This window comes from Lytechinus pictus, chromosome 9, assembly GCF_037042905.1.
Source record: "Lytechinus pictus isolate F3 Inbred chromosome 9, Lp3.0, whole genome shotgun sequence".
In the NCBI taxonomy this organism is placed as follows: domain Eukaryota; kingdom Metazoa; phylum Echinodermata; class Echinoidea; order Temnopleuroida; family Toxopneustidae; genus Lytechinus; species Lytechinus pictus.
In genome coordinates this window covers 8,241,127-8,307,772 of record NC_087253.1, presented here as the reverse complement: position 1 = coordinate 8,307,772, position 66,646 = coordinate 8,241,127, and the positions used below count along the sequence as shown (strand labels likewise).

General features: G+C 37.5%; 1 protein-coding gene across 1 annotated transcript; it reads right to left on the bottom strand.

Annotated features, from left to right (window-relative positions):
* Positions 1-23,557: 23,557 nt before the first annotated feature.
* Positions 23,558-45,152, bottom strand: LOC135155490 (uncharacterized). The gene is made up of 22 exons (XM_064104610.1): positions 43,082-45,152; positions 42,529-42,711; positions 41,828-41,985; positions 40,025-40,059; positions 38,871-39,206; positions 38,231-38,481; positions 37,556-37,684; positions 37,281-37,443; positions 35,890-35,923; positions 34,605-34,873; positions 32,513-32,543; positions 31,993-32,252; positions 31,481-31,591; positions 30,519-30,836; positions 29,886-30,134; positions 29,395-29,724; positions 28,810-29,027; positions 28,115-28,249; positions 26,266-26,419; positions 25,735-25,768; positions 25,000-25,289; positions 23,558-24,323 (listed from the first exon to the last, which is right to left on the bottom strand). Exons 1-21 carry the CDS (start codon positions 44,072-44,074, stop codon positions 25,286-25,288), a joined length of 4,395 nt encoding a protein of 1,464 aa, XP_063960680.1. The 5' UTR covers positions 44,075-45,152; the 3' UTR covers positions 23,558-24,323; positions 25,000-25,285.
* Between the last annotated feature and the right edge of the window lie 21,494 nt (positions 45,153-66,646).

Below are 66,646 nucleotides of genomic sequence, written 5' to 3'. Positions count from 1 at the left end.
TGGCGTGGAGGAAGTAACCCCTAGATTGATAATCCTGCCATTTCTAACTTTGGTCTCGCGTAGGCCTATATAACTAGACACTTTACTAACCATTCAACCTTGGACAGTTTATCGTGAACTGTCTAAAACTCCTGTTGGAAAAAGTGATTGACCGGATGGATTCTAATCGCGTTTGAATCGGGAATTTGCAGTGGAACTCAGCCCACGCGTGACCACAAAAGAAAACGCGTTTAAACGGGTGTTTTTTCAGTCTTAGTCTTAGACTAGCCAAACATGTTAAGGGTATGTTTCCCCCAAGCTTTTCCCCCGGGGCTTTTTCTCCTCGTTTCTGAAAAGTGTTCAGGTTCTTAGTAATTGTGGTATTTTAACCCTAACTGCACTGGGGGGGGGGGGGGGGGGATGCAAAACCCATAATATAGTTTTGTCTATATTTTAATATATTGTTAGCAAGAAGACAAACTTGTTTAGTAGTCATATTCTGGCAACAACTTGTTTAGGGGCCAAAATGTGTTAATGAAGCTCGTGAAAAACTTGTTTAGGGGTTTATTTTGCACAAAGAAAAAAACTCGTTTAGGGGGTGTTTGGAAATAATTTGGCCACGCTTGTGTACAGTAATACATGTGACTGCGCCCCCCCCCCCCCCCCACCCTGTAACATCTTTATGCAAGTTCCAACAAGCAAGGTTCCGAGTTGTTAGAAAAAGTCTATATAATTTCAGTTCCAAAAGAACCCCCTACCACACTGCAAAAGTTACGGCCTGTCGCTTTAAGGGATCTTTTTGTGAAACTTTTGGAGTTTTTGCATTAAAAAATATTCTAAAGACATATCTCCCCTCATTGATCCTTAGCAGTAAGGCAATCGCCCTGTTTAGTCAACGGCTCACTATTTGTTTAGTTTGCTTGAATACACTTTTAGTTCGAGAATGACACAGTCGTCACCTTTATTTCACTTTTTGCGTGTTTTAGACATATTTAGATTGTACAGGCACTCGTATAACTTATAACTGTAGCCTTATAACTGTAGCCTTTATTGTTTATAGACTCATAACTGAGCAGTTGCCTCACTCAGTGTATGAGTATTATAACTTCTTTGAGAATCAATATGGTACAAGACAAAAACAAAATCAGCTCTACTCTTGCCAAGGGTGAGGACAGAACTAGTCTGCTGGGCAAACCCTTCACTCGAGTAAAGGGTCTGAATGTGCAACCTACTCATGCCTTGTGTACTGAAGGCTCTCTCGCTCAGGCAAGTTTTGTATGTGCTAGTCTTTGCGTGGAGGCACACTTGTTAATCAAAGTTCAGGGTCTGTGCCTGCAGACTAGGACAGATCATGGCAAAACTTCAATCTCATTTATCATGTTTATGGGTTCACAAATCTGGAATAGCCTTCCTGATGAAGTAAAGTTGCTTTAAAAATCTGTATATTCCTTCTGCAGAGCACTTAAAACACTGTCATATAAGAATATTCATGAGTTCATCAATTATTTGTAAATATCGTATATATGTTTTAATTCATTTGCATGCAATACTTGATTTTACCCTATTGTGCCAGACCTATTCATTTGTTGTATACACTAGATATGCTATTTGCCAAAGAGCATGATTTGTAAACGTACTATTTAAACGTTATTTCATGCTATCAATTATGATTATGTAAATTGTAGGATAGGGGCTCCACATCCCACTAGCAGTACTTGCTATTTCTGTGGACCCATTTTACCAATGAAGTATATATGGCAATTTAGCCTGTATCAATTTATTTTGACATTTGGTAATAAATTCAGTTTAGCTCAAATGAAGCAAAATTTACAGAGCACAATGCTGGAGATTTCATCAAAATCGGATAACAGATAACGAAGTTATTGATTTTTTAAGTTTATCAATATTTTGTGAAAACAGTTATATGCACACGGTCATGAATATCAATTAGGTGGGCTGATGATGTCACATCCCCACTTTCTAGCTTTTGTTATGTTATTACATGAAAACATAAATGCTTCATTTTTTCACACATGTGTAAATGATGTGTCTTCATTATGATAAAATAAGTTACAGCAATAAATAATGAATGCACTTAATCAGTTTTCACTCCCATTGTTTTAGTTCTTGATTAAAAAAAATGAACAATCCCAATTTCATATAATAAAATACAAAATAACAAGTGGGGATATGACATAACACATAACAAAGTTATTGAATTTTAAAGATTTGCATTATTCTGGTGAAACGGTTCTAGGCATGTCTTTATGAATATTCATTAGGTGGGCTGATGATGTCAAATCCCCACTTGTCCATCAAAAGAACACATTATATACAACACATTATGAAGTCGACAATGTTACACTGCAATACGATTAGAGAGAAATGATTTGAGTACTTAAAAAGGAAGCAGTATTGGAAATTGACAGGAAAACAAGGCAAAATTGATAAGTATATTTTCATTATTATAAGTTACTACGTTTTTGCATTTATAAACTTATGAATTTAGTAAATTTGCAAGGGTGAATTTAGAATTCGATCTACCATACAAAAAACCCTCATTGAAAGAACTATGAAAATATACCGGATACACATTTTACCTATACTTGAAAAAAGATACACATTACACTTATACTACAGAGTGGTTATTATCTATCAATATTCGTTTGACTAAATCATATTATTCTAGGTAAATAACAATTATTTACATTTACTTCACACATCATATAATATATTACATATGATAATATGAGTATGAATATTCAATATGAATCATACCGACAGGCTCTCGAAGTATGTAATCTCACTTGTATATTATATGACAAACAAGCAACTGAGGCACAGTAACAGGCTACGTGAAATAAAATGTAGAACAGAACGCTATAAAAAGAGCGATTCACCCTCCATATATGGTAAGGTTTTTAAACCAGGATGATGTAATACAATTTCAAGAATCAGTTTTTTAAATTAATGATTACTTATCTGTTGCTTACAATATTGAGATTCGGTCTACATTTTTCTAAAACATTGTATATACAACAATTTATTACTAAAACTGACAACAGGATCCAAATTTGGAAAAAAACAATCATTCATCTAATGTAGGAATTGCACTACCAATTTTACTGATCAAGAAAGGTGACTTGCAAATTACCTTGTTAACCTTTCTTTTATATTTTAACTTATTTTTCCACGATTGCCTAACCACAAATCACAATTAAAAATTTAACTTTTACATACATTTTATTTATTTATTAATTAATTAATTTATTTATTTATTAATTGGTATATATGCACATAGAAAACTGACCAGCAGCACAAGCTGAAAGGGTCAATTTACAAAAAATCATGAAGTAGAATATACAGATATAACAAGGCAAATGAATAAAAACGTAATTACAGTATTCTACGTCAAAACTCATCTCCAATTAAAAGATGTATCTCATGAATCTAGTTTGAGAAAGAGAGAAATAAGCATAGGGGAAGAGGGAGAGAGAAGAAAAAGAAGAAGAGAGAGAGAGAAATGAGAGTAATGGAAAGAAAGAGAGGGAGAGAGGGGGTATGTCCTCCAAATAGAAAGAGAACATTGAGTGAGGTAGAGAGAAAAACAGAAAGTGGTGAAGAAGTGGAGAGTGACATGGAGAACATAGAAGCCAAAATACTGTCAATTATGATTGAAACTACATAAAGATATGAATATCCTATATGAGATACAGAATGATTTATATATATATAAATAGATTCAACATAAGAACAAGTAGTATAATACATTTTAGCAAGACAAAAACTGTAGGGGAAGGCGGGGTAAGTTGAGCATAGGGGCAAGTTGAGCCACCACCCCCAGGCCAATAATGAATGAGTCAGACATTGTGGTGGTGTCATGTATTGATGACCCATTACATAACCCTTTACCCAACCATATTGTTTTCGACTTTGAAACAAAAAGTACTTTTTTAGACGGAAAAATACAAATTTCAGCCAAAACAGTAAAAACGGGTGTAAAATAGAGGAGTGCTTTTTACCCACACACGTCTTTAAATATAATAAAGAAATAAGAACAATATTGTTAGTCCAGGTATGGATCTTCATTCCTGTCATAGTCTTTTAAATGATGGATGCATAAGAAATGTGTGGATGTGAAAATATCGCATGGAGTTCAGACTGGGGTACTTTGAGCCAGCCAACATGGGGCAAATTGAGCCATTGTAATTCTTATGGTAATAAGAATTTAAAAAAATAAAAAAAATTGAAAAGCCATTGATATGCAGGCAGAAAGGTGTAAATTCACATGACAGTTCTTTTACTTTTAGAGGATGTTAGTATTCATAGAGACTTAGCAAGTGAAAAGACTTGAAATGAAAAATTGACATGCTGCTTCTACCCGCATAAGTTTTGTACAGAGTTGTTGTGGCTCATCTTACCCCAGAAGGTGGCACAACTTACCCCACATATGGGGCAAGTTGAGCCATTTGACATCGTTTTTTTAAAGGTCACAATGAATTTCGGTGTGGGGCTAGAAAGTTATATATAGGTGAAAAATATTTTCCAAGAATCAAATTTTAAGGCAAGGTACTTATTTCTACAATATTATTAGTCATATCAATTCTAACGTGCAAAATGCAAAAAGTGTCACAACTTACCCCGCCTTCCCCTAATCATTTCAAATTTTCCATGTACGTAGGCCTAACCTACAAAAAACCGATAGAAAGCTAAAGAAAGGATGTAAAGAAAGAAAGAGGGACAGACAAGAAAATAAAAAGAGAAAAGTGTAAGGGATAGGACTCAAAAAGGTAAAGAGAATAGTACTATAGGAAAGGGAAAGAAAGAGGAAAGAGGGAGAAAAAATAAGGTAAGAGAGTAAGTTTGCATTGTAACAACGCTAACAAAAAAAGGAGACAGAAGGATGGTGACAAGGAATGGCTATATAATCAAAAACAGGAATTGCGGAAAACTACTTTAAAATCTTTGCAAGGTGAGGAATGGTGGATTTACGGTATCATTCAGTATTGCATTTGATTGTGGGGAAACCAGTCATGTTGCGTAATTGTATAGTACAAGAAACGGACCTTGGTGTTGGAAGTAGGTGTTTATGATGATCAGAGTTCATCAATTTCTGTCCAAAGTTTGATAAAAGTGAATCCCTTCTGGAAGATAGTGAAGTGAGTTTGCTAATTCCCAGAGCATCAGAGTAATGATTGTCATATCCTACAATTATTTTGAGGGCCCACTTTTGAACAAATTCCAGTTTATCAGATTATTTGATTGTGATAGAAGTGTGCCAGACAGGGGACGCATATTCGAGAATTGGCCTGATATATGTAGTGTATACAGTCACCATATCAGCCAAACTTGCCTTCGATCTCTTTAGAATACAGAGGGTGTACAACCTAGGTGATGATTTGAAAACGATTTATTCAATGTGTAGGTTCCATTTGAGATCGTTTTGAAGTGTAACTCCTAGAAGTTTGATACTTCCGACAACATTGAGTGGGGTTAAGTTAAGGTGGAAATCAATACGGGGTACAAAGTTTCTGAGGAAGGATATTGGCATAAGGTTACATTTAGATGGTTTGGAGAGGACATCATTATCAGTACACCATTTTGAGAGACAATCAAGTGACGATTGTAAAGAGGGATTTCCGTTACGTTTAACTATTTCTCCCAATGTCAAATCGTCAACGTACTTCCATCTGGAATCCCACTCGCATACAGCATCATTTACAACTATACAAAAATAAAACGGGACCTAACTTGGTAGCCTGCGGTACCCCACAGGATACTTCTACCAGAGGGGAGTGACACTTATTAACCTTCGTGCACTGGGTTCGATTAGTCAGAAAACTGCAAATAATTAAAATGATCGACCTACGAACATTTAAAAGAATAAGCTTCTTATTACAATAGAACGATTTACTCTGTCGAAGGCCTTGGTAAAATCAATAGTAGTTAAATAGGCGTAATGGCCAGGTTTGTCAAGGCCTTCAAGGACAAATTTTAGTAAGTGAACAAGATAGTGTGCAGTAGAGCAGCCCTTCACATTTCCAAATTGTCTCTTATCAATATGGGTTGATACATCTTCTACTACCCACTTTGCCACAAATGACTCAAATGTTCTCGAAAATAACGGGGTAAGGGATATCGGTCTCGGCTGATCATAGGAACTTATCACTTTCTCTTTCGGTATGGGGGTTATACATGACGTTTCCAGTCATTCGGGAAGGTGCCTTCCTGCAGGCATTGATTGAATATATATGTTAGCGGTTCAGCAAGTTCCACTGCAAACTCTTTGACTAGACGAATTGGTAAGTCATTGAAATGGGATGCTTTGTTTGCCTTTAGTTTCCTCAGAGCAGATAGAACCTGCCCCTGGTAAATAATTGGTGGAGGGGAATCTGCAGGTAAATAAGCTGGAAGAAGGTTTAAGTCAAGGGGAGGTAATTGGTTACAAATTGCAGCAAAGTGGGTATTAATGGAGACTGCCGTATCAACAGGGTGATCGTCAGAACCAGGGATGTCAACTTTTTTAGTACTTAGCTTACACAATTTATTTTTGTGTTTGTGCCATTTTCCGGGCTGTGAATTCTTAAGATCATGTACGCTTTGCGCATAATTCTTTACTTTTGACTTTCTTATTTCCGATTGTACTTGGTTACGCAAAGAAACCCACTTATCATGATCCGGTTTTCTAGAGGCCTTATTCCTATCCTTCAAGAGCTGTTTAATTCTACACGTCATCCAAGGTTTATCATTCTTCTTTAACAAAGATCTAGTCAAGGAAAAGAACTTCATGTAAGCATCATGTAAGGAACTGTTGAATACACTGGTAGCCTTGTTACCTGATGATTCATCATAAACATTATTCCAGCTATGATTAACAATCCATTGGCCAAATTATCTAATTGATGAATCTTTCAGTGGACGGGTAAGTATAGTTCTTTTGTCTTTATTAGATAGTTCATGAACTGGCTTGAGCAAGATGGAACAGTGGTCACTGAGTCCTAAAGGAGCCAGTCTCAACGGTGAGTTGAAATGGGGAAAACAATGGGGCAAGGCTTTAATCGTCACATTGCAAGAGCCTACTTCCGGAAGTTTCTCTGACCCCTAGCTGCGGCGGCTCTCGCCAAGTCACGGTAAACAGGTCGGGATTTGAGTAGGCTCTTGTCGAGGCCCTGTCGGTTGCTTTCTGAGCGAACATGAGCGAACATGACGAAGCAAGGGAGAGCGAAACAGAGCGCCGCGAGACAGGGCCTCTTGACATCTGAGCCGAATTTCACCGACTTTCTTTGTTATTTTATTGTTTTTACCAATATACCGACCAACTTTTGGTTGGTGAAAATCATACAATGAGAGCGCGAGCTGCTATGACGTCATATTAAATATTCTTGAGCTTATCTTGAACGGCGACCCGTGGATTCTAGGCGAAGAGTGACGACGAAATATCAAAGAGCATTGAATATGCCTCTAAAGTGCTTAATATTGACCGATATAGGGATTTGCAAGTCGATGAAATTAAATCTGCACTGAAAGGACGAAATGTTTTTTGTAAATCTACCCGTAGGATATGGAAAAAATGAAACTTTTATGCGATTCCACTATGCGTCAATTATCGATCTCCGCGGAGCGGTGAGGGAATGCTGGATTCGCTTCCCCTTGACTCGAGTCTGACCAGCGGCTGACCAGTATCTCCCCGGAAGTTTCGGGGCGGTGATGGGTCTGTTACGGCCAGTAGTAGTAGTCCCACTACTTGTATAGCATGTTGCTGGTTATATCCCATTCAGTGTCCCGCAATCAAATGAATCCCCTGCAGAATAGTGGACTACTATAGTATTCCGAACCCCAGACGAAATAGCTTAGACATTTCATTGGTTTACTTTCATTGGTTTAAGCTGTGGTCACATCCCGTCGTACTTGCACGTGCACTTTTAGTACAGGAGGAACTTTTGCTGCGTGCAGGCTACGTTCGAGCTACGGATTTGCCCCACGTGCGCGCACGCACGCCCTCGGTACTGCCAAAGTACGCACAACCGTTCGGTCATTTGTACATCATTCCCTCCAGGCACCGGGATTACCTTGCCATCCGCATCCTCACGGTCCACATTCACGTCAGTTTGTCCGGGCCGGTGCTTCGAAGCAAATTGTGAAGGATGATACAACCCAACAAGACGCAAATTACGTTGTTAGGCTCCATCTGCAAGGTAGTCAAGAGACATCGCCATCGATGAGCCAATATACCGAAACCGTTCTCTACGACACGACGAGCCCGAGAGGTCCGATAGTTCATTACCATCTCTTTGTGTATCAGGGTATGGCGACAATATGGCTTCATCAGCCACTTTTGAAGGGGAAACGCGTCGTCGCCGACTAGGAAATTAGGAAAATTCTGGACGTCACCTGGCAGTGGATCCGGTGGTGGAAATCCAATGGTGGTTCCCTCAAGTGCTCCCAGAACGCTCCCCGAAACGTGGACTGGTTGAACACACCTGCATCTGAAGAGGAGCCGTTGGCCCCAATATTGCACCACAAGAAGGAATAGTTAGAATCCACGATTGCCATGAGCACCACAGAGCAGAACCACTTATAAGAGCGATCCACTCGTCCTGTGTAGAGGGCATGGTGCGCATCTATCTCCTTATATTCCTCGTATAGGGCGGTGCAAACTTCCGGTACGAATATGGATATACTATTGTGTGCCACCCGGAAGTCATACGCAAGGGACCTGCTTCCCGTTGCCAAAAAGCGAAGAGTGATGGCGAGTTTCAGGCCAGGTTCCAAGGCGCGGCGACTCCTGAAACATTGAAAGTATCTACACCATTGATATATAGTCAATATGTGTAATCACACGTAAAGACAATTCTTTCTTTTTTTCTAAAAGGAAAGACAATCCCCCTCCCCATAATGGAGAATATAAGTTTTAATTGGCATTATAATTGGAGTTAGTTTTGCCCAAACTTTGTAATAGTACATGGACCTTTTCTATTCAAGGAGGATTGCTTCAAAACTGTCAATATTTATTACAAAATTAAGGAGTTAGAAGTAGCGAATGAAATAATTTTTTATAACACGTCAAGTAATATTTGCCGGCCAAGTTATCGATGTTTATCAAGGTGCCACGTCTTGCTCATGCCCTGCCACTTGAAGCTGCTCTTGCAGTATCAGAATTATTTGGAGTCTCTGTGGTAGAAGAGGCGGCATTTTGAAGGACGTCAGAAGATCAATCTCTATAAATATACCCCACCACATAGGGGGGGGCTTACGTTAATCGCAAGTGCATGCAGTTGCAACCTGTGCGTAAGTAAGGACGGCGTACGTGAGCAGCACGTGTAAGTACGGCCTCCATTCCAAAATGTGTCGAACGCACGGAGATCGTACGTTGTAAGCAGGTACAACTCACTCCACACGTGCGCGACGTACATTGCACGCAATCGCTCACTGCAAAGCGTGACTCGCGGGCAGCGCACGCACTACGTACTTACAACTTGCGTAGTCGTACGAGTGACGTGCGTCGATGCACTTGCTCCCTGCGTTTGCCACTTTTCCCTACGTTTTCAGAAAAACGCAGCGACCGTAGCCCCCCCCCCCCCAAAAAAAAAAAAAAAAAAAAAAAAAAAACGTACCGCCAAAAAAACCATACGGCGGATTGTGACCAGGGCTTTGCTAGGTGACCGGTGATCCCCGGTGATATCATGACTCATGCACATTCATTAGGAAGACGTTTCATGAATACATAATTCAGCTCAGATGTCAAGAGCTTACGCCAGGACTACGCCAGGACTACGCTTACGCCAGGACTAATTCGCTTCGCGAATTACGAAATCCCTCGCTTCGCTCGGAAAGCAGCCGCCAGGGCCTCGACTAGAGGCTAGGATTTGAGGGATTCAATATATATTTCTAGAATTCTAATCAACGGTCAATACAGGTTTACTGCTACTGCAAACTCGCGACTGATGAGTTGAAGGTCGGAGTAACTCTGATCAGATGGGAATACTACCCTGACATTCTCAGACTAGGTTTTTTTTCTTCGAACCTTTTCTCAGACCAAAACACCCTGTGTGTGAACGAGGCTTGTTGCCATGTTAAGTACGCTTGTTAGTTCATGGGTCCACTGTTTGTAGAGTGGATTCATTTATTCAAAACAGTGGACTCATAAATAGAATAGCGTGGGTAGCCATATTGGCAACATGCGTCAATTTGGAGCACTGTGACAAAAGCGCACATCAGCATTGGACATGTTTTAACATACGTGGTAAATAAGCGTAATTTATACAGGAAATCTGCATAAACCATGCACTGAACCGATGGTTAAAAAAACACCTGTGTGAGTGCGGCCCATTTGATTGATCAGAGGAAGGTCGGAGTGACTCTGTTCAGACGGGAACTTACCCTGATATTTCTCTACGATCTTACTGAAACTGGGTTTTCCCTGACTCTCCCTCTGATCTTACTCTGACGAAAACGCCCTGTGTGTGAACGAGGCTTGTAATTCAAAGCCTTTGTAAGATTTGCAACAGAATAGAAAACATCTTAAAAAGAAAAAAATATTAACGTCAATGCCAACATAAACATTGTTTAAATAAGATATTAAAGGTAATTGAGTCATAAAATGATATTGTACATGATAGTGATAAGTGGTACAAGGGTGCACTTTGGGATCATTTCATTACCCTTGTGTCAATATAATAACGGTAAAAACTTGGTGGCCACCAGGAATGGAAGCATGGAACAAATGCAACATTTTCGGATAAATCACTTCAAAACACCCAAACAGTAAGCAACAACAACATAAAAAACACCCGACCGATAATCTTATTGAAATCAAAGACTAAGAGTGAACCTAATAAAATAGAATATAGATACCCTGAGTCTCTATTGCAATGATAAGGGCTTCAAAATCGCTCATTTAAACATTCAGAGCCTAAGACATAAACTAGATCTTGAAAATGCTATTATCTGGGAGAAAGATCGATGAAATTTCGATAACAGAAACCTGGTTGCATATAGATATTAGGGACACGGAAAAGATCATTCCTGGGTATTCTCTCACTCGTATGGACCGACCAGGACTCAAAATCCATGGCGGTACAGCTTTATACTTTTCTGATATTATTTGCGATGTCACGACAAAAAACAATTGAAAATCTACCAAACAAAAATTCTGAATTTCTTGACAAACTTAATGAAATTTTATACCAGATCGAGAGTGATGACAAGGAGTATATTTTTTTTTGTGAATTTTGTTTGTCTGTCACACTCTCTCCATGTGTATGAGTAGGGGTGCGTGTGAGTTGGCGTTCGTGTGGGTGTGCGTGTGCGTGTGTGTGTATATGAATAGATAGATAAATGAATAGATATATAAATAAAATGGTTAATTGAAGATCATTGCAGCCAAAGGCCGAATTTTGATTAATTTTACAAACAAGCAAATTACATATAAGGTTTTCATACAAAGTATTGTAACATTTTGTAAATGACACTCAAACCTATAATGTAAACTATGTGATCTTAGAAAAAAAATGGACAGTGGAGAAAATGGAGAATGTAGTGGAAGGTGGATGAAAAGAAAGAAGGAAACTAGACGAAAGTCAATGGAATTCATGTGTATGGAATTACATAGAGAGAATGGAAAAGAGAGGAGAGAAGAGGTAGAAAGACTAGAAGGAGAGGAGGAAGGAAGAAGAAGAGATCACGTCCATCAGTCTTGACATGTACACACCATTTTCTATCACTTATAGATGGTAGCAGGTAAAATTCAGCCAGATTCAAACACAATAAAACATTAAGTATTTACAAAGTAAAATGATGTAATTGTACTGTGGAATCAATGACATACAAAGTAAAACAAACTTAGATTGATTACATGTCGTTTAAAAGATTAACAAATTATGGAACAGAGCTACATCGGAAACGTTTAATTTTGCATTTTGTTATGCAATATTGTTGATATTTCAATCATGATCTTAAAACATAATTAAATTGCTGTCTGAGAGGTAATTAATTCGTAAATTGTGGATGAGTACAATGCACCTCAATACCTGTTTGCCGAGCCCTACATTATCGAGCTCGACGAATAATCATATCAATGGGTTACAAAATTTTCAAACTTCTTTTGAATTTTGCTTGCTTAACCAATCAATACACACATTATTATGACGCATTTAACATGCATAGGCAAACCTGCAATAATGGGCCCTGATCTATTCCAGCCTTAGGGCAAACTGCTGTAGGCCGCCTTCAATAAGCAATATCCCCTTCAACTGTTTAACAGCTAAATAAATTTTGGTAAAAAAAATTGTCACCAAGTATTTAAGACCATACTAAATGATTCTAAAAAGGAAAGAGAGTACATGTTAATCAAACTCTCCAATCTTGTTTTGAAGTGCATGTATGAATGTCAGCGATATTTGTAATGAAAATCCATTTAATGTGTTTTCATGCCTACAGAAGACAAACAAATACCCAGAAATTTAAAAGCATTATCATTTTTTCTGGGTGGGGGAGGGACAGTCTCCTTTCTTAATCAAATTTAATCAAACTGGCAATAACGCAGACAGATAAGTATCAAATGCTGCCATGAATAATGGTATTTTTTCTATCACATGAGTAATCGGTACCATGGTAACGCGTTCAACACATGCACAGTGTAAAAAGGGGAAAAAACAAACTGATGATAACGAAATCCTAGTTTTATGTGAAGTTATGTAATTGACTAATATGGAACCGAGTTCTTTGTTCTTCACTTGTTTACTTAACCATTTTAAATATATCATTTTTCTTTACAAAGAGACCAATCGTACATTTCTTGACATCAAGAGATTTTATTGTTATAGCTTCAATGCCGATAGATTTTAAGATCTAAACAGAAATTCATATTTCGAGGTTGCTAAACTGGAATAAAAATATATAATTATGAGGACAGTCACCATATATTATCCGTGGCTTCTTGATAGTAAATCACTAGATACGTCTAAGTTAGAATGACTTGTTAGACATGGCCTAGTCCATGGAGGATTATTCTATTGATAATGGGGGCGCTGAGCATTGTCACAACACCCCCAATAACCTCCGTGGCCAAGTCCATGTCGTTAGATACTATTTACCTGCCATGTTCTCCCCCATATAAAAATACACATAATCCTTTTTGTTTTCTTTCTAAATTAGGCTATTTTTACATTGCCTTTGGGATTGAGAATTTATATATTATGGTTTCGCTCTGCTATTGTTTATTATATTGAAAATGGTTTTTAAAATCTATATATACAGTATGTATTGTTATGCTTTCAAATGATGATAATAACTTCTTAGTATCAACCCTATCACTCACTCTGTTGATAAAAACAGGTGATTTAACTAAATAGAAACAATCTTTCTTTTTTTACAAAAATAAGACGTTCCTCTACAATTATTAAGCAGAACAGGTCCCAATATTAAGAAAGAATTTTTATTTAGTAAAAGAACCAGATATATGGCAAGATTAATGATCACGAATTACAATATGAAATGTTTTCAGGGCCTTAACAAGCGAATGATTTATTACTTAATGAGATATTCATTAAGGCAGAAATATAAACTACAGATATGTCAATTAAACAAAGATAAGACATAGTATCCACATACACAACACTCATAAACACATTTGTATTTTAGAAGAAAGAAATACAAGTTTTATTACAGGAAATCTGTAGGGTTTTATACCCAGTGAACCAATTTTTATTAATTTCGAACAATCTCAGTTTACAGGTGTCCTCGAGTAGATTCTAATTAAGTTTCTAGAATCATCTACAAACATATAATACATATATTGCCTGCCTAGAGTTTGAATGTAACACTTCATTTCCCTGACGGAGTTATATTTTTCCAAGGGTTTACATTTTGCCCGATGCGCACAGTGCTAAGGAAACTATTCTCCCGAGTGAAAATATAACTTCGGAGATGAGTTGAAATGTTATTTATTAAAAAGATAGATAATGCAATATTTGTCATATTACACAGACCATGTAAATTCACCACCAAAGAATGCATTCATCATCCTGTTTTAATGAATAACCCGAAATATTGCTGCAGCTCTAATCCATCCACGTGATAAATAAAAGAAAAAATACAGCAAGCGCATTTTTCATGTAATCGACGCGTCAACACTAGCGCGTACATCAAGTAAACGACTAGGGGAGCGTTTCATCAACATTTTTGTCCGACAAGTTGTCAGATCTGACATCTTTTCTTGAATCTGATTGGTTGAAAAGTAGCATTACTATGGTAACTGTCGGATAAAACGTCCGACAAGTCCTTTCATGAAACGCTCCCCTGATTACGCAACTGGTCAGCAGCAAGTGAGGTCACCTTGCTGAATATAACACCGCAGTTTACAATCTAATGCAGTTATATCACTGAGGTGATCTTCAAACCTAGAAAATAAAAAATGCGATCCTCGCAGCATGGTCACGTGATGGCGTATTGACCAATCACTGATTCGAATCTACATAACCTATGTTATATATAATATCATATCCAATATCACGTAATTACATAGGTATTGAAGTCTCCTGGTGTATCAATACCTAAGATTACATACATGAAGAAAATCATAATAATTGAACAAAATTGGAAAACGATTATCAGAATTATGATAGTTTAAAGATTTACATGATTTCGGTAAAACAGTTTACAATTATTACTAGAAATTCACCTCAAAGTCATTTTCAATACTTTTTTGGGGAGGGGGTAGAATCAACATCAGCACGCGAAGTATTTATCGGGCAAATGCAGTAAGAGTCCCAAATTAGATTTGTTTTGTTTTTTTCATAGGTTAAAAGTCTCACTTTTTTTACCATAATTCGCTAGTAATATTAGTTATGACTTAAAATATGAATTTAATATACGTTGGAAATAACCCAATAACATTTAGAAATTTGAAAAAGATCAGATATACATCTCCATGATCTACATGTATGTAGACCTCTTACCAAGAGTTATGAAAAGGTAAGATATACGTGTAATTAACAAGAATAAGTATTATCAGCAGATAAGTGTTAAAAAGATACATGAAAGGCAGTTTATAATCACTCGCGTCGCGTGCGGGTTCGTAATTATTCGCGTTTTGAATTTTTGGCGATTTTTTTTTTTAACGGTGTCTTCAATGGGACAGACGTACATGCAGGGAAAATAAAATGAAATTGAAATTCTAGTTTCGTTTTAAACCGGCAATTAAGTGCCTTAAAATAAAATGTACTCGACTACTGTTTTAACATAACAAACAAGTAAATCAGCCATGTGGCTCAACTATCTTAGAATAGATCCGGACTTCTACTGTGTCTTATACGAGGACTCCGAGTCGGAACTTGCCATATCTGCCACATCGATATTACATCGTATCATTCCCATATGCGGACATGCCTGCATGCAATGGCCCCAAGGCGGCCGGACCCGGCCGCAGTCGGACACGACGTGCATCGGTAGCATGGAGCAAGCTAACGTGAGTCGAGCTGAGTTGGATCCCACGTTATATATGAGGCGCCGATTGTACCAATATTATATAGAACAATTATTTGTTATATAATCATTATTCATTAAATAATAACTATTATTTATATATAATTTACATTCTATTTGTAAATAATTACTATTATATAAAATAACATTTCTAATTATTTATATATAATTCCAAGTAATACTTCATTACTTGTAAATAATAGTAGTTCGACATTCCATCATTTATGAAATAATGATTATTTGTTTTTCATTATCTATAAATAATAATTTTTGTGTTTCATTATTTATAAATAATGACACTGCATACTTCATTATTTATAAATAATTGCAATTCGTTTTTTTATTATTTATAAATAAGTTTGTCGAGTTTTCTATTATTTGTAAATGATAATTATCTATTAACAATGCCAGAGCACGTTTCTTTATTTATAAATCATTTGTTGAGTTTCCCATTATTTATAAATAATGAAAATTCATCGTGTTTCTTTATTTATAAATAAGATTTTTGTCTGAATATCCCATTATTTATAAATAATCATTATTTATAAACGATTTTTACAGTTTGCCATTATATACAAATAATCGTTATTTATATACAAATAACCATTATTTATAAATAATGAAAAACAATAAATCATTATTTATAAATAATGAAAAACAAATAATCATTATTTATAAATAATGAAAAAAAAATTATCATTATTCATAAATAATGAAAAAAATAATCATTATTTACAAATAATTAAAAAGAAATAATCATTATTTATAAATAATGAAAAACAAATAATCAGTATTTATAAATAATGTAAAAAAAATTATCATTATTCATAAATAATGAAAAAAAATAATCGTTATTTACAAATAATTAAAAAGAAATAATCATTATTTATAAATAATGAAAAACAAATAATCAGTATTTATAAATAATGAAAAACAAATAATCATTATTCATAAATAATAGAATGTCGAACTATTATTATTTACAAATAATGAAGTATTACTTGGAATTATATATAAATAATTAGAAATGTTATTTTATATAATAGTAATTATTTACAAATAGAATGTAAATTATATATAAATAATAGTTATTATTTAATGAATAATGATTATATAACAAATAATTGTTCTATATAATATTGGTACAATCGGCGCCTCATATGTAACGTGGGATCTAACTCGGTTCGACTCACGTTAGCTTGCTCCATGCTATCGATGCACGTCGTGTCCGACCGCGGCCGGGTCCGGCCGCCTTGGGGCCATTGCATGCAGGCATGTCCGCATATGGGAATGATACGATGTAATATCGATGTGGCAGATATGGCAAGTTCCGACTCGGAGTCCTCGTATAAGACACAGTAGAAGTCCGGATCTATTCTAAGTTAGTTGAGCCACATGGCTGATTTGCTTGTTTGTTATGTTAAAACAGTAGTCGAGTACATCTTATTTAAGGCACTTGCCGGCTTAAAACGAAACTCGAATTTCAATTTCATTTTATTTTCCCAGCGTGTTTGTCCCATTGAAGGCCCCGTTAGAAAAAAAATCGCACCGAAATGAAAAAAAAATCGCCAAAAATCAAAAACGCGTGTGATTACCAACGCGACGCGAGTGAGTACGAACGCGAGTGAATATAATAAGCCACATGAAATGTACCGTCTGATAATAGTAGTAATACAAACAGTTATAGGGCGCGTATCACTTGTTTATGGTTTATACTTTGGAGTAAAAAAAGTGGAGGAAAATGACACAGCTAATGTAACTAACATTAATAATCAAACTAGTGTGCCGTGTGCACCTCCAATTGACCATCAATTACAAATCATCTCTTTAACAGGTAGCTTTTGAATAGGGTCTTGAACTGGTTCACACTTTGTATTATGAATGTAAGATGGGAGCTTATTCCAAAGGAAGGGCAATTGAAGAAAAAGCGTGGTCACCAAAGTATAGATTTAAGAGATGTAAGCCTGTGAACTCTACAATACGAGCTGTTAAAAGTAAAGGTACATTTGAAATGGAAATAAGAGCTGTTAGAATATAAGACAAGTTAGGATAATCGTAAACGTTTTTAACAAGAACTATTAAGTGTTATATGGAGTTTACAAAAAATAGAGTGACAAGCAGATTTGAGTCAATAAGTTTTTGACACTTACAATTCAGAGTTTAGAAATATATAAGAATTCCTTAAACAAGTGATACAACATGTACAATGGCTACTTACATTTAGGGAATATATGAAATTAACAATACGAACTGTTAAGAATTAAGAAATGTGTGGAATTTACATTAAGAGCTACGTTATAATGACTATTCTACAATATATCACTCAAGACAATCCATACTTAATACACGACACAGAATATATACAGTAGCCCAGAAGATCCAGGTAAAATTAAATGACTACTAACATTTTATATTACTTTACCTATACATTTAGATGTATATGCAGTGGTGCTAAAAAGTTAGTGAACCCCACCAGAAAATGCACTCTTTCATGCTGAATGGTGAGAGGGGACAACAATATTCAATATTGCAATGCTTGGCGAGCCCAGAGAGATACACTTTATTAAATATAGTATTTCATCACCTGACATTAGAAATATATATTTTAAACATGGCAAAAATTGCTAACATAAAGATATGTTTTATTCTCTGGTGGGGTTCACTAACAATTTAGCATGTTTAGCACCACTGTATATGGTAGCAGTATATGACCGTGCTATATAACTCTACATACATGTATCTGCCATTGTATGTGGACCATTTATATGTTTTCATTTGTTTATCTTTAATAGAGCCCATGAAGAAGGCCCAATCGTGCAAAATGAATTCTGACATTTTCATTGAGCAAATAAGGCACATCATTTGCCTTAACATGATATAATCTTTCGAAAGTGGCCAATAACCCTTTACAAATGCTTGATTTGATAGAGAAGGAAAAAAACACAAAGTTCTGGGTTCACTCACGCATGAGATGTTCACACTGTTCAATAGTCTAGGCTAGACTTGCCATGACCTTGTTTTTGATACATGCAAGTTTCACTGTCAGTTGACACTGGCACTAATAACATATCAGAATGATTCCATTCGTATAGAATTAAGCATTATCGGCAAATTTGCAAAATACAGTATGACCACCAAAAGATACAAATTACAATGGAAATCACACGCACAAAAATGCAAACAAATTGACCATAAGATGCTTGTTATCATGATGCAGGATTAAAAGAAATTGTTTGAAAACAGGATTTTGTTCGAAATCTTTACTTCTTTTCTTCAAAATTTCCGCGAAAGACCCCTGTATACGTTATGTTCAATGTTAAAAGATGAAATAATTTTCACAAGAAAACGAAAATGCATGTAATTGTGATTTAAGAATATAGTATTATCTAAAAACATGATTACTATCAAAATATAACATTTCTTTATGACATGCATAAGATTAATGTTGTTTTTCTTTTATATTAAAAATGGCTGCCATAAGCGCGCAGAGATAGTATATACAATAAGAATGGTTGTATATAATTGACTACATTTTCGAACCTGTTTTATGCTTGAAAACAAATAAAGTATAAAGTGGAATACATTACATCACATCAGATGTATCCAATGTAATATGAGATATATAAAAATATATGAAATTCACACACCTAGTTACTTATTGTAAGTTTCATACGGAATGGCTAGTCGTGTTTGAAACTTACATTTTTAAAGTGCATGAAATTTACAATAATGTCTGATTCGAGTTAAGAGATACATGACATTGACTGCTCGATTTTTTTTTTTTAGATTTGAGATCTATATCATATTTACATTAAGAGCTGTTAAGGTGTGGAATTTACAATGTGGCATGTACAAGAAAAAAATACTATATTTTATGAATAAAGAGATATATGAAATTCCCTATGAGAGATGTTACAAGTATGACGAATGTGAAAGTTACACACACAAATATAATAGCATCGCAATAAAACAAATTTACAAATTAAGATATATATTGTATATGGAATCTACAATAAGCATGATATGAATTATACAGTCAAGCAATAGATGGAAATTACAATAAAAGCCATTATGGGTAAAAAATGTATGCGATTTCCAATAAGAGCTGCCAAAATGTAATAGATACTTCAGATGTACACTGTACATGGACATGTCTTTAGAATATCTTAAGGAATTTAAAACGTAAAGAGATGTATGTAATGTACAATGAGAGCCCTTAAGAAATATATGAAATTCACATCCCTGGTTAATTAGTGTTGGCTTTAGGATCGCTCGTCACGTATGAAACTTACAATAAGTGCTGTTAAGAATTAAGAAGTGCATGAAATTTTACCATAAAGTCTGGTTCGAGTTAAGAGAAAAGTAATTAGAGTTAAGATGTATTTTATATTTACATTTAGAGCTGTTAAGGTGTGGAATTTACAAAAAGAGAAACTCTTATTATGAGCAAAGATACAGTATATATGAAAATCACTGTAACAGCTGTTAAGAGTAAGTATATAAAATTTACAAACTAAAACCTAAAAGCATATCAATGTAATAAATCTAAAAATTAAGATATATTGTATATGTAATCTAAAATAAGCAGTTACAGTTAAGGAATAAATGGAATTTACAGCAAACGTTATTAAGGGTAAAGTTATGAATGAAATCTTCAATAATTGCTACTAAGATATTTCATATATTTCATATTTACATAAATAGCTCCTGGAAATGTTAATATCATGGAATTTTAAAAGAAAAGAGATGAGTTGTACGAAATGTACAATGAGATTTGTCAAGGGATATATGAAATTCACACTACCATAAAAATATAAGATATTTTATATGTAAAACACGCCGTTTTCAGACTTACTCTGTAAAATAAATAGACTGAATAGTTAACTTTTAAGAGGAATGAAATGAAAAAGACATAAAAAAGAGAGAATGTAAGCAAATCCAGTATGGCCGCATAGATATGTCATTAGAATGTAAATCACAAAAATGCAAACACAATTTTGACACAGGAGTAACACACTGTAAACAAAATTGTCAAAATCTTTACTTTCTTCATACTTAAAATTTCCGCTAGTTGCCCGCTTATACTCAATTATGTACAACATAAATGGGAAAATAATCTTTACAAGATCAAGTACTGTCGAATAACATGATTATTGAAGATATAATAAATGGTATGTGATAAATGATGTTTTTATATTCATTGTGGCTGCCCTATCGTATATAAAATGTTAATGGCGCCAGGTATTTTTGACATTTGACTTTGCCAGACTGTAAAATTAATATAATTGTGTTGAATGAATGAAATATTGTCTGAAAATGATTAATAATGGGGCATATAACAACTCGTGCCATTTAGGTGAGAAGGACCGCATGCAATTTAAATTATAGACTTTTTAAAGATATGGGAATGTGTGAAACTTTCAGCAGGATCTACTATTGAGAGCAAAGAGATTCCCCATTGACCCTAAAGCAACAATAAGTCACCCAAAATTAATTTAGTGATTTTCAATGAGCTTTAAAAACACATGAAGAGCTTTAAAAGGATAAAATTCGTCATAATATATCAACAATGGCCATCAAAGTACTAATGCATAAGAAAAATAGCGAAAGTACAATATATTTTGCTAAGAAATGCATGGTGTTAAACAATAAGTGCTTTTTCGAGTAAACAGATATTGACTTTACGATAGTGATTTTATAGACTTTAGGTATATGATATTTACATTATTTACATTAGGATCTGCAGTCAGAGAAGTTGTGAAATTTATAATGGGGAATTTGCAATAACAGCTACTGTTTTTAGAGTTAAAAATATATGTATATAATACATGATGTTAAGATATATGTAATTTACAATACGAGATTTTAAGAGATAACATTTATCTGTAATGCTCTCGTTAAGCAACATTATACATGAATTAACGATAATAGTTAATTAGCATGTTTAGCGTATAGTGATGTACGGAATGTACTAAGCTACTATATATATGTGTTATTTACCATAAAGATATATAAATGAAATACACTACAGTAGCCATTTATGTTATAGCGATACAATGAATTTTGTATATTGAATCTATAATAAGCATGATACGGACAATTTACAGTTAAGTAATAGATGTAATTTACAGCAAAAGTCATTAAGGTAAAGACATGTATGAAATTCTCAATAAGAGCTAATAATACTATTTATATGTTTACATAAATAGCTAAAGGGGAATTTTGAGATGACCTTTATGAAATGTACAATAATAATAATAATAATAATAATAATATTATTATTATTATAACAATAATAATTATAATATAGGTATATCTACCCAGGGAAACCACTTCAGTTCTGAAAACTGTTCTCCCGACGGGTCCTAGTATTATTATTACCCCGGCTTTAGTTGGGCCGCCTAGGCACTCGAGCATTCAAGGAATGTCTTCCTGCCAGGTACACATTCACCTCACCTGGGTTCAGTGAAGCACAATGTAGATATATTTCTTGCTGAAAGAAATTACGCTATGGCTGGAATTCGAACCCACGACTCTCTGTTTCAAAGTCAGGAGACTAATCCACTGGGCCACAACGCTCCACAATGAGATTTGTCCAGGGATATATGGAGTTTACACTACCATATAAAACACGACGTTTAAAGACTTACTCTGAAAAGGAAATCGCCTGAATAATTCACTTTTCAGAATAATAGATAAAAAAGAAGGACTACAAGCAAATCCAGTATGGCTGTTAAAATATGCCATTACAATGGAATTTAAAAAAATCAAAATATTTATTATAACATACCTGTAATATTAACGTAAGAGAGAAAAAATGATTTTGAACAAATCTGTATTTTCATGATATTTAGAATTTTCCCCGAATGCCGAGAATTTTCCCCTTAAACTCTATTATGTACAATATAAAAGCAGAAATACACTAGTAATTGTGTAGCCACTCTTTATGAATAAAGTGCTGTCTTAAACATGTATGCTAACGACATATAAATGTATGTGATAAATGCTGGGTTTTTTTTCTTCAATATGGCTGCCATATGGCTGTCTCTCTACTGCTTCTACTCATCATCTCTACTTGCCGACTCAAGCCAGCAACTCCTCATCCATCCTAATACTCAAGCTGTTTTTTTTTCAGGACTACTTTCAAGAAAAGAATACTCTACTCTCAAATCTCCACTTTCTCGCCTATCCAATCCCCTTTCTTCCTCTTTCCACTGTTTCTACAACACTCCACATGGTGTACCGTAAACCACATCAGCGATTGTACATGCCACCATGCAAACCTTCAAACATCTTAAAGATAATATAATTGTGATGTGTGAAATATTGTCTGAAACATAATCTTTAATGAAATAACTAATTGTTGGTTTTTGCTGAGAGCTGTTAAGAGTATGGAAATACGTGACGTTCACAAATTAAAGTATATGTAAAATTCAAAATAATACCCAATGAGTATAACTATATAAAAAGAATTTAGATTAAAATTCATATATAAGCATTTTAAGGACTGTTTGAAATTTAAGAACATATGAAATTTAAGAAAAAAAGTATGTGTTACATTTTCAATAAGAGCCACTAAGAATTCAAATGGAATGCTCCCCAGGGAGTGGAGAAGGTACATACATTGTATGCGGGCATGCAAGGATCCGATGACCGGGGTAATAAAATGTCTGTAAAGCGCTTAGAGAGGTCGTTCCGATGTATTAAGCGCTATATAAATGCGGAATATTATTATTATTATTATTATCATTATTATAAGATCTATACTTATATGGAAATTCAGAAGTAGGGAGATGTATGGAATGTATAATGAAACGGGTAAAATATATACATATATAAAATTCATACTATTCAAAGAAGATATATATGTATATATATATTATAAACGACCGTTTAATATTCGCTCCTCAGAGATTTGTTGTTGAGTGAATTTCATCCCTGCAAATCAAATTTTAGTGATGAGACATTCGCTCGTAAAATTGTGTTCACTCTCAATTCAATCCAACTTTAGTGGACATTGGGTTTGATACCAATGTCAGTAGAATGTAAGAAGCGAGTGAAAATTTACTCATTCTATTTTTTTCTTTTCTTTTTTAGTTACAGCGAGTTGTACATGGTGTTTGTATTTGATAAATTTAAATCAGTTATTTATTTTAGGGGACTCACATAAACAAGCGATGCTTTCCAGTGAGTTCCCTTTTTCATTTATGTTATTCATATTCTGATTTGTTCCTACTTACTTTGTAAATTTATTTGAAGTGAAGAATAATAAATTCAATCAATCAATCAATCATGGCATATGACAATGACTAGATAGAGAATGGGAAGAAAGCCTGAAGTTCTGGGCTCACTCACGCATGAGGTGTTCACACTGTGTAATCTCTGTAAAACTTCAATTATCCGCCTGATATAATAGTGTTTTCTTCGACAGATTATATAATAATGTTTCAAAATATGATAGAAAATGTATAAAATGTAGATGTTACCACTACCAATACTACATAACTAGGCCTACTGTGGTTGGCATGATTGTTGTCATTAATGTTATTAAAATTATATTTTTTGGAAAGATAATCACCCCTTCAAATCATGAAATATGTGCTCTGGTATTAACATTATGCCACATTTCGATATGAATGATCTGTATTAGATGAAATTAATAGGTGAGTTATAACTTCAGAGATCATCAGGTTAACCCGCTGGCTCTGGACTCTCGAATTTCCATAGGCTTCGTACAGTGACCATCCAATTCTTGAGGTAACGGCTTAAGAGTCTGGAGGTCATCGGAATTGTCGTTTTCTATTTCTTTGACTCAAAACTTTTCACGTGCTGAGGAACGGTAGGCCTAGATGAGCCAGTCTCTAAATAGACAAAAAAGTTTGATAAAATTGGAACAGTATTGTAAAGGCATATGTCTTTCTTTCTGTCAGACCAGATCGCTTTCGAAGCACATGTGTTTCACACGTTGTGTTATTTCAGACGTGTAAGAGCAAATAAACTGTCTAAAGGAAACAATTTTTCTTTCCAGAGTGTTTACTAATGTTGACACATGGAATGGATTGTAATATTCAGCTAGTCCAGATGCAGCCACTTCGAGATTTTCCCCCTCAATGTTCTCACTGAGCTCCGTGCACTCGTTTCCTCCACACACTATACTTGCCCACTGATCGCGACCCCAAGATTTACCTTCGGGAGAGGGGAAAATTCGAGGGTTGCGCGATCAGCTAGTGGACAATTACGGTGTGTGAAGGAAAAACGTGCAGTGGATGATGCGCAGTGAGAGTGGAGGGGGAAATATCGAAAGGCCATCATCTGGACTAGTATTAAGCTTTAAATAGCTGTCATTATAAGGAAACCTCTCGATACAATTTTCAGTATTTTTTAGATGTTCTATGGGCAGATGCTCAATTTCACAGCATTATTTCATGTAATATTTTAATGGTATTTTTTGTCATTTCTCAACATATTGCCTGTTAATAAAATAAATACATATATACACAATAAATAAATATTGAGGATAAAACTAGCGGTAGTTACCTCCATGCAGGATAGTGTCTGTTACATATCCTAGACCAGCATCTTTTAGGGCTCGATAAAGCTCCTTTACCTGCTCACTAGGTCGGACTCTTCGTCTCCAATCACTTAGCATCTCAACGAACCCCGATCTTGAACATTTCTTAGAAGAATCTGACCGATCGAGGTATTGCTCTACGGTTGACTCTGAGAAACCAAGATAGCCGCCAAGGGAGTTTGCATCACTTTGCTTGGGAATCACGTCAGCCAGGCTTTCGATAAGATTGTTAGATAAGCAGCTCCATCGGCCTTATCTGTTATATAGTATATTCATAATGTTTACAAATATATTTCCATAAACAAACAACGTCAATTATTCTTTGTTTCCAAAAGAAGAGTGTAGTTTCACTATGTTTCCTACCCCCGGGTATAATATAATTTTGTTGGGTTTTTGATTGGGTAAATTTTATTTTCGTATTACTATGAGTTATATCTTACATGAAAGCGATTATGTTACTATTATTACTATTTTCTGTATTAATATTTCTTTTACTTCACTTTTCCCCAGGATTGCCAAAAGCGACTGGACTATAAAAAGGTCTATCTAAATATGAAATAATATTTTGCAGTCCTAAAAATCACAAGGCACGTCTTGTTTGCATTCTAGATCTGAATTGCTCTAAGGATGAAAATGCATGCCTCGGGTTCATATTCCAAATTACGTTACATTTTATTTTCCAAAAAAAGAAGAAAACTTACGAAACCCTGCGATTGGTCGTGTAATCCGGTTCATCTGATGGAAAATGAAAGAATATAGCAGAATATTATAAGGATCGTTATCATTATCAACATTAGTGGTGAAGCAGTAGTAGTATTTGTAGTACTATCATTATTCTGAGGAGTTGATTTGAAAATCATAAGATCTATCAAAGAGTAACAGAGTAACCAGCTGACCAGTATGTTCTTTTATAAATCAAATTCATTGATGATCTGTTTATGTAGTACAAGGAATGATCACGTAGGTACATTTTATTTTGGTAAAATTGTGGTAATAGTTATAAGAAAATCGTTATTCATGGGGGAGTGAGAATCGTCTTACTTATTAAAAAAAAATAATGTCAAGATCACATTTCTAATTCAATTGGCAGGACCTGTCTTAATTTTAGAAGTTGACGGTATCTACATGTATATTCACTATTATCGCATAAAGAACATCAACTGCCGATACTTCATGCAATGTAATTTAAGTTAAAACCAGCTTGAATTTGTTGCTGAAATATGTTATTGTACCTTCTATAGCTACGTTGAATTCTCTATCAGATATGGGCTCGGCTCTTTCCTTTATTGCAATGCGAATATTCTTCTTCCCATTTTCTTCTTGGGTAAACTGAAGCATGAATACGACAGGGCTGCACTGACCATTTAATACACCGCTGAGGAGTATCTTTGTGGGAGAAATATTATAAAAAAAAATCTATCAAGAAACCCATTTTTAAACTTTTTAGTTAAAGTACTTATATTTCTTGTAATATCAGGTTTGATGGAAAAGATTATCAAACTTATTCAAATGACTATAAAAGTGGATACAAAGTGGTGACAATTAATTTCGAACATAGTATATCTCAAATACATGGCAATCTTTCCACTTTCAATGTGGATTTGTTCGGTTTGCTAGCTTGAGAGAGAAGATGTAGAGATGAAACGCATATATGGATATTGATAAATCTTACAAAGAAATTTCTTATATACTTTTTTAACTCAAGACAGGGTGCAAAGAAATAGCTTTGCATATCAACAAGGATATACAACGAAAATTGTCATGTTAAAGGGGGAGTGAACTATGTGTGGTCTCTCATTGACTGCGTGATATAAATACATAGACTTCAAAAATATGGTTGCAAGAATTTACTAATACTACAGAGATTTGATTGACCTATAATTGTATTTGTATAAAGAAACTAAAATGTTTTGAGAGGAAAAGTAAATCGTTTTGCTACTTGGTAGCATAATTATTGCGGTAAAAATGTATTGAGTAGTTAATTAGCATGTTACCATTCAAGTGGGTCTATATTACTAGACTACACTAGGATTATGGGTCAGGAAACTGGCCAGGTATGAGTAGTGGAGGACTCGAGATGGCGCTATTGGTTCGTATATGATTTAAATGTTTAAAGCAGGGGTTATTAAACTACGGCCCGCGCAGCTTCTCAATCTGGCCCGGGAGACTCTGCTTGGTTTTTTTTTATTACTTTTAAGTCACAATATGAAACATATCTCAATATGATTACATTGTGTATCCATTAAACCGTAGTTTTCAGTCAAATAAATTTGACTTTTAAACAAAGTTTAGCGGAGTCTTTTCTGTCTGTTCGAACTACTTTCTTATTAGATGACCAGCGCTATTCTCACCATTATTGGATGTACATAATACAGGTGCGAAAGTGCATTTTCCACAATGAACATTTTAAAGAACTAACTCATACTGCAGTACCTTGACAGGGGCCGCGGAACGGTTTTCAAAGTGGGGGAGGGGGTGTGGCCATGCAAAAAATCACGGCTGAAGGTCCCCCCCCCTTCCGCGGCCCCTGCTTGACCAGTGAACATTTGCACCAATGCCTTCGTCTGGCAATTACATCTTTTGTGCCAAGGTTCAAGCAACTTGTTGCTGACAGTGTCACTTTTCCCATATTGAAAGCGATTATGAGACTGACATCCTTGTTAGAGTCTACAACAGAGATGCTCTATTATTCAATCTACTCTTACTAAAAAAAATATTGATACTTCAAGACATTATCTGTCTCCCCAATACCAGGTATGTGTTGGTACAATCTAGATTCCTTTTAACAAAGTACTACAATTTTGGTATCATTAATATTGACTCTCGCTGTATTTTGATTTTTTTCTTCTAATTTTGCCTGCGTTCCATATGAAACTGTTATAAATTTGTTTGATGTTGGATAAATGCTCCCAAAATAAGGGCCAGACTGCACAAGAGAGCATCTGGGACCCTAACCGCAAGGGTCTTTCCACTTCACCCTGGCCCTTTCAGGTTTACTTGGAGTCTCATCTGGCCCTTCAAAGAAAACGTTTGAGAACCCCTGGTTTAAAGTATGTTTGAATTTGTAATAAGGCGCATTACCATTTGGTTTTGTTGCTTCGTTTCTTCATGACAAATAACCGTCAGGTGCTTTGATTTTGACCCAATAGAGAACTTGAATTCCTTCTCGACTTGGCAGTAAGGTTTAGACGAAGTAAGCTCCCTCTTGATTATATCCTGAAATATTGAAAAGGTTAAAGCTTTATTCACAAGAATTTCTTGATAATCAAGGTTAAGTCTTAAAATGGTAAGTGAAGTGCTCATTTATCATGTAATGGTATGGTTCAATAATGTCCACAACTTTTTCCATCTGAAATCTAAGATATTTTAAGGGTACAAATTGATCCACAGTAATTTCTTTATGGTGAATGGCAAATGGACTGACTAAAGTGCTACATTAAAAGGATTATGAGGCTTCATTATTAAAGGAAAATCAATTGGTCACAGATGACTCTTGATTGACACTAATGTTAAAGTAATTATCATGAAGTCTCATTAGAAAACTGCTGTATTCTTGTCAGAATATCTGGAGCTGAGATGCGTCATCTTTTTCTGAGAACAACTGTTCGTTGCGGCAGAGATGTTGCCCATATTACGAATTACGGCTGACGAAAATCGTTAAAGGAAAGCTATAAAGGAATTTCACTTTTAATCTGTAATTAACCGTAATAGTTGTGCACAGTTTAAAGTGAAGTTAGGATATTCAGAAAAAAAATGATACAAATTAATTGTAATACCTGGACATATGTCATATATGGATGGATAATGTACACGCTTAGATATGGTTGCTCCACTTGTGCCTTCATAGTAGGCTGGAAGACCAAGCATGTCAGTTGAAGATCTCGAAGATCCTTTGAACACACAGCCAGAACTTCAATATGACGTGTACAAAACTCAATCGTAGATTTTGAGATTCGTGAATCGACTCTCGTCAACATTCTGCGACCGAATTTTCCTGAAGTTTGGAAAAAAATGGACTTGATATTCTAATAATTAATTTCCATCAATATCAGGTTTATCTCTCTCTGGCACTTAAGTGATGGGAAAACAAATGTATTTTACAATCACACATTTTTCTTGTTCATCAGTTAAGCATTTTCTTTAACTTCAGTGTATGCATAAATTGGTTATATGGTAGCAAGTTCGGAATGACAAGAATTGGGTAAAGATATGATTCTTAATTCTTATTTTTTTCACCTGATGTGATAGTGGCCACCAACGGGTTGATTTCTAATTCAGAAGCTACACCCGTTGTATTAAGAGTGGATATACAGTACTCTGCAATTAACATTAATTAAACTATTTTATAACAAACGTTATACCTTGCCCGGCCTTGGTGTACATTACAGCGGTAGAATCGTCGTTGTTGAAACCCATACAGTGTGGTAGTACTATCGATGCCGGCTTGAGAAGTTCTTGTGTGAGAGAAGTCTCTATGACGGGAGTAACAAGAACTTCATCGTCGCGTATGGGAAGTCTAGGAGTATTGCGGAATGATACACGGACGGTGACAGTTGATCCAATTCCCTTTCGAATAGCTCCTTCAGGAACAGATACAGTAATTCCAAGTTCATCGAGGGTAATGTTCCCACCCTTATGATCAAGGATGCCATGTGAGATGAAAAACGGGTAGGTTGACTGGCATTTGAGGCCTAAAGAGTGGGGGGGGGGTGATCAATATAACGAAAACACGTAGAACATGCTCTTTTTTTAAATACAGTACTTATTCAAAGACTTTCACAATTATAGCAATATCAATTTTTAAAAATGCTCTCGGAGTGTTGGAATAGCGGGTTTGTTGTAAAAGAATCACCTTTTGCTATGATGTCTGCACCGCCGAAGCGAAAAGCCTGAGCTATTGCCAGAAGCCTCTCCCTGGTTCCACGTTTGTTGGACCATTCTATCAGCATTTTTAGGGCAACGGGAACAACCATGTAAGGTGTAAGGGCTGAGGATGTGTTAAAGAACTCCATGACGCTGGTATGGTGTACATCCAAATGACGAACTAAGTCTAGTAGGTCTGCGTCAAATCGAATGAGTTGTGCTATTTCTTCATAGCCCCCTGCCAGGACAGGTAAGTAGAAATACATGAGTTCATATAATTTATGATGCAATAAAGTTCCACAAATGCGAATGAAAATGAATAAAGAAACACATGACAGATTACTTGTTAACAGGGCTCTAAGACCAACAAGATTAGAAAAACAAACGGCTGAAAGGCCGATTAACCGTGAAAGAGTTATTACATGTAGCTATGCAACCCATGTTAACACATTTAATCTCCAACCAATATGTTTATTCTCTTGATATGAAATACTCTTTTCGTTCGAAATTAAAACATTCGGAATAAGAAGAATTGAAAGGGCAAGCGTTTCTAAAATTTGAAAGTGTTTCTTTCATTCAGAGGTCGATAATTAAAGAAGCTTAGAAAGAGATTTCAAACAACCTGTTTTGTCACCAGAGATGTTGTACTTCTTTAATAACTTGTTGAGTTCATCTTCCTTGACTCCTTCTTGTAAGCCATTGTGCCACATTCGTACTATCTGCTGCGCTGTCTCACGTAGTAAGGAAGGACAGTGCTGAGTGACGAAACCAACTATGCTGATGTCATCGATATGAAGCGTTTTTCCAAGTGAACGTGCTGTTTGTAAGGATTTGACATGACGAGCCACACTACAGAGTTCTTCTGTGTTTGGTATTCCGCCGTGTTGCTCAAGATCCTCACGGGTTTCCTCATGCTTACAAGGAGATCCACTTGGATAATCTTTAAAATCAATTCGTTCCTTATTTTAGAACCGTATATGTGCATACGATTTATGATCAACAAGATAAAGTATGTTTTGGATCTGTAATACTTAGTTTCTAATTTTCTGCTTTTTTTGCGATTGTATTTACTATTAGCTTCTTAACAAATCAAAACAATATTTTTTTACCAATGATAGAATGGGTTCCTTTTCGAAACTCCAAGCGCATTCAATGCTCTCTCTCTCCGATTAAATCCCATTAAGAATAGCTTAATAAACAAGATATATATTGATATATATATTTTTAAACTCCGTTCTACATAAACAAAGTTCAGTCGTACGAATACAATGAATAATCAGTACTCACTGCAAAATTATATTTTCATACATGATGTGCATTTCAACGCTTTTGTTTTCTTATGGTAATGCAGTTTCCCATAGTATAACGATGTTATATCTCTCTCCATTTCTACCCTGTTAAATTGATACGAAATTGTGCAATATACAATGAACTCATAAAACTACAACAACAAAAAAATCATTTTGGGAAAAATTATGAATTTGATTTTTCTCTCTTTTTTTTTGTATTTTTTAGATGGAGTTCATTGTACAATGTCGATAAAACGAAATTTCAAACACCTTAAAATCATTCGCATCTGCTTACCCGCTCCTGAAAAGTCAATGATCTCCATCGTTTCCTTTTCGCTTTCGAGCTCAGTTTGCTTGGCTCTTTCCACAACAGCCTGTTTGGGAACTGCAGAAGTATTTTCTTCTTCTAAAATAAAAATTGTTTGTAATATATCAATATATTATTGAAAAAATTAAATAAGCGTACTATTCAAGCACAAAGGAAGACAGGTTACATTCTTAGAAACTCTTCTCTGGTGTCCTTTATCTACACGGACATATCCCCATTTGGTTAGAACGTAGCATATTGCACAGTTTTTCTGCTTGCGCTGACAGCCAATATTATCGACGTTAAATAACTGATATATTGTGCAAAGTTAGCCCTTTTTTCACGGGAGAATATGAAATTTCAATCGAACCCACAGGCTGTTCAAATTGCAATCCATTTGTTTTTTCTTCTGTTACTTAAATCCAACTCTAGTGAACACAAAGGACAAATTTAATTAAAATTTTGCCATTTTACAAATGTCTTTCTGTTGTTTCCCATACCTTCGATATTGTCAGCTTTCTTTACCGATTGGACAGAGTCCCAAACCAGTTTCAAAGTCTCCACTGTCTTTTCTCCGGGCGGCTGTGATGATTTCCATGTAGAAAGCATCTGGATGTTGGTTTCCCTCCTGTTAGCAAATGTCCGGTGTTTTATGTGTTCAAGCTTTACCTTTGTAAGACCAAGCTTCCTTCCAGTCTCGAAGTACTTCTCTGGTTTTATCTTTCGGGATATATCAAGAAGCACCTTGTCTGGAATTTCACTGTAGAATTGTAAAAAGAAGTTAACAAGATTTTGCTTGAATTGTCAATTCATGATTTTAATGATGTAGTGAGTGCGGTTTTTTATTCTTGGCATGCGAGTTGGTAAGAGGTAGTTTACTCGTCTTCTTTGAATCCGCAAATACCTGCGATCTTCGCACATTTTAATCTATGTTGGTGCAGAACATTACCAACAAATAGGATAAGTTTACTTATATAGAACCAATCTAAAAATTCACAAACTGCGAAATCAGGTGCTTACCTGGCAGAACTTGTTTCTAATGCACAAAGGTCTATATCGGGAAGTGAAGAAAGAAACGAGAGAACAGGGTTTCAGTTTGCACGAGATCTGAATATACTACTACTGGCAACCCCATCGAAGCAAACCATCCACACCCGAGCCCCATGTGCACCACACTGAAAGGATAGGCAAACAAATTAATGCACACTGTCCACACCCACACCCTCACGAACACACAGGCAAACACATCCATGCAAATTGCCAAATCCCACACCATCATGCACCTCCCCGAAAACATATACAAACACACCCACGCAAATTTCCCCACCCACACCCTCATATACCATCCCGAGAACAAATGCAAACGCACCTACACAAACTGCCCATACCCACACAATCGACATCATCACAAACACATCCATGCGTAGTGCCTACATCCGCATCCTCATACACCATTGCGAACACACAGGCAAACACATCCACGCAAACTGCCCCCCATACACCCTCTCCCTCATTCACCACCCCCAAACACACATGCAAACACACCCACGCAAATTGCCAACACCCACACCATCATGCACCTCCCCGAACACACAGACAAATACATGCATGCAAACTGCCCCACCCACACCGTTATGGACCATCCTGAACACACAAGCAAACACACCTACACAAACTGCCCACACCCACACAATCGTCATCATCACAAACACATAGGCAAACACAATTTACGCACAGTGCCTACACCCAAATCATCATGCACAATCCCTAGCACATAGGTGAACACCTACACGAAAACTGCCCACACTTACCCATTCGTAACCGGTTCATTTCCAATTGGTCTAATACCAATTCGTCCAATTACCAACTCGTTTATCCTTTGGTCTATCATCAATGACCCCACTATCCACATGGTCTAATTGGTATTTCGTCTAATAAAAAAAAACCATTTAGTGCATACATCATTTTGTGTTAGGCGAAATGAATAAAAAGAAAATGGGTATTAGACCAACTGGTTATTAGACGAAATGGTCATAGACGAACTGGTGACTAGATGTAGTAATTACTGGACCAATGGTTGCTAGACGAAATTTTCATGGACGAATTGGCATTAGACTAAATGAAGGTAGAACATGTGATGAGTTGGCAATAGACGAATTGACAGTTTACCCACGTAATCATCCCGAACACACAGGTAAACACACTAACGCAACTGCCCTAGCCCACACATTCGTTACTATCCGAAACACACTGGCAAATACATCCACGCAAGCTTCCCACACCCACACATTCGTCACCATCCTGAAAAAAGAAGGGAAACACACTAACGTGCATATAGGCACACTCTCTTCACCACGTCCTCGTGTGCTACACCGAACATGCAGGCTAACACTAACACACGCACACTTTAAACATCCAAAGCCCCATGCACCACCCAGAGCAGACGGGCAAACACATCCATGCATTCAGGACACATAATCATGCCCTATTCCGAACACACACGTAAACACACCCTCCCAAACTACTGCACAACCACACCCTCACGCACTATCATGAATACACACGAAAATACACATGCACACTGCCTAAGCCCACACTTATTCACTGTCTGGTGACAGGGCCCTTAATGCCCTGTCATGTTGTTCCGTGCAAACCTTGCACGCGTAAACTTTGTGACCTTCTGCGTGTGAGTTGCGTGCCAGATACTGTCAATGCGGCCGACCTGCGAACGATCTGCGTGTAGCAGAAAGAGTTAATACCCGCAAGTCACACGCAAGGTTTCCACGGAACGATGTGACAGGGCCTGCATCCACACAGACTTCCTCGTGCACCTCACTCCACCTGCAAACACACAAATCACACGCCTTGCCACACACTGTCAATATGCACACTTTCCTGCACCACCCCGAACACGCAGGCCAAGAGAGTCACGCATATCTACGCATATTCCCCACACGCACACCCCTGTACCTGCACCACCCTGAACCACATAGGCCTATACTGAACCATTTACTGGCCAAAATGCGCACACTACCCAGACACCCTTGAATTCACACGTACGTATACAGAAAATTATCAATACACATTCGCACTTCTGTCATCATTTCCATACCTTCAGTAGGGGAATCCAGTGTTTCCATGATTGTGATGAGTTCTTCCTTCGCTGCTTTACCAGAGGTTTGTGTCTGCCGCCATGTAGCTAGCATGTCATATGAGGCCTGCTGTCTGTCTCTGTTTCTCTGGTATTCTATAGAATCCAGCTGTGTGATCGGGAAACCAAGGGCTACCCCTAAATCATAAAACTGATCCACTGTCATCTTTTCAGCAATGTTGAGGATATTAACATCCTGGAGGTCACCTTTTGAGACTTCTTCAACCACCCTAGAAGAAGCAGATGAAGGTTTTAAAGGGAAGTAATCAAAGCTGGACGAATGTTATCCGCTTATGAATTCTTATTAAGAATAGTTGACGGAAAAGGTATGTACGAATGAAAGCGTGAGCAGAATACATAGGTAAAGGTAAATATAATGGACAATTACTGCCCCCATCAACATAATTTCCCCGTTTGATGGTTAATCAAACTTTAAGTCACGCATTTTCACATTTTCGCTAAAATCGTAGTTCAAAGTAGTATCGAACTGTCTTGTAACCCACTTCGTTTATTTAAAGGATAAGTCCAACCCAACAAAAAAATGATTTGAATAAAAAAAGAAAAATCAACCAAGCAACCCACTGAAAATCCCATTAAAATCGGATGCAAAAAAAGAAAGTTATGACATTTTTAATATTACAAAAACAGTATGCACATCCAGGTGGGTATGCATATGAGGGAACTGATGACATCATCCACCCACTATTCGTATGTATTTTATAATAGGAAATATGATATATTCCAATTTTCTTCTCGTTGTCATGTGGTACAAAGTTGTATTCCTCCCTGAACATGTATTATTACCATTGTTATAACATATTGTGGTTCGGTAAAGTTGTTCCTTAATGTCAAATCGGTGAAAATTGAAATATTGTATAATCCCCCCCAAAAAAAAAAATAGTGAGTGATGGACTTCATCAACTCTCTCATTTGCATGTCACTGAGTTCTATATACAACTGTTTTGTGAAAAATAACCTAAACTTTAAAATGTCATAGCTTTCTTATTTTAGATCCGATTTCTATTAAATTTTCAGCGTTATCTTGTTATATTTTTCTGTATTGATTCATATCAACATTTTTCTAGGGTGTACTTGACCTTTAACTTTATTTGTGTGTGTTGTTATAATCGTAACGTTTGTTGCAGGAATACCGTTCCCTATCCCCATTGGTGGGGATTTTTGTACAAAGCCTTATAATGATATGATTCAGAAAGGAAGGGTAGAATACAATAAATATGCATCTTACCGTCCAAAGGGAGTGGGTTCCAAATTCCATTCATCTGCCGCAGAAAAAAGGCAAAAAAAAACACAGGTAACAACTTGTATTGACATCATACGTGTAAATCAACTGCTGGCTAAAAGGAAGTAAACATTCGATTTTAATGAGTTTGAACATTATAAACGAATATCCATGAATAAACACTTAAGAGAGGGGTACCAATTGCAGAAATAGATATATTGGCAACACATTATAGAAACTAAATTACAGATTAGCATTTAATTAGACTTTTAGAATTTCAGTTTCTTATTTTGTAACATCCTATGCAAGCATTTTTCCATTATCGGGAATTTAAGAGAGGCAATCAAATGTCATTTTCTCAAAAAAAAGTTACAAATTGATTTCATTGTTCCTTCACCATAGCAATAGGCAATTTATCACACACTCACTCTTAAAAATAAGTTTTATTTATCATAATAATGATGTTTATTATGCATCAAAACATTCTTGGCAGCCAATGGCTGAATTGTAAATGTTTGTAAAAAGATTCACATACAAATTGAACAGAACAGTAAACCAAATATACAAGATAAAGAATATATATATATCTGAAATATGATTACTCAATATACACAAGAAAGGGTGGTTTCCATCCAACCTTGCAAGGATAACTGGAAAAGGGGGCAACATTTGATTGGTGGGACGGTATGAAGTTGATTAAGCAATTCGAAAAACCATATTAAACTGACGGAAAGAAAGAGAAAAAAAGGAGACAAAGGAGAACAAAAGCGTATCCATGGGCATAGTTGTGTGGGATTGTTGGTAATTGAATTAAATGGGGTATAAACAAACAGTATAAAGATACAAAAACCACTTTGCAAAGCTGAATGGAGCATTAAACAATGACGTAAGCATGAGACTTGGTTCGAAACTTTAAACTAAACTTGAACAATAAAAAATGGAAATCTCTATTATGACGTCCGAACTCAAAATTCCGGGTCGTGTTGTCCAGTTGTTAGAGCATTGGACTCATAATCGCAAGGTTGTGAGTTCGAATCCCAACTCTGCCATTGTTTCCACTTTGAAAAAAAAATGCCCAAGAGTGATATATGTCGTCTATTACGTCAGCCAGTATGACTGATCAACCTAAACGTAAAATGTTTCCAAGGTAATTGGATATATCAGCTTGGCATTTACCGGCAAAATGCTGTCCTGCCGAGTTCCTACGGGAGTTACCACAAACAGAAACAGAAACATATATATAACTTTCTTAACCTTTAATGGGTTTTCGTCCAACTTTGCCCCTTTTTTCTGTTATTTTTTACAACAAACCTTTCGTCATGGTAAACTTGCATTGCAATTAGTCTGATGGTTCTCCCCACTTTAAATCAAAACAACACTGCAATGACCATACATACCAGCGCATCTGATAACAAAGGCGAGTGATACTGAAACATCGACCCCTTTCCCTGACTGGGCAAGTATGACTGTAACTCGAAGGTCCGTGTCATCTTCATGCATTGGCACCGGGAGCACAATTGGGTGTTGCGTTCTTCTTTGAACGTCTTTGAGAAGGAGAACCTGCCGTCCACAATGAAAAAAAAAGAGGAAAAAGTGTAAGTTTTAATTTTGAAGAGGATAAAGACTTAACGTTTCATTATAAACACAGGCTAATATAAAACAAAACAAATACCTTCTCGTCCACGGCTTCGCCACCTCGGAAGGATGTCACACTGACATCCCCTGCCTTGGAGGCAATACTGATGGGCATAGAGGGATGGGCCTTGTGATAACACTGCTTCTTCTCCTCCTCTTGAATTTCCTGTTGAGCCAAAACGAATTTGGATGTAAAAAAAAAGATCTATTAGATCCAAAATGCTGCATTGTAATTTCACTTACATTTGAAGATGAGGGGATTTATAGTTGTTTGAAATGTTTATTTATTCAATAATAATATATAACTGAAAAATTAAAGAATGTGACAACAAACGGATAAGCAAAAATAATTGAAAATGTAACTCTTGTACGAATATAAAACGTAATACTAGTACACACATAGATCGGATGATAGGATCCATGTAGAAAATATGCAACTGTCTTTTTAACATTTACACCATGATTTAAGTACTAAAGTATCCGAAAATCCGCACAACGGGTCCATATCAGGGGCCGCGGAAGGGGGGGGGGGGTTGGCAGGCTTCCACCCCCTCCCAACCTTTGTTTAAAAACCGTGTACAAAAACATAAAAATGACCATATTATGATTGTGATTTTTGCATGGTCAGCCCCCCCCCCCCCTCACACACACTTTGAAAAGCGTTCCGCAGCCCATGCATATCCTCTGACATCGTTAGACTTGGTATACCTACCACATCCATTCCAGGAATATCCTCATGAAGACGAAGGTGGACACCAATCTCCTGTCCTCTTTTTATTCCATCTGGAGTATACGGTGTGCACATGAATCGGCGTTTAATCACATGCTGCTCAAGGGGAATAAGAACCCACCACTCAGCACTGTGGTCGATATACAGCTCAAGGTGTCTCTTGTAGACCTTGCAGTATGGTGGCTTGCCAGCTGGAGAGTCGGATGAACTGCTTCTTGAAGTTCGTGGCAGATCTGGGTTTGAGGTCATAAAAAATACATTTGCTGTTAACCTCTTTGGTAAAACTGAGTGTCTAGTCCTTATACAGAAACAAAACAGTGTCCTTAGCAGCGCTCCTTCAAATAATTATATGAATTTAATACAAATAAAATTATAATAAAATTAAAAACATGAATAAAATATAGTAATAAATCATCAATTGATCCATCAGTCAAACTACCCAACTTATAACATCAGGATTTTTTTTTATTACAGGACAGTCGATTTCTTAGCCCTTCTAATTAACTCAGCTTACGTGATGTAAGTAAAAGTAAACGCAAGTTTGTGATTATTAATAATCATCATTTCATGGATCCAAGTGATGTTCAGATATTATAAAACTTTACCCTCACTATAAACTTACCATTCACTGAATCCCATTCATATGACACAACATCTGGCTTTACTTCGGCTGGGTTGGCAACTAGTGTGGCGTGAGGTATCCTGATCTTAGCATGTTTGAGGAAAACCATGTTTGGAGGATCACATCTGATCCCGTAGCAGGCCACAGATTCATCATCTTGGATGTCTACGCTTGGAGGGTCTCGAAGGAGGGTTAGTGTGATCTCTCGTGATTCTCCCTGAAGCAAAGCATTGGGTGGGATGTACATTGACAAGCCATGGTCCTCTTGTAATATATCCTGAGATATATTTTTGTCGACTCTGACGCGACTTGCAGTAGATCCAGCTTCTTTTTCAGCTTTGTGTAATAACCATTAGGTAAGAAATATTTATTTAAAACAAAAATCAAGATATATCCACTAAAACCCTTAATAACATTTACAGCCAAACTTGCCACTCCTGAATAATCGATGTTATAGACTCCTAATTGCTCAGAAACTTGATATCATGATGGAAAAATCGAATGCTGATTCCGCTTAAAGCGGAGTTTCATTATATATATATATATATATAAATAAATATATATATATGTATATATATATATATATATATATATATATATATATATATATATATATATATTTAATCAACAAACCCCGGTTATGCTATTGATTACGACCTTCACAGTGTCGCGGACGCTTTCTATTGAAGAGAAGAATAGAAACGGAAAAAACTGTTAAACCAACAAAAATATCATAGTAAATTTTGCTAACCCGTTATTGTTTTAGGTACATTCAAAAATTGAAAGAAAATGTCTGCACATTTTAGTACTCTATAATAAAGAAAGGGTTAGATTGATTTTCATTTACACAGTAGCAAAACAAAATTGATAAAAATAAGTTTTAATATTATTCAATCAATCATTTGAAGAATCTGCAATATAGTGTTCTGTGATGATGTTTTCTTTTCTGTCAGCGGCAGGAATATCTCGATTGTGAGCCGTCAAAATTATGATAACCGTAATAACTTAGGGCTAATCATGATTATGGTGATAATTGTGCTTTTACCAGTTTTTTACTACAAACATTTTAATGGAATTAATGGTCGGTAATTTAATGTTATGTATTTTTCGATTTCATAGGAACATGTAAAACATAAATGTACGAGACTTCTTACCTCGATAAAACTTTATGTCTTCAAGGGAATTTAATCTGAAAAAAGGGGAATAATTCCAATATCAATGGTACAGTATTAATTATCATTTTAAATATCAGAAGTATATCTTTCAACAAAGATAATTTATTTATAAACTTATTCATAGTTTATTTATAAGCTCACAAGAGTTAGATTTTTATTTAACTCTTAGCACTTTGTGCGCCTCGAGCACTCTACAGAAGGGGATTTAACGCTTTATATTATTACTATTATAATTATTATTATTATTATTTCCATTGTCCACAACTTGATGTTCTGTTGGTATATTAAACAACAACCGGACTTCTTCCAGAAATCTAGGGTTATTGTTCTATATTCTATCAAATGGGTCCTCTTCTCATTGTTCACTTCTCTTTCTAATTCAAGACCTTCCGTAAGATATTATTATTATTATTATTATTATTGTTATTATTATTATTATTATAAACAATGCCAAGTGCCCAACAAACAAAGTAACCTTATCGCCCTATTCGATAAGTGTACATGAATTTAAAAAGACACTTCGCACAGGTGGAGTCCGACCACTTGACTTTATTTTGCTTCATCAGGTGCCAAGTGGTTTACAGCGCCTCGTTGCAGTGGCGTATGCCTGTTATCATAGGGGGAGGGGGCAAAGCCAGATTTTTCCCGGTAACTCCGTCTAGAGTTAGGGACATCGCTAGGATTTCAGTTAAGGGCCGGTAATGAGCACCGGTGGGGAGGGGTGCAGGGAAGGGGCGTGTCCCCCGCGAGAAGCGTGGAAGCTCGATCCGACATTCCTGTAAATTGTTCCTTGTCTGCTCCCGCTTATCTTAATACGACCTGTGCCTGTTTTAGGGGGGGGGGGGTAGAGCCAAAGTATTTCCCGGTAAAAGTCCAGATGTATTTCATTTTAGGGGGCAGTAGTGAGCACGCACAAGTGGCGAAACATCAAACACTTAACTTGCTTAATACTGAGCGCGCGAGGTGCTCCCTGTAGGTGAGGGGGTTCCCCCTCCCACAGAAAGCATGGAAGGCCCGACGTTTTCTTCGAATTGTTCCTTGTCTGCTCCCGCTCCTCTCACATTCTATGCCTGTTATTGCGGGGGGGGGGGATAATCCCCGGTAACTAAATTTAGAATCAGTGGCGTTGCAACGATTTCATTTTAGGGGGCGGTGCTGAGCACGCGAATCGTAATGCGCGCACAAAACGGCTCTGGGGGGAGGTGCATGAAGCGAGTGTTTTCACTACTTTCAGTATAAACTTACGTTGTCTAATTTCATTGGCACTACTTAATCATTAAAAATGATGGGGCTTATCAATAGATGAACAAAAGCAGTGTAAAGAAAACCCGAATTGTTGTATTTGTAAGATAGAAAGACAAGAGCACTGAACGCGATTGTAAAGGGACATTTTTTTAATGGGAAAATGGGAATCTTTTGGAGGTTGTTGATAGAGTGGGGGTACTTCATCTGGGAGGGGTACCCCTCGGTCAGTGGGAGTATAATGGTTTTTGGTTGCAAAGTCTGAGCACTGGAACATGAAGATTGTTTGATATAGAGTAAAAGTGAAAACTATTTGTAAAGCAATAAAACATGATAAACCTAGTATTTATTTCTATTGTCGTTATTATTCACCATTATTATCATTGTCATCATGAATGGATATAAGATAAGTTATCGAAGATATTTTGAATCTTTTAAAGGAATTTTCAGGTCTTTTTGTACATGAATTGTGTATAGAATAATTTAATACATGTATGTACATAAGGTTTTACAAATAAGAATTTTAGTATGAAAAATTACCTTGACAAAATCATCTGTCTGACCACTTCATCCTTGGCATATTGGATTGGGAGTTTACCTGACTTATCTTCCACATCTATCTTGGCTCCGTTGTCAAGGAGATAGAACACTAGGGCTTTCTCAGGAGCAAGTTCTCCGCCGTAAAATTCATCAGAAATCTTAAACATACCAGAAAAATGCCCCAAGCTCAAGCCACCAGACATAATATAGGCTTAAATATGTGAACACACTAGAGTTCGTTTTGAAGAGTACTGAAACATTTTTGAAAATATATTGTGTCATTTAATTTTTTTTTAAATCTATATCTATTTCTTAATCGTTAATTTCGGGAGGGGTAAGTTGGTGTATCATACATAATTACGAGCTGAAGGAAAACTATTATGAGTGTCCATTCTAGAATAACATAGAAACAAAAGCTCTTGCACCTTCCCTAAAAATCAATCTATAAATAAGTAAAAATTTGAAAAAATAAAAAAATACACTCACACACCCGCATAAACCAAGTTACGTAGCTTGCAAAGTTGAGATCAATTACAAGTTCTAGAAAGAATTATGGATACCCAGAGGGATTCGTTCCTCAAAAAGGCGAAGATTTATGATGGATAACCTTGATAATCATATTAAACAATGAAACTTGTATAGCTTATCATCTTGTACATGGTTAGCTTATTCGTACGCTGACAATGTTGAATGCTACTCACCTTTCTTAGTGTGTCACTATATTGCACTTTTCTCTCCGTCCTGTCGCAAAGTTTGATTGCTTCATGAAGACACGTCTGACCGTCTGCTGACTGGACATTGAGATCCGCTCCTCGATTGACTAGATACTCAACAACAAATGTATGACCCTCTTGTATCGCATTATGAAAATAACTGTTGATGACCTGGGCAGAAATCGTTTTCAAAATGTCTTCTTAACCGTATTGAATAATGAATAGAATATAAAGAGATTTCTTTTTAATTTCAAAATTCAAATCATTTAGGGCATGAAAACTCTACTATTCTATCATCACCATTTTCTGTTTCCTATTGCTTTTTTTTATCTGTTTGATGTTTTAATCTAAGTTTGAATTTTAATGTTGTGTTCAATGTTTAGTTGTTGTGTTTGATGAACTAGTTCTGTTTCAGTCGTGGCAAAAAACAAAACAATGGAGTAAGTTTGGTTAAATCGGGTGATTAGAGGTGCTAAATAAAATATTAAACTACTTATCATGCATCAAAATAGAGAATACGTTATCAGTATGAAGAGCCTACCTCGGATGGGGAACACGTGGCTAGAATCCCAGCGATTTGTTCATACCCAAACAGCAAAGACAGTCCTAGGGGAGTCGTTCCGTGGATGCCGTCTAGTTCAGGACGCGCTCGTGGTGCCAATAGAACAGGAATGCTATTTTGGCGACCATCCTGCACAGTAGAGAGTAATTTTGCACAACCATTAGCGATTCCCCTGTCGGCTTTAGCTCCTTGGCCTATCAGATAGTCAATGACTTTAACATGGCTATTCTGGACAGCAAACAGCAGTGAAGTGTGACCATCATTATCTTCTTTATTCACCTCGGCTTTTTGATTAACTAGATGCATAGTGACACCAAGGTGTCCATTCGCTGCTGCAAGATGTAAAGCGGTCAACCCGGTCTTATCCCCTCCATTCACTTTAGCTCCTTGACCGATGAGATATTTAGTGATTTCTCGATAGCCATTCTCTGATCCAAAATGTAATGCAGTTCGTCCAGTGTCATGTTTAATATTTATGTCGGCATCTTCACTGATGAGACATTTGGTGATATCATGGTGGCCATTCACAGCAGCGATGTGCAATGCAGTCCATCCCGTATTATCCCCTTTATTCAAACTAGCTCCTAGTCTAACGAGGTATTTGATGACATGAATATGACCACTGTTGACTGCACTGTGTAATGCACTCCAATCAGTTCTATCACCATTATTCACATCTGCACCATGACTGATGAGATATTTAGTGACATCAAGATTGCCTTTCTCAGCAGCAATGTGTAAAGCAGTCCAACCTGTAGTATCCCCTTTATTCACATCAGCTCCTTGATTGATGAGATATTTCATGACATCTAGATGACCATTCTGCACTGCAAGGTGTAATGCAGTCCCACCACGCTTTCCCTCTTCATTTACCTCAACCCCTTTACTAATAAGGTATGATGTGATATCAATATGTCCATTCTCAGCTGCAATATGTAATGCAGTCTGACCTGTAACCTCTCCTTTGTTCATATCAGCTCCTTGAGTGATGAGATATGTGGCGACTTCAACATGCCCCTTCCTAGCTGCATAGTGTAATGCTGTCCAACCGGAGTTATTCACTCTATTCACTTCACCACCTTTACTAATAAAATATTTGATGATATCGAAATGACCACTTTAAGCTGCCATGTGGAATGGAGTACAACTTGTATTATCCTCTTTATTCACCTCTGCTCCCTGGCAGATGAGATGCTCAGTGACATCAAGATGACCATTCTGAGATGCAATGTGTAATGCAGTACTACCATTATAATTCCCTTTGTTCACATCAGCTCCTAAAATGATGAGATGCTTGGTGACATCAAGATGTCCATTCTGAGATGCAATGTATAATGCAGTACTACCATTATAATTCCCTTTGTTCACATCAGCTCCTAAAATGATGAGATGCTTGGTGACATCAAGATGTCCATTCTGAGATGCAATGTATAATGCAGTACTACCATTATAATTCCCTTTGTTCACATCAGCTCCTAAAATGATGAGATGCTTGGTGACATCAAGATGTCCATTCTGAGCTGCAATGTATAATGCAGTACTTCCATTATCATTCCCTTTATTTACATCAGCACCCTGGCTGATGAAATGTTTGGTGACATCAACATGACCATTCTGAGCTGCAATGTGTAATGCAGTACTTCCATTATCATTCCCTTTATTCACATCAGCACCCTGGCTGATGAAATGTTTGGTGACATCAAGATGACCATTCTGAGCTGCAATGTGTAATGCAGTCCAACCATCTTTTTTCTCTCTATTCACATCAGCTCCTTGACTGATGAGATGTTTGGTTACATCAAGATGACCATTCTGAGCTGCAATGTGTAATGCAGTCCAACCATCTTTTTCTCTCTATTCACATCAGCTCCTTGACTGATGAGATGTTTGGTTACATCAAGATGACCATTATCAGCTGCAATGAGTAATGCAGTCCAACCATCTTTTCCTTCTCTATTTACTTCAGCTCCTTGAATGATGAGATCTTTGGTTACATCAAGATGACCATTATCAGCTGCAATGTGTAATGCAGTCCAACCATCTTTTTTCTCTCTATTCACATCAGCTCCTTGACTGATGAGATGTTTGGTTACATCAAGATGACCATTATCAGCTGCAATGAGTAATGCAGTCCAACCATCTTTTCCTTCTCTATTTACTTCAGCTCCTTTACTGATAAGATGTTTGGTGACATCAAGATGAACATTCTGAGCTGCAATGTGTAATGCAGTCCAACCATCTTTTTTCTCTCTATTCACATCAGCTCCTTGACTGAAGAGATGTTTGGTGACATCAAGATGTCCATTCTGAGCTGCAGTGTATAATGCAGTACTACCATTATCATTACCTTTGTTCACATCAGCCCCTTGACTGATGAGATGTTTGGTGACATCAAGATGACCATTATCAGCTGCAGTGAGTAATGCAGTCCAACCATCTTTTCCTTCTCTATTTACTTCAGCTCCTTGACTGATGAGATGTTTGGTGATATCAAGATGACCATTATCAGCTGCAATGAGTAATGCAGTCCAACCATCTTTTTCCGCTCTATTCACATCAGCTCCTCGACTGATGAGATGTTTGGTGACATCAAGATGACCATTATGAGCTGCAATGAGTAATGCAGTCCAACCATCTTTTCCTTCTCTATTCACTTCAGCTCCTTGACTGATGAGATGTTTGCTGACATCGAGATGACCATTCTGAGCTGCAATGTGTAATGCAGTCCAACCATCGTTTTGCTCTCTATTCACTTCAGCTCCTTGACTGATGAGTTGTTTGGTGATATCAAGATGACCATTCTCAGCTGCAATGTATAATGCAGTACTACCATTATTAATCCCTTTATTCACATCAGCTCCTTGACTGATGAGATGTTTGGTTACATCAAGATGACCATTCTTAGCTGCAATGTGTAATGCAGTCCAACCATCTTTTAGCTCTCTATTCACATCAGCTCCTTGACTGATGAGATGTTTGGTGACATCAAGATTACCATTCTCAGCTGCAATGTATAATGCAGTACTACCATTATTAATCCCTTTATTTAAATCAGCTCCTTGACTGATGAGATGTTTGCTGACATCAAGATGACCATTCTGAGCTGCAATGTGTAATGCAGTCCAACCATCGTTTTGCTCTCTATTCACTTCAGCTTCTTGACTGATGAGATGTTTGGTTACATCAATATGACCATTCTGAGCTGCAGTGTATAATGCAGTACTACCATTATTAATCCCTTTATTAACTTCAGCCCCTTGACTGATGAGATGTTTGGTGACATCAAGATGACCATTATCAGCTGCAGTGAGTAATGCAGTCCAACCATCTTTTCCTTCTCTATTTACTTCAGCTCCTTGACTGATGAGATGTTTGGTGATATCAAGATGACCATTATCAGCTGCAATGAGTAATGCAGTCCAACCATCTTTTTCCGCTCTATTCACATCAGCTCCTCGACTGATGAGATGTTTGGTGACATCAAGATGACCATTATGAGATGCAATGTATAATGCAGTACTACCATTATAATTCCCTTTGTTCACATCAGCTCCTAAAATGATGAGATGCTTGGTGACATCAAGATGTCCATTCTGAGCTGCAATGTATAATGCAGTACTTCCATTATCATTCCCTTTATTTACATCAGCACCCTGGCTGATGAAATGTTTGGTGACATCAACATGACCATTCTGAGCTGCAATGTGTAATGCAGTACTTCCATTATCATTCCCTTTATTCACATCAGCACCCTGGCTGATGAAATGTTTGGTGACATCAAGATGACCATTCTGAGCTGCAATGTGTAATGCAGTCCAACCATCTTTTTTCTCTCTATTCACATCAGCTCCTTGACTGATGAGATGTTTGGTTACATCAAGATGACCATTCTGAGCTGCAATGTGTAATGCAGTCCAACCATCTTTTTTCTCTCTATTCACATCAGCTCCTTGACTGATGAGATGTTTGGTTACATCAAGATGACCATTATCAGCTGCAATGAGTAATGCAGTCCAACCATCTTTTCCTTCTCTATTTACTTCAGCTCCTTGAATGATGAGATCTTTGGTTACATCAAGATGACCATTATCAGCTGCAATGTGTAATGCAGTCCTACCATCTTTTTTCTCTCTATTCACATCAGCTCCTTGACTGATGAGATGTTTGGTGACATCAAGATGACCATTATGAGCTGCAATGAGTAATGCAGTCCAACCATCTTTTCCTTCTCTATTTACTTCAGCTCCTTGACTGATGAGATGTTTGCTGACATCGAGATGACCATTCTGAGCTGCAATGTGTAATGCAGTCCAACCATCGTTTTGCTCTCTATTCACTTCAGCTCCTTGACTGATGAGTTGTTTGGTGATATCAAGATGACCATTCTCAGCTGCAATGTATAATGCAGTACTACCATTATTAATCCCTTTATTCACATCAGCTCCTTGACTGATGAGATGTTTGGTTACATCAAGATGACCATTCTTAGCTGCAATGTGTAATGCAGTCCAACCATCTTTTTTCTCTCTATTCACATCAGCTCCTTGACTGATGAGATGTTTGGTTACATCAAGATGACCATTATCAGCTGCAATGAGTAATGCAGTCCAAGCATCTTTTCCTTCTCTATTTACTTCAGCTCCTTTACTGATAAGATGTTTGGTGACATCAAGATGTCCATTCTGAGCTGCAGTGTATAATGCAGTACTACCATTATCATTACCTTTGTTCACATCAGCCCCTTGACTGATGAGATGTTTGGTGACATCAAGATGACCATTATCAGCTGCAGTGAGTAATGCAGTCCAACCATCTTTTCCTTCTCTATTTACTTCAGCTCCTTGACTGATGAGATGTTTGGTGATATCAAGATGACCATTATCAGCTGCAATGAGTAATGCAGTCCAACCATCTTTTTCCGCTCTATTCACATCAGCTCCTCGACTGATGAGATGTTTGGTGACATCAAGATGACCATTATGAGCTGCAATGAGTAATGCAGTCCAACCATCTTTTCCTTCTCTATTCACTTCAGCTCCTTGACTGATGAGATGTTTGCTGACATCGAGATGACCATTCTGAGCTGCAATGTGTAATGCAGTCCAACCATCGTTTTGCTCTCTATTCACTTCAGCTCCTTGACTGATGAGTTGTTTGGTGATATCAAGATGACCATTCTCAGCTGCAATGTATAATGCAGTACTACCATTATTAATCCCTTTATTCACCTCAGCTCCTTGACTGATGAGATGTTTGGTTACATCAAGATGACCATTCTTAGCTGCAATGTGTAATGCAGTCCAACCATCTTTTAGCTCTCTATTCACATCAGCTCCTTGACTGATGAGATGTTTGGTGACATCAAGATTACCATTCTCAGCTGCAATGTATAATGCAGTACTACCATTATTAATCCCTTTATTTAAATCAGCTCCTTGACTGATGAGATGTTTGCTGACATCAAGATGACCATTCTGAGCTGCAATGTGTAATGCAGTCCAACCATCGTTTTGCTCTCTATTCACTTCAGCTTCTTGACTGATGAGATGTTTGGTTACATCAATATGACCATTCTGAGCTGCAGTGTATAATGCAGTACTACCATTATTAATCCCTTTATTAACTTCAGCCCCTTGACTGATGAGATGTTTGGTGACATCAAGATGACCATTATCAGCTGCAGTGAGTAATGCAGTCCAACCATCTTTTCCTTCTCTATTTACTTCAGCTCCTTGACTGATGAGATGTTTGGTGATATCAAGATGACCATTATCAGCTGCAATGAGTAATGCAGTCCAACCATCTTTTTCCGCTCTATTCACATCAGCTCCTCGACTGATGAGATGTTTGGTGACATCAAGATGACCATTATGAGATGCAATGTATAATGCAGTACTACCATTATAATTCCCTTTGTTCACATCAGCTCCTAAAATGATGAGATGCTTGGTGACATCAAGATGTCCATTCTGAGCTGCAATGTATAATGCAGTACTTCCATTATCATTCCCTTTATTTACATCAGCACCCTGGCTGATGAAATGTTTGGTGACATCAACATGACCATTCTGAGCTGCAATGTGTAATGCAGTACTTCCATTATCATTCCCTTTATTCACATCAGCACCCTGGCTGATGAAATGTTTGGTGACATCAAGATGACCATTCTGAGCTGCAATGTGTAATGCAGTCCAACCATCTTTTTTCTCTCTATTCACATCAGCTCCTTGACTGATGAGATGTTTGGTTACATCAAGATGACCATTCTGAGCTGCAATGTGTAATGCAGTCCAACCATCTTTTTTCTCTCTATTCACATCAGCTCCTTGACTGATGAGATGTTTGGTTACATCAAGATGACCATTATCAGCTGCAATGAGTAATGCAGTCCAACCATCTTTTCCTTCTCTATTTACTTCAGCTCCTTGAATGATGAGATCTTTGGTTACATCAAGATGACCATTATCAGCTGCAATGTGTAATGCAGTCCTACCATCTTTTTTCTCTCTATTCACATCAGCTCCTTGACTGATGAGATGTTTGGTGACATCAAGATGACCATTATGAGCTGCAATGAGTAATGCAGTCCAACCATCTTTTCCTTCTCTATTTACTTCAGCTCCTTGACTGATGAGATGTTTGCTGACATCGAGATGACCATTCTGAGCTGCAATGTGTAATGCAGTCCAACCATCGTTTTGCTCTCTATTCACTTCAGCTCCTTGACTGATGAGTTGTTTGGTGATATCAAGATGACCATTCTCAGCTGCAATGTATAATGCAGTACTACCATTATTAATCCCTTTATTCACATCAGCTCCTTGACTGATGAGATGTTTGGTTACATCAAGATGACCATTCTTAGCTGCAATGTGTAATGCAGTCCAACCATCTTTTTTCTCTCTATTCACATCAGCTCCTTGACTGATGAGATGTTTGGTTACATCAAGATGACCATTATCAGCTGCAATGAGTAATGCAGTCCAACCATCTTTTCCTTCTCTATTTACTTCAGCTCCTTTACTGATAAGATGTTTGGTGACATCAAAATGAACATTCTGAGCTGCAATGTGTAATGCAGTCCAACCATCTTTTTTCTCTCTATTCACATCAGCTCCTTGACTGAAGAGATGTTTGGTGACATCAAGATGTCCATTCTGAGCTGCAGTGTATAATGCAGTACTACCATTATCATTACCTTTGTTCACATCAGCCCCTTGACTGATGAGATGTTTGGTGACATCAAGATGACCATTATCAGCTGCAGTGAGTAATGCAGTCCAACCATCTTTTCCTTCTCTATTTACTTCAGCTCCTTGACTGATGAGATGTTTGGTGATATCAAGATGACCATTATCAGCTGCAATGAGTAATGCAGTCCAACCATCTTTATCCGCTCTATTCACATCAGCTCCTCGACTGATGAGATGTTTGGTGACATCAAGATGACCATTATGAGCTGCAATGAGTAATGCAGTCCAACCATCTTTTCCTTCTCTATTCACTTCAGCTCCTTGACTGATGAGATGTTTGCTGACATCGAGATGACCATTCTGAGCTGCAATGTGTAATGCAGTCCAACCATCGTTTTGCTCTCTATTCACTTCAGCTCCTTGACTGATGAGTTGTTTGGTGATATCAAGATGACCATTCTCAGCTGCAATGTATAATGCAGTACTACCATTATTAATCCCTTTATTCACATCAGCTCCTTGACTGATGAGATGTTTGGTTACATCAAGATGACCATTCTTAGCTGCAATGTGTAATGCAGTCCAACCATCTTTTAGCTCTCTATTCACATCAGCTCCTTGACTGATGAGATGTTTGGTGACATCAAGATTACCATTCTCAGCTGCAATGTATAATGCAGTACTACCATTATTAATCCCTTTATTTAAATCAGCTCCTTGACTGATGAGATGTTTGCTGACATCAAGATGACCATTCTGAGCTGCAATGTGTAATGCAGTCCAACCATCGTTTTGCTCTCTATTCACTTCAGCTTCTTGACTGATGAGATGTTTGGTTACATCAATATGACCATTCTGAGCTGCAGTGTATAATGCAGTACTACCATTATTAATCCCTTTATTAACTTCAGCCCCTTGACTGATGAGATGTTTGGTGACATCAAGATGACCATTATCAGCTGCAGTGAGTAATGCAGTCCAACCATCTTTTCCTTCTCTATTTACTTCAGCTCCTTGACTGATGAGATGTTTGGTGATATCAAGATGACCATTATCAGCTGCAATGAGTAATGCAGTCCAACCATCTTTTTCCGCTCTATTCACATCAGCTCCTCGACTGATGAGATGTTTGGTGACATCAAGATGACCATTATGAGATGCAATGTATAATGCAGTACTACCATTATAATTCCCTTTGTTCACATCAGCTCCTAAAATGATGAGATGCTTGGTGACATCAAGATGTCCATTCTGAGCTGCAATGTATAATGCAGTACTTCCATTATCATTCCCTTTATTTACATCAGCACCCTGGCTGATGAAATGTTTGGTGACATCAACATGACCATTCTGAGCTGCAATGTGTAATGCAGTACTTCCATTATCATTCCCTTTATTCACATCAGCACCCTGGCTGATGAAATGTTTGGTGACATCAAGATGACCATTCTGAGCTGCAATGTGTAATGCAGTCCAACCATCTTTTTTCTCTCTATTCACATCAGCTCCTTGACTGATGAGATGTTTGGTTACATCAAGATGACCATTCTGAGCTGCAATGTGTAATGCAGTCCAACCATCTTTTTTCTCTCTATTCACATCAGCTCCTTGACTGATGAGATGTTTGGTTACATCAAGATGACCATTATCAGCTGCAATGAGTAATGCAGTCCAACCATCTTTTCCTTCTCTATTTACTTCAGCTCCTTGAATGATGAGATCTTTGGTTACATCAAGATGACCATTATCAGCTGCAATGTGTAATGCAGTCCTACCATCTTTTTTCTCTCTATTCACATCAGCTCCTTGACTGATGAGATGTTTGGTGACATCAAGATGACCATTATGAGCTGCAATGAGTAATGCAGTCCAACCATCTTTTCCTTCTCTATTTACTTCAGCTCCTTGACTGATGAGATGTTTGCTGACATCGAGATGACCATTCTGAGCTGCAATGTGTAATGCAGTCCAACCATCGTTTTGCTCTCTATTCACTTCAGCTCCTTGACTGATGAGTTGTTTGGTGATATCAAGATGACCATTCTCAGCTGCAATGTATAATGCAGTACTACCATTATTAATCCCTTTATTCACATCAGCTCCTTGACTGATGAGATGTTTGGTTACATCAAGATGACCATTCTTAGCTGCAATGTGTAATGCAGTCCAACCATCTTTTTTCTCTCTATTCACATCAGCTCCTTGACTGATGAGATGTTTGGTTACATCAAGATGACCATTATCAGCTGCAATGAGTAATGCAGTCCAACCATCTTTTCCTTCTCTATTTACTTCAGCTCCTTTACTGATAAGATGTTTGGTGACATCAAAATGAACATTCTGAGCTGCAATGTGTAATGCAGTCCAACCATCTTTTTTCTCTCTATTCACATCAGCTCCTTGACTGAAGAGATGTTTGGTGACATCAAGATGTCCATTCTGAGCTGCAGTGTATAATGCAGTACTACCATTATCATTACCTTTGTTCACATCAGCCCCTTGACTGATGAGATGTTTGGTGACATCAAGATGACCATTATCAGCTGCAGTGAGTAATGCAGTCCAACCATCTTTTCCTTCTCTATTTACTTCAGCTCCTTGACTGATGAGATGTTTGGTGATATCAAGATGACCATTATCAGCTGCAATGAGTAATGCAGTCCAACCATCTTTATCCGCTCTATTCACATCAGCTCCTCGACTGATGAGATGTTTGGTGACATCAAGATGACCATTATGAGCTGCAATGAGTAATGCAGTCCAACCATCTTTTCCTTCTCTATTCACTTCAGCTCCTTGACTGATGAGATGTTTGCTGACATCGAGATGACCATTCTGAGCTGCAATGTGTAATGCAGTCCAACCATCGTTTTGCTCTCTATTCACTTCAGCTCCTTGACTGATGAGTTGTTTGGTGATATCAAGATGACCATTCTCAGCTGCAATGTATAATGCAGTACTACCATTATTAATCCCTTTATTCACATCAGCTCCTTGACTGATGAGATGTTTGGTTACATCAAGATGACCATTCTTAGCTGCAATGTGTAATGCAGTCCAACCATCTTTTAGCTCTCTATTCACATCAGCTCCTTGACTGATGAGATGTTTGGTGACATCAAGATTACCATTCTCAGCTGCAATGTATAATGCAGTACTACCATTATTAATCCCTTTATTTAAATCAGCTCCTTGACTGATGAGATGTTTGCTGACATCAAGATGACCATTCTGAGCTGCAATGTGTAATGCAGTCCAACCATCGTTTTGCTCTCTATTCACTTCAGCTTCTTGACTGATGAGATGTTTGGTTACATCAATATGACCATTCTGAGCTGCAGTGTATAATGCAGTACTACCATTATTAATCCCTTTATTAACTTCAGCCCCTTGACTGATGAGATGTTTGGTGACATCAAGATGACCATTATCAGCTGCAGTGAGTAATGCAGTCCAACCATCTTTTCCTTCTCTATTTACTTCAGCTCCTTGACTGATGAGATGTTTGGTGATATCAAGATGACCATTATCAGCTGCAATGAGTAATGCAGTCCAACCATCTTTTTCCGCTCTATTCACATCAGCTCCTCGACTGATGAGATGTTTGGTGACATCAAGATGACCATTATGAGATGCAATGTATAATGCAGTACTACCATTATAATTCCCTTTGTTCACATCAGCTCCTAAAATGATGAGATGCTTGGTGACATCAAGATGTCCATTCTGAGCTGCAATGTATAATGCAGTACTTCCATTATCATTCCCTTTATTTACATCAGCACCCTGGCTGATGAAATGTTTGGTGACATCAACATGACCATTCTGAGCTGCAATGTGTAATGCAGTACTTCCATTATCATTCCCTTTATTCACATCAGCACCCTGGCTGATGAAATGTTTGGTGACATCAAGATGACCATTCTGAGCTGCAATGTGTAATGCAGTCCAACCATCTTTTTTCTCTCTATTCACATCAGCTCCTTGACTGATGAGATGTTTGGTTACATCAAGATGACCATTCTGAGCTGCAATGTGTAATGCAGTCCAACCATCTTTTTTCTCTCTATTCACATCAGCTCCTTGACTGATGAGATGTTTGGTTACATCAAGATGACCATTATCAGCTGCAATGAGTAATGCAGTCCAACCATCTTTTCCTTCTCTATTTACTTCAGCTCCTTGAATGATGAGATCTTTGGTTACATCAAGATGACCATTATCAGCTGCAATGTGTAATGCAGTCCTACCATCTTTTTTCTCTCTATTCACATCAGCTCCTTGACTGATGAGATGTTTGGTGACATCAAGATGACCATTATGAGCTGCAATGAGTAATGCAGTCCAACCATCTTTTCCTTCTCTATTTACTTCAGCTCCTTGACTGATGAGATGTTTGCTGACATCGAGATGACCATTCTGAGCTGCAATGTGTAATGCAGTCCAACCATCGTTTTGCTCTCTATTCACTTCAGCTCCTTGACTGATGAGTTGTTTGGTGATATCAAGATGACCATTCTCAGCTGCAATGTATAATGCAGTACTACCATTATTAATCCCTTTATTCACATCAGCTCCTTGACTGATGAGATGTTTGGTTACATCAAGATGACCATTCTTAGCTGCAATGTGTAATGCAGTCCAACCATCTTTTTTCTCTCTATTCACATCAGCTCCTTGACTGATGAGATGTTTGGTTACATCAAGATGACCATTATCAGCTGCAATGAGTAATGCAGTCCAACCATCTTTTCCTTCTCTATTTACTTCAGCTCCTTTACTGATAAGATGTTTGGTGACATCAAAATGAACATTCTGAGCTGCAATGTGTAATGCAGTCCAACCATCTTTTTTCTCTCTATTCACATCAGCTCCTTGACTGAAGAGATGTTTGGTGACATCAAGATGTCCATTCTGAGCTGCAGTGTATAATGCAGTACTACCATTATCATTACCTTTGTTCACATCAGCCCCTTGACTGATGAGATGTTTGGTGACATCAAGATGACCATTATCAGCTGCAGTGAGTAATGCAGTCCAACCATCTTTTCCTTCTCTATTTACTTCAGCTCCTTGACTGATGAGATGTTTGGTGATATCAAGATGACCATTATCAGCTGCAATGAGTAATGCAGTCCAACCATCTTTTTCCGCTCTATTCACATCAGCTCCTCGACTGATGAGATGTTTGGTGACATCAAGATGACCATTATGAGCTGCAATGAGTAATGCAGTCCAACCATCTTTTCCTTCTCTATTCACTTCAGCTCCTTGACTGATGAGATGTTTGCTGACATCGAGATGACCATTCTGAGCTGCAATGTGTAATGCAGTCCAACCATCGTTTTGCTCTCTATTCACTTCAGCTCCTTGACTGATGAGTTGTTTGGTGATATCAAGATGACCATTCTCAGCTGCAATGTATAATGCAGTACTACCATTATTAATCCCTTTATTCACATCAGCTCCTTGACTGATGAGATGTTTGGTTACATCAAGATGACCATTCTTAGCTGCAATGTGTAATGCAGTCCAACCATCTTTTAGCTCTCTATTCACATCAGCTCCTTGACTGATGAGATGTTTGGTTACATCAAGATGACCATTATCAGCTGCAATGAGTAATGCAGTCCAACCATCTTTTCCTTCTCTATTTACTTCAGCTCCTTTACTGATAAGATGTTTGGTGACATCAAAATGAACATTCTGAGCTGCAATGTGTAATGCAGTCCAACCATCTTTTTTCTCTCTATTCACATCAGCTCCTTGACTGAAGAGATGTTTGGTGACATCAAGATGTCCATTCTGAGCTGCAGTGTATAATGCAGTACTACCATTATCATTACCTTTGTTCACATCAGCCCCTTGACTGATGAGATGTTTGGTGACATCAAGATGACCATTATCAGCTGCAGTGAGTAATGCAGTCCAACCATCTTTTCCTTCTCTATTTACTTCAGCTCCTTGACTGATGAGATGTTTGGTGATATCAAGATGACCATTATCAGCTGCAATGAGTAATGCAGTCCAACCATCTTTTTCCGCTCTATTCACATCAGCTCCTCGACTGATGAGATGTTTGGTGACATCAAGATGACCATTATGAGCTGCAATGAGTAATGCAGTCCAACCATCTTTTCCTTCTCTATTCACTTCAGCTCCTTGACTGATGAGATGTTTGCTGACATCGAGATGACCATTCTGAGCTGCAATGTGTAATGCAGTCCAACCATCGTTTTGCTCTCTATTCACTTCAGCTCCTTGACTGATGAGTTGTTTGGTGATATCAAGATGACCATTCTCAGCTGCAATGTATAATGCAGTACTACCATTATTAATCCCTTTATTCACATCAGCTCCTTGACTGATGAGATGTTTGGTTACATCAAGATGACCATTCTTAGCTGCAATGTGTAATGCAGTCCAACCATCTTTTAGCTCTCTATTCACATCAGCTCCTTGACTGATGAGATGTTTGGTGACATCAAGATTACCATTCTCAGCTGCAATGTATAATGCAGTACTACCATTATTAATCCCTTTATTTAAATCAGCTCCTTGACTGATGAGATGTTTGCTGACATCAAGATGACCATTCTGAGCTGCAATGTGTAATGCAGTCCAACCATCGTTTTGCTCTCTATTCACTTCAGCTTCTTGACTGATGAGATGTTTGGTTACATCAATATGACCATTCTGAGCTGCAGTGTATAATGCAGTACTACCATTATTAATCCCTTTATTAACTTCAGCCCCTTGACTGATGAGATGTTTGGTGACATCAAGATGACCATTATCAGCTGCAGTGAGTAATGCAGTCCAACCATCTTTTCCTTCTCTATTTACTTCAGCTCCTTGACTGATGAGATGTTTGGTGATATCAAGATGACCATTATCAGCTGCAATGAGTAATGCAGTCCAACCATCTTTTTCCGCTCTATTCACATCAGCTCCTCGACTGATGAGATGTTTGGTGACATCAAGATGACCATTATGAGATGCAATGTATAATGCAGTACTACCATTATAATTCCCTTTGTTCACATCAGCTCCTAAAATGATGAGATGCTTGGTGACATCAAGATGTCCATTCTGAGCTGCAATGTATAATGCAGTACTTCCATTATCATTCCCTTTATTTACATCAGCACCCTGGCTGATGAAATGTTTGGTGACATCAACATGACCATTCTGAGCTGCAATGTGTAATGCAGTACTTCCATTATCATTCCCTTTATTCACATCAGCACCCTGGCTGATGAAATGTTTGGTGACATCAAGATGACCATTCTGAGCTGCAATGTGTAATGCAGTCCAACCATCTTTTTTCTCTCTATTCACATCAGCTCCTTGACTGATGAGATGTTTGGTTACATCAAGATGACCATTCTGAGCTGCAATGTGTAATGCAGTCCAACCATCTTTTTTCTCTCTATTCACATCAGCTCCTTGACTGATGAGATGTTTGGTTACATCAAGATGACCATTATCAGCTGCAATGAGTAATGCAGTCCAACCATCTTTTCCTTCTCTATTTACTTCAGCTCCTTGAATGATGAGATCTTTGGTTACATCAAGATGACCATTATCAGCTGCAATGTGTAATGCAGTCCTACCATCTTTTTTCTCTCTATTCACATCAGCTCCTTGACTGATGAGATGTTTGGTGACATCAAGATGACCATTATGAGCTGCAATGAGTAATGCAGTCCAACCATCTTTTCCTTCTCTATTTACTTCAGCTCCTTGACTGATGAGATGTTTGCTGACATCGAGATGACCATTCTGAGCTGCAATGTGTAATGCAGTCCAACCATCGTTTTGCTCTCTATTCACTTCAGCTCCTTGACTGATGAGTTGTTTGGTGATATCAAGATGACCATTCTCAGCTGCAATGTATAATGCAGTACTACCATTATTAATCCCTTTATTCACATCAGCTCCTTGACTGATGAGATGTTTGGTTACATCAAGATGACCATTCTTAGCTGCAATGTGTAATGCAGTCCAACCATCTTTTTTCTCTCTATTCACATCAGCTCCTTGACTGATGAGATGTTTGGTTACATCAAGATGACCATTATCAGCTGCAATGAGTAATGCAGTCCAACCATCTTTTCCTTCTCTATTTACTTCAGCTCCTTTACTGATAAGATGTTTGGTGACATCAAAATGAACATTCTGAGCTGCAATGTGTAATGCAGTCCAACCATCTTTTTTCTCTCTATTCACATCAGCTCCTTGACTGAAGAGATGTTTGGTGACATCAAGATGTCCATTCTGAGCTGCAGTGTATAATGCAGTACTACCATTATCATTACCTTTGTTCACATCAGCCCCTTGACTGATGAGATGTTTGGTGACATCAAGATGACCATTATCAGCTGCAGTGAGTAATGCAGTCCAACCATCTTTTCCTTCTCTATTTACTTCAGCTCCTTGACTGATGAGATGTTTGGTGATATCAAGATGACCATTATCAGCTGCAATGAGTAATGCAGTCCAACCATCTTTTTCCGCTCTATTCACATCAGCTCCTCGACTGATGAGATGTTTGGTGACATCAAGATGACCATTATGAGCTGCAATGAGTAATGCAGTCCAACCATCTTTTCCTTCTCTATTCACTTCAGCTCCTTGACTGATGAGATGTTTGCTGACATCGAGATGACCATTCTGAGCTGCAATGTGTAATGCAGTCCAACCATCGTTTTGCTCTCTATTCACTTCAGCTCCTTGACTGATGAGTTGTTTGGTGATATCAAGATGACCATTCTCAGCTGCAATGTATAATGCAGTACTACCATTATTAATCCCTTTATTCACATCAGCTCCTTGACTGATGAGATGTTTGGTTACATCAAGATGACCATTCTTAGCTGCAATGTGTAATGCAGTCCAACCATCTTTTAGCTCTCTATTCACATCAGCTCCTTGACTGATGAGATGTTTGGTGACATCAAGATTACCATTCTCAGCTGCAATGTATAATGCAGTACTACCATTATTAATCCCTTTATTTAAATCAGCTCCTTGACTGATGAGATGTTTGCTGACATCAAGATGACCATTCTGAGCTGCAATGTGTAATGCAGTCCAACCATCGTTTTGCTCTCTATTCACTTCAGCTTCTTGACTGATGAGATGTTTGGTTACATCAATATGACCATTCTGAGCTGCAGTGTATAATGCAGTACTACCATTATTAATCCCTTTATTAACTTCAGCCCCTTGACTGATGAGATGTTTGGTGACATCAAGATGACCATTATCAGCTGCAGTGAGTAATGCAGTCCAACCATCTTTTCCTTCTCTATTTACTTCAGCTCCTTGACTGATGAGATGTTTGGTGATATCAAGATGACCATTATCAGCTGCAATGAGTAATGCAGTCCAACCATCTTTTTCCGCTCTATTCACATCAGCTCCTCGACTGATGAGATGTTTGGTGACATCAAGATGACCATTATGAGCTGCAATGAGTAATGCAGTCCAACCATCTTTTCCTTCTCTATTCACTTTAGCTCCTTGACTGATGAGATGTTTGCTGACATCGAGATGACCATTCTGAGCTGCAATGTGTAATGCAGTCCAACCATCGTTTTGCTCTCTATTCACTTCAGCTCCTTGACTGATGAGTTGTTTGGTGATATCAAGATGACCATTCTCAGCTGCAATGTATAATGCAGTACTACCATTATTAATCCCTTTATTCACATCAGCTCCTTGACTGATGAGATGTTTGGTTACATCAAGATGACCATTCTTAGCTGCAATGTGTAATGCAGTCCAACCATCTTTTAGCTCTCTATTCACATCAGCTCCTTGACTGATGAGATGTTTGGTGACATCAAGATTACCATTCTCAGCTGCAATGTATAATGCAGTACTACCATTATTAATCCCTTTATTTAAATCAGCTCCTTGACTGATGAGATGTTTGGTGACATCAAGATGACCATTCTGAGCTGCAATGTGTAATGCAGTCCAACCATCGTTTTGCTCTCTATTCACTTCAGCTTCTTGACTGATGAGATGTTTGGTTACATCAATATGACCATTCTGAGCTGCAGTGTATAAAGCAGTACTACCATTATTAATCCCTTTATTAACTTCAGCCCCTTGACTGATGAGATGTTTGGTGACATCAAGATGACCATTATCAGCTGCAGTGAGTAATGCAGTCCAACCATCTTTTCCTTCTCTATTTACTTCAGCTCCTTGACTGATGAGATGTTTGGTGATATCAAGATGACCATTATCAGCTGCAATGAGTAATGCAGTCCAACCATCTTTTTCCGCTCTATTCACATCAGCTCCTCGACTGATGAGATGTTTGGTGACATCAAGATGACCATTATGAGATGCAATGTATAATGCAGTACTACCATTATAATTCCCTTTGTTCACATCAGCTCCTAAAATGATGAGATGCTTGGTGACATCAAGATGTCCATTCTGAGCTGCAATGTATAATGCAGTACTTCCATTATCATTCCCTTTATTTACATCAGCACCCTGGCTGATGAAATGTTTGGTGACATCAACATGACCATTCTGAGCTGCAATGTGTAATGCAGTACTTCCATTATCATTCCCTTTATTCACATCAGCACCCTGGCTGATGAAATGTTTGGTGACATCAAGATGACCATTCTGAGCTGCAATGTGTAATGCAGTCCAACCATCTTTTTTCTCTCTATTCACATCAGCTCCTTGACTGATGAGATGTTTGGTTACATCAAGATGACCATTCTGAGCTGCAATGTGTAATGCAGTCCAACCATCTTTTTTTCTCTCTATTCACATCAGCTCCTTGACTGATGAGATGTTTGGTTACATCAAGATGACCATTATCAGCTGCAATGAGTAATGCAGTCCAACCATCTTTTCCTTCTCTATTTACTTCAGCTCCTTGAATGATGAGATCTTTGGTTACATCAAGATGACCATTATCAGCTGCAATGTGTAATGCAGTCCTACCATCTTTTTTCTCTCTATTCACATCAGCTCCTTGACTGATGAGATGTTTGGTGACATCAAGATGACCATTATGAGCTGCAATGAGTAATGCAGTCCAACCATCTTTTCCTTCTCTATTTACTTCAGCTCCTTGACTGATGAGATGTTTGCTGACATCGAGATGACCATTCTGAGCTGCAATGTGTAATGCAGTCCAACCATCGTTTTGCTCTCTATTCACTTCAGCTCCTTGACTGATGAGTTGTTTGGTGATATCAAGATGACCATTCTCAGCTGCAATGTATAATGCAGTACTACCATTATTAATCCCTTTATTCACATCAGCTCCTTGACTGATGAGATGTTTGGTTACATCAAGATGACCATTCTTAGCTGCAATGTGTAATGCAGTCCAACCATCTTTTTTCTCTCTATTCACATCAGCTCCTTGACTGATGAGATGTTTGGTTACATCAAGATGACCATTATCAGCTGCAATGAGTAATGCAGTCCAACCATCTTTTCCTTCTCTATTTACTTCAGCTCCTTTACTGATAAGATGTTTGGTGACATCAAAATGAACATTCTGAGCTGCAATGTGTAATGCAGTCCAACCATCTTTTTTCTCTCTATTCACATCAGCTCCTTGACTGAAGAGATGTTTGGTGACATCAAGATGTCCATTCTGAGCTGCAGTGTATAATGCAGTACTACCATTATCATTACCTTTGTTCACATCAGCCCCTTGACTGATGAGATGTTTGGTGACATCAAGATGACCATTATCAGCTGCAGTGAGTAATGCAGTCCAACCATCTTTTCCTTCTCTATTTACTTCAGCTCCTTGACTGATGAGATGTTTGGTGATATCAAGATGACCATTATCAGCTGCAATGAGTAATGCAGTCCAACCATCTTTTTCCGCTCTATTCACATCAGCTCCTCGACTGATGAGATGTTTGGTGACATCAAGATGACCATTATGAGCTGCAATGAGTAATGCAGTCCAACCATCTTTTCCTTCTCTATTCACTTCAGCTCCTTGACTGATGAGATGTTTGCTGACATCGAGATGACCATTCTGAGCTGCAATGTGTAATGCAGTCCAACCATCGTTTTGCTCTCTATTCACTTCAGCTCCTTGACTGATGAGTTGTTTGGTGATATCAAGATGACCATTCTCAGCTGCAATGTATAATGCAGTACTACCATTATTAATCCCTTTATTCACATCAGCTCCTTGACTGATGAGATGTTTGGTTACATCAAGATGACCATTCTTAGCTGCAATGTGTAATGCAGTCCAACCATCTTTTAGCTCTCTATTCACATCAGCTCCTTGACTGATGAGATGTTTGGTGACATCAAGATTACCATTCTCAGCTGCAATGTATAATGCAGTACTACCATTATTAATCCCTTTATTTAAATCAGCTCCTTGACTGATGAGATGTTTGCTGACATCAAGATGACCATTCTGAGCTGCAATGTGTAATGCAGTCCAACCATCGTTTTGCTCTCTATTCACTTCAGCTTCTTGACTGATGAGATGTTTGGTTACATCAATATGACCATTCTGAGCTGCAGTGTATAATGCAGTACTACCATTATTAATCCCTTTATTAACTTCAGCCCCTTGACTGATGAGATGTTTGGTGACATCAAGATGACCATTATCAGCTGCAGTGAGTAATGCAGTCCAACCATCTTTTCCTTCTCTATTTACTTCAGCTCCTTGACTGATGAGATGTTTGGTGATATCAAGATGACCATTATCAGCTGCAATGAGTAATGCAGTCCAACCATCTTTTTCCGCTCTATTCACATCAGCTCCTCGACTGATGAGATGTTTGGTGACATCAAGATGACCATTATGAGCTGCAATGAGTAATGCAGTCCAACCATCTTTTCCTTCTCTATTCACTTTAGCTCCTTGACTGATGAGATGTTTGCTGACATCGAGATGACCATTCTGAGCTGCAATGTGTAATGCAGTCCAACCATCGTTTTGCTCTCTATTCACTTCAGCTCCTTGACTGATGAGTTGTTTGGTGATATCAAGATGACCATTCTCAGCTGCAATGTATAATGCAGTACTACCATTATTAATCCCTTTATTCACATCAGCTCCTTGACTGATGAGATGTTTGGTTACATCAAGATGACCATTCTTAGCTGCAATGTGTAATGCAGTCCAACCATCTTTTAGCTCTCTATTCACATCAGCTCCTTGACTGATGAGATGTTTGGTGACATCAAGATTACCATTCTCAGCTGCAATGTATAATGCAGTACTACCATTATTAATCCCTTTATTTAAATCAGCTCCTTGACTGATGAGATGTTTGGTGACATCAAGATGACCATTCTGAGCTGCAATGTGTAATGCAGTCCAACCATCGTTTTGCTCTCTATTCACTTCAGCTTCTTGACTGATGAGATGTTTGGTTACATCAATATGACCATTCTGAGCTGCAGTGTATAAAGCAGTACTACCATTATTAATCCCTTTATTAACTTCAGCCCCTTGACTGATGAGATGTTTGGTGACATCAAGATGACCATTATCAGCTGCAGTGAGTAATGCAGTCCAACCATCTTTTCCTTCTCTATTTACTTCAGCTCCTTGACTGATGAGATGTTTGGTGATATCAAGATGACCATTATCAGCTGCAATGAGTAATGCAGTCCAACCATCTTTTTCCGCTCTATTCACATCAGCTCCTCGACTGATGAGATGTTTGGTGACATCAAGATGACCATTATGAGATGCAATGTATAATGCAGTACTACCATTATAATTCCCTTTGTTCACATCAGCTCCTAAAATGATGAGATGCTTGGTGACATCAAGATGTCCATTCTGAGCTGCAATGTATAATGCAGTACTTCCATTATCATTCCCTTTATTTACATCAGCACCCTGGCTGATGAAATGTTTGGTGACATCAACATGACCATTCTGAGCTGCAATGTGTAATGCAGTACTTCCATTATCATTCCCTTTATTCACATCAGCACCCTGGCTGATGAAATGTTTGGTGACATCAAGATGACCATTCTGAGCTGCAATGTGTAATGCAGTCCAACCATCTTTTTTCTCTCTATTCACATCAGCTCCTTGACTGATGAGATGTTTGGTTACATCAAGATGACCATTCTGAGCTGCAATGTGTAATGCAGTCCAACCATCTTTTTTTCTCTCTATTCACATCAGCTCCTTGACTGATGAGATGTTTGGTTACATCAAGATGACCATTATCAGCTGCAATGAGTAATGCAGTCCAACCATCTTTTCCTTCTCTATTTACTTCAGCTCCTTGAATGATGAGATCTTTGGTTACATCAAGATGACCATTATCAGCTGCAATGTGTAATGCAGTCCTACCATCTTTTTTCTCTCTATTCACATCAGCTCCTTGACTGATGAGATGTTTGGTGACATCAAGATGACCATTATGAGCTGCAATGAGTAATGCAGTCCAACCATCTTTTCCTTCTCTATTTACTTCAGCTCCTTGACTGATGAGATGTTTGCTGACATCGAGATGACCATTCTGAGCTGCAATGTGTAATGCAGTCCAACCATCGTTTTGCTCTCTATTCACTTCAGCTCCTTGACTGATGAGTTGTTTGGTGATATCAAGATGACCATTCTCAGCTGCAATGTATAATGCAGTACTACCATTATTAATCCCTTTATTCACATCAGCTCCTTGACTGATGAGATGTTTGGTTACATCAAGATGACCATTCTTAGCTGCAATGTGTAATGCAGTCCAACCATCTTTTTTCTCTCTATTCACATCAGCTCCTTTACTGATAAGATGTTTGGTGACATCAAAATGAACATTCTGAGCTGCAATGTGTAATGCAGTCCAACCATCTTTTTTCTCTCTATTCACATCAGCTCCTTGACTGAAGAGATGTTTGGTGACATCAAGATGTCCATTCTGAGCTGCAGTGTATAATGCAGTACTACCATTATCATTACCTTTGTTCACATCAGCCCCTTGACTGATGAGATGTTTGGTGACATCAAGATGACCATTATCAGCTGCAGTGAGTAATGCAGTCCAACCATCTTTTCCTTCTCTATTTACTTCAGCTCCTTGACTGATGAGATGTTTGGTGATATCAAGATAACCATTATCAGCTGCAATGAGTAATGCAGTCCAACCATCTTTTTCCGCTCTATTCACATCAGCTCCTCGACTGATGAGATGTTTGGTGACATCAAGATGACCATTATGAGCTGCAATGAGTAATGCAGTCCAACCATCTTTTCCTTCTCTATTTACTTCAGCTCCTTGACTGATGAGATGTTTGCTGACATCGAGATGACCATTCTGAGCTGCAATGTGTAATGCAGTCCAACCATCGTTTTGCTCTCTATTCACTTCAGCTCCTTGACTGATGAGTTGTTTGGTGATATCAAGATGACCATTCTCAGCTGCAATGTATAATGCAGTACTACCATTATTAATCCCTTTATTCACTTCAGCTCCTTGACTGATGAGATGTTTGGTTACATCAAGATGACCATTCTTAGCTGCAATGTGTAATGCAGTCCAACCATCTTTTAGCTCTCTATTCACATCAGCTCCTTGACTGATAAGATGTTTGGTGACATCAATATGACCATTCTCAGCTGCAATGTATAATGCAGTACTACCATTATTAATCCCTTTATTTAAATCAGCTCCTTGACTGATGAGATGTTTGCTGACATCAAGATGACCATTCTGAGCTGCAATGTGTAATGCAGTCAAACCATCGTTTTGCTCTCTATTCACTTCAGCTTCTTGACTGATGAGATGTTTGGTTACATCAATATGACCATTCTGAGCTGCAGTGTATAATGCAGTACTACCATTATTAATCCCTTTATTAACTTCAGCCCCTTGACTGATGAGATGTTTGGTGACATCAAGATGACCATTATCAGCTGCAGTGAGTAATGCAGTCCAACCATCTTTTCCTTCTCTATTTACTTCAGCTCCTTGACTGATGAGATGTTTGGTGATATCAAGATGACCATTATCAGCTGCAATGAGTAATGCAGTCCAACCATCTTTTTCCGCTCTATTCACATCAGCTCCTCGACTGATGAGATGTTTGGTGACATCAAGATGACCATTATGAGCTGCAATGAGTTATGCAGTCCAACCATCTTTTCCTTCTCTATTTACTTCAGCTCCTTGACTGATGAGATGTTTGGTGACATCAAGATGACCATTCTTAGCTGCAATAATTAATGCAGTACTACCATTATCATTCCCTTTGTTCACATCAGCTCCTAAAATGATGAGATGCTTGGTGACATCAAGATGACCATTAAGAGCTGCAATGAGTAATGCAGTCCAACCATCTTTTCCTTCTCTATTTA

What these genes read in the sequence shown, in the direction of transcription:
- LOC135155490 (XM_064104610.1), bottom strand. Translation starts at nt 44,074, where the DNA reads ATGAACAAAGGAGAGGTTACAGGTCAGACTGCATTACATATTGCAGCT. An exon ending in GAACCCACTCCCTTTGGACG is followed by an intron (nt 34,874 to 35,889) that starts GTAAGATGCATA and finishes TGCTTCTTCTAG; the next exon opens with GGTGGTTGAAGAAGTCTCAA. An exon ending in GAAAGCTGACAATATCGAAG is followed by an intron (nt 31,592 to 31,992) that starts GTATGGGAAACA and finishes TTTTTATTTTAG; the next exon opens with AAGAAGAAAATACTTCTGCA.